The sequence below is a fragment of the Mesoplodon bidens genome (genome assembly GCF_964165515.1).
Source record: "Mesoplodon bidens genome assembly, chromosome: 9".
NCBI classification, from domain to species: Eukaryota; Metazoa; Chordata; class Mammalia; order Artiodactyla; family Ziphiidae; genus Mesoplodon; species Mesoplodon bidens.
In genome coordinates this window covers 95,876,808-95,948,896 of record NC_138166.1, presented here as the reverse complement: position 1 = coordinate 95,948,896, position 72,089 = coordinate 95,876,808, and the positions used below count along the sequence as shown (strand labels likewise).

The 72,089-nt window shown below is 46.5% G+C and overlaps 2 protein-coding genes across 2 annotated transcripts; one reads left to right on the top strand and one right to left on the bottom strand.

Annotated features, from left to right (window-relative positions):
- Positions 1–20,645: 20,645 nt before the first annotated feature.
- On the top strand, positions 20,646–26,419 carry NOBOX (NOBOX oogenesis homeobox; the record flags this gene model as incomplete). Its single annotated transcript, XM_081244411.1, has 8 exons — positions 20,646–20,844; positions 22,470–23,027; positions 23,458–23,564; positions 23,872–23,984; positions 24,257–24,342; positions 24,562–24,793; positions 25,117–25,421; positions 26,118–26,419. The coding sequence occupies 8 exons, from the start codon at positions 20,646–20,648 to the stop codon at positions 26,417–26,419; spliced, it is 1,902 nt and encodes a 633-aa protein (XP_081100537.1).
- A 15,364-nt stretch (positions 26,420–41,783) lies between these two features.
- ARHGEF5 (Rho guanine nucleotide exchange factor 5) lies at positions 41,784–60,490 on the bottom strand (the record flags this gene model as incomplete). The annotated part of the gene is made up of 14 exons (XM_081243958.1): positions 41,784–42,720; positions 43,449–43,553; positions 45,114–45,184; positions 46,590–46,751; positions 47,366–47,523; positions 48,667–48,756; positions 49,188–49,262; positions 49,507–49,636; positions 49,940–50,092; positions 50,619–50,779; positions 55,587–55,840; positions 56,051–56,115; positions 56,534–56,585; positions 57,388–60,490. 14 exons carry the CDS (start codon positions 60,488–60,490, stop codon positions 42,563–42,565), a joined length of 4,737 nt encoding a protein of 1,578 aa, XP_081100084.1. The 3' UTR covers positions 41,784–42,562.
- Positions 60,491–72,089: the final 11,599 nt, after the last annotated feature.

Sequence of the window (72,089 nt, the reverse complement as noted above, 5' to 3'; positions counted from 1 at the left end):
TACCGTGCGGGTTCTCACCGGCTGCATAGGATGATGCTCTTTCCTTGCTCCAGGTCAGGAACGGAGACCACGATGCTTCTCTCCTGGTGTTTAGCGTTATTGTAAGTCTAAGGTCAAATGCACGATGTAGAGTGCTCCCAGAAGAAATGGTACTTTCTCACCTCTCTGCCTCTGATTTACTATAACCATCCTCCAGCTCAGAGGTCAAAGACTCAAGGAAAGGAGACCTCCCTCTTCAACTTTTAAATGAAAATCTACCAGAAATATGTCAAGGTGAGAAAAGACATAAAACCACATCAATATATAAAGTACAAGATAAACGAAAATTGTTTAATGCTCTTAATAAAAAAACTGTCCATGCAGGGGGAGGCAGCCTCCTTATTCTAACCCCTTACTGACCGGAAAGAGAGGAAGTAAAGCTGGACTCTTTGTGGCAGGGCAGTGAAAACCAGAAAAATTCTCACAATTATTTCCTATGAATAGCATCACGGAACAAAGCTTTGAATACAGTGTGAAGTTTGAAAAGGAGGACGTCTCAAGGAACGCATAAGGCCCTGACCTAATGTCCCCACACAAGGGAGTAATGTTCACTGCAGGTCACATTCAGCACGCAGTGTGTAGAACGTCTCCCGAGCGGGAGCCAGAAGGTCACCTTGACAACTCACTGACTCGTGGCGTGAGTGTGCGGGTGGGCCTTGGTGAAAGCCTGCAGGGTTGCAGCAACAGAAGCCCAATCAAAGAGTTCCGTGCTATCAATATTTATCATGGGCAGGATTCAGGCCGGTTTTGCATCAGGAACCCACTGTTTACAACCAGCATCTGTTCCGATTGTGCCTTTCCGAGTAGCTACTACTGTATCGCCCAGAGCAACCACATAGAACCCCATTTCTGGAAGTACAGCCGAATCTCCAGGGGCAGTGGACAACAGAAGACAGTTTCCCTCTACCTGCCTCATGTGACCACCGCAGAGATGCCTACGAGAAGTTCTACACCAGCGATGGTGAGACACATAGATAACAAAGCCAATAAGGTAAAAAAGTGGTCTTGAAAATAGTGTTCACAATAGTGAAGGCATATCGCTTTGAGGAAAAGAAAGTGTTTTTTTTTTTTTTTTTTGGCTGAACGTGGGCCTCTCACCGTTGTGGCCTCTTCCACTGCAGAGCACAGGCTCCGGACGCGCAGGCTCAGCGGCCATGGCTCACGGGCCCAGCCGCTCCGCGGCATGTGGGATCTTCCCAGACCAGGGCACGAACCCGTGTCCCCTGCATCGGCAGGCAGACTCTCAACCACTGCACCACCAGGGAAGCCCGAAAAGAAACATTTGAGAGAGATGGCAGAGAAAAAAAGTTGGCCAGAGTTTGTAACTGATGAGAACCCTGCTTCTCAAAGAGAATGGCCATTACAAGGAGCAAAATCACCTGGGCCACCTGCTAAAACCAGAAGATTCCTTGGCCCAGAAGCACAAAGTCAGAATTGTGGGGGAGGGGAAGTGAATCAAGGAAATCTGCATTTTTAACTGGTTTCCCAGGTGGTTCTTGAAGGAATACATAGTATGGGAAGGGGAGAAAGATGGTGTGGTCAGTCTTTATAAGTTTGGAGGACCACGGAGCACCCAAAAGGAAGGTTCTGAACGTAACCGTAAAGACAGGATTCAAAAGGAGGAAAAGGTCAGGGCTAGAGTTACAGATCTAGGATGAATCTGAATTTCCTAATAAAATATAGGCAGATAATAACACTCGGAGGGCAAGTTTCTTTATATATTCAATGTCCAGATACCTTCCTCTTTTGGAAGAACGCTGTCTGTGTGGATTTTGGTGGAAGGAGGGCTCTACTTCTCGCTATCAGAACCTAGAAACCAACTATTCCTGCCTCTACCCGTCAGTGGCTGGAGTGTGAGGATGTATCAAGACCACGTCATTTAGGTGCTTCTACCGAGGACTTTGAGTCTTAAAGGAGAGTCTCAAAGATGCAAGAAAGATTGAATAAATAATTCACAGCACTGACCTCCCTCGTGTCAAGGTGCCCATGGTGATACCCATTCCAGACTCTTCTTTGGGTGGGAACTTGACTTCTGCTGAGTAATTTTTCCATGTATGACATTTCAGCCTCCCCCCAGCCCTGAAGTTAAGAACTACTCATATATTTTTCCATAAATTCCTTTTCTGCCTAAGTTTATAAGATTTGGAGAACACTAAAGGACAAAAATAGAACCTATGATAACTTCCTCCGGATACTGGAAAGAAAGAAATACAGATATGAGACAGAGAAAGCATGCTCAGAGAGCAAAGGGTCAAAGGATTGCTTAAGATAAGGATTGAGGAAGGAGCAATACCACAGAAAGTAAGACAGAGTTTACTGAAGAAAGGGTTTGCGAGGATTGACTCCAATTTTGCAAGAAGTTCTACCGTGGGTAAAATGCTATCGAACAGCATTGCATACTGCAGTGATATCGTTCACGAAAGGAAGAGTCAATCGCTGTGGCAAACTTCATAGCTGTCTTATTTTAAGAAATGGCCACAGCCACCCAAGTTTCAGCAGCCACCGCCCTGATCAGCCAGCAGCCATGAACATCGAGCAAGACCCTCCACCAGCAAAAAGATTACGACTCACTGAAGGCTCAGATGATGGCTAGCATATTTTTAACCAATAAAGTGTTTTTAAATTAAGGTATGTACATTTTTAAAATACATAATGCTATTGCACACTTAATATACCATAGTATAGTGCTAACAAAACTGTTTTTTTAAGCAGGAATCTATGTATTTTTTTATTTTTTTCATTTTTTAAAATTTTTGGCTGCACTGGGTCTTCATTGCTGTGCATGGGGTTTCTCTAGTTGCGGCGAGCGAGCGGGGGCTACTCTTCGTTGTGGTGCACGGGCTTCTCATTGCAGTGGCTTCTCTTGTTGTGGAGCACAGGCTCTAGGCACGCAGGTTTCAGTAGATGCAGCAAGCGGGCCCATTAGTTGCGGCACGCTAGCACTAGAGTGTGCAGGCTTCAGTAATTGTGGCATGTGGGCTCAGTAGTTGTGGCACGCGGGCTTAGTTGCTCTGCGGCATGTGGGATCTTCCCAGACCAGGGATCAAACCCGTGTCCCCTGCATTGGCAGGCAGATTCTTAACCACTGCACCACCAGGGAAGTCCCAACATAACTTTCAGATGCACTGGGAAACCAAAAAATTCATGCGACTCACTTTATTGTGATATTCACTTTACTGCAAGGGTCTGGAATCGAGGCTGCAATACCTCCAAGGTATGCCTGTGCAAATTAGTATCTCAAAAAGTTATCTTGCAATATCTCTCTCCTACCTACTTCCATGAGATTATGAGCACCACTGAGCATCAGGAGTCTTCTTCATCTGTTACTCTACAACCTGAGCATCCTGCTTTACACACAGAATGTGCTTCATACACATAGAAATAAAATTCATTCAAGTAGAAGGGAAGAAATCAATCGGGGGTAGTGGGGAGACTTAACAATACAAATAGGTGGGTAGAAGTTCCTAGAGAAACTGGAAGAATTGGACTAATTATGTAGTGAGAGAGCCTATATTTAGAAATGTAAGACCCCTCTCAGATACCAGGGCAAGTCCAGAAAGTGGAAGAAAAGGCCCTTCTTATTGGTGAGAGGAGGCCATAAAGAAGAGTGACTCTACAGAACCCCCATTCATGACCTTACAGAGGTGAGTGTTTATTGTAGCTAACCTGTTCTTGTTCTACCTTCATGTACTAGTTTGTGGGCAGCAGGTAACCTGTCTTCTTACCTCTTGTATCTCCAGACCGAGAAATGGAATATTTCCTGCCATAAAAGGATGTCACAGTCATCCGCTATTGCAGCCACCACCTGACGGTGAGCTGGTGAGCCCTGAGGGAACTCAGGAAGGAAAAGCATACCTGCCATCTAGCAGCCATCAGACTGCAGTCACTCCCCACAGTGAGCCCTGAGGAAGCTCAGGATATGAAAACACAGGACACTGGCCCCAGACAGCTGAGGTGCATTTCAAAGGAATGATTTCAGTGAGCCCAGACTCCGGCATCTTCCCATACATAGAAAAGCGCTGAATGCCTTAACTTGGGATATCTGGTTTTCCTTCATTAACAATCATTTTTGACGTTCAGACGACCTGCCCTTCGTAGCAAAACTCCTATATATCCTGGCTCCCCCCTCACCTCCTTGGAGCCGTTCTCAGGGTTCCTTGAGATGCTGCCTCCTGGGCTTGAAGACCTAAACATTCCTGCCACATAAAACATAATTCTCAACGTTTAGGTTGTGAATTATTTTTTTTAGCTGACAAGACCAAGAGGGGCCATGACCTAACCTGATACTGTGACTGGCGAACAGTGCTCAGGGATCCTGGAATTGGTGCCAGAGGCATTGATCAAACAGAACTTTTAGATTGTCTCTAGAAACTGGGAGGAAGGAAGCAAATAGATATTTGGTGACGAGAAGAACAGTCTAAGACAGAGACAGTCATGCTCCCCCCAGTATTCCAGCTTCTCACACATTTCCCAGTGTCCTGGCAATTAATCAGGGCCGTACGACTGGTTCCGGGTAACAAAATATCAGCAGAAGGGATGGGAGTCAATTCCAAGATGCGGCAGTGGAAAGGCCCTCACTTGCCCTGCGGGCAGTTCTGAGCAACAGGATGTGGTTTCCAGACAATGGGTCAATACAATGGTCAACTTGGGTCCCTGAGTATATAGAGCAGATGCCGCACTGACTAATGCTGGACATGTAATCTGAGCACCAAGTAAGTCTTGTTGTTTCAAGTCACTGGAATTTCAGGGTCGTTTACTGCAGCATAATGGATCCTATCCTAATCTGGCACATCTACCTTGCAATCTCCTTTTTCCCCTTTGATAAGACTGAAACAGAGCAGGACCCTGTGGGTCCCCTGGGCACAAAAGCCTTTCTGTGTCTGTGTCCCCCATTTCTTGTTTGTAGGAAATAGGCTTCATTCAACCTCCATGAGCTTCCCTGAGCTCCGAGGAGCAGGTTCAAACAGTTGCTAATCAGGGAAGGGAGTGGATGTGGAGACACGGGAGGAGCCGTCAAGAAACAATAGTGCAGCCTTGGGGCAGGGTCCTGGTTCCCCCTCCAGGGATACACATAACACTATCTTTGAGCTGTTTTGCAGATACTGAAACCCGACCAGGTGGGGGAAGTTAACAGCATGCTGCCCACAAGCACACAGACCCCAGACTAGTTGGAACCAGAAGGTTGATGATGCCGACTCCCAATTACCTCACCACCAACCGATCAGAAGAATGTCCACGCGCTGACCACGCCCTCCCTGAACCATTACTGTAAAACTCCTCACGACCCCCTCCAGGTCGGGGCACACAGTTTCGAGGGCATTGGCCTGCTGTGGCCCCCTTGGCCTGGCAAAGCAATAAAGCTATTCTTTTCTATTCCACCCAAAACTCTGTCTCCGAGATTTAATTCAGTACCGGGATACAGAGGCCAGATTTGGCTTCAAGATTCACACTGTCCACATCTTTCATGGATGGCCCTTTACCTACAATCAACATTAGAGTCTCAAACTTGCCTACAAAAGCTGCAAAGTAACACAGTGGTCATTCTAAGTCACTATCTACCATGCACTTGTGTCACTCCTCTAGAAAAATTCTTCCAATAACAAGGAGAAAGCTTCAAACTAGATATGGTAGGACAATGGTAGAGAAAGTTGAGAGTTCCTCTCAGGTTTTAGGGCCAGTAATCCAGGAGTCTCCTAAGTTTTCAAACACATATAATTTCTTTTGATATAACAAGGTACCCAGTTCTCCACCTTGTTCTATAGGAACTTGGGCATCTGTTAGTTTATAATCCCACTAATTCCTCTGTCTCGTAGAATCCCCACACCTTGCCCATTTTCGCCTGTGATCACAAAGAATGACAGATCACCCAGCCTCACTCAATGACTGTCAAATATTTCAGGGGGTTCTAGCCCAGTCACAGAAGGTCTTTGCCATTTGAGGAAAATTAGGATTATGCTATAGGCTATATAGGGCTCTGTATTTGGGATGAGGGATAAAGGGAGACCTACTTACCGGTTCTGGGCATCTAAGATGCTGGTTCTCTGGCGTTCCCAAATCTAAAATTCCTTTGTAGTTGCATTTGACTATTTACCTTCCCCAAAGCAGCTCAATTTCCAACACTAAGCCTTTAGAATCTTATAAAAAAGAATTCTGTACTGAAGTTATGCCTAACTTACTAATGCAGGGTATGGATAAAGGTCATCTTTTGGACCTGCAAATGGTATTTTAAGTACTGAAAGGAGAAGGGAGAAATAAAAGAGGATAAATGTGGAAAAGGGGAAGGGGGCAAATATGGGAAAGGCATGCTCAGAAGGAGACCAGGAGTCCAGGGTGGATGGAGGGACAGTTGAGGCTCCATATATGAGGGTGCATGTGGGTGAGAGTTTGCAGGGCAGGAAAGCCATCAGCTATTTACTGTTTATCACGTAAGGAGCAGGTAGGCGACTGTGGGACTTGGTTTACATACATCATCTCACTTAATCTTCCCATTAACTGATATGAGACTGATATTGTTACCTCTGCTTTACATGAAAAAACTGAGATGTAGGTGAATTTATCAAGTGAATAGGTGGCTAAATTGCAAAGCAAAACCAACCCTTCCCTTCTCCAAAGTCTTTGCTTCAGCATATGATAAAGTTTATTTGTTAGAAGTCCTAGGTGTGTAACCGTTAATTTTCTCCTACCAATACAAAGCCCACACTGTACCCTTCTCTAAGCTAACTCGGGTGTGTTCTTCCAAATTTCTTCATGGGAAAAATCACATTATCACACCTATAAAAGAAAATCTTCCACTTACAGCTACACATGCCTAGCAGAGATCAAAATTGAAAGCTGGGATTCACCAAAACTGTTTCCAACCCGGTGATATCATTAAACAACCACAAACTTTCGGCAAATCATTATCCAAACCAAGCTGATAAAGGACTTAGAATTTTGAGTAATGTGGTATGGCAGCCCCTCATGGGATCAAGCCATAGACACTTTCCTGACAAATGGACTTGTTTTAGTCAATCGTGTATAGACTTATGGAGTCATTCTGTGCCATTCAGAGAGGAAGTAGTTTTCAAACATTGCTCAGCATAACCACCATGAAGCCCTCATTCTAGCAGATAAAGCTCCTTGATCCCTGCTCCCACCACCTCCAAGTTAATTACTTAGTGAATTTCTTCAGTGCTGTGTCTTCTCTTGCCTGGCAAGCAAGTAAATAAACTTAGGATTCTTTTTTCCTTTATCGTTCTGGTGGATTTTGTTTTATTTGGTGACACACCTGATTACCCTTCCCCATCTTGATTATGGAGACAGGCTTCCAAAATGCTTGCTGTTTTCTAAATTGTCAGCTTTCAAGAACAGTCAAGAATCTTGAATTTCCAATATGCATTATCCTGATTGCACATGTCCAGGGCAATTCAGGGGGCTATCTCAGTCATAAGTCTCTAAGATTCTGGCCTTTAATCAGCCCAGAAGTATCCTGATTCCAATCATCTCTGAGAGCTGAAGCTGATGCTTTGACAATGATTACATTAACTCCAAGGAACTTCCAAGGAACAACTTTTCCTGCACTTATTTCTTACAGAAATCAGCCACAGAAATGCACCATCTGTTAAGAAGAGAGAAAGAACTCTTGGCTATGAACTGCTTTAGTGGTGGGATGATATCCTGGAAGGGAACAGCACCTGCTCAGCACCCTCACTGATAAACACAGTGTGGACCACCTGCTAGATGATGGCAGCTATTCTACTGCAAGTTTTATTCTGGTTTTCTTATTTATAATTTCCAAGTTCTTCAAGTGGGCAACTCAATACTATCTGCAGAAAGCAAGAGTATACACTGTGACAGGACATTCATTCATTACGCAAACATTTGCCAAGGATCTACTACAAGACGGGTCCTGGGCTAGGCTGAGGGATGAAAATGTAAATAAAACATAGAGGTTATTACCCTTAAGAAGAGTAGGAGACCTCAGTCAGGTGTAGAAGCCTAACTAAGGATCTCCATAGAAGAGTCCTAAGTGCATGACAGAGGTATAGCCTGAGTGCTGTGGGAACACAGCAGTAGCAACAAACACTGAGGTATGGAAACATTTAACAGAGGAATTCATAATTGAGTTGGGTCTTAAAGAACAAGTAGAGTTTGGCTAGATGGGGGATGCACGGGAAGAAGGTCTTGCTAGGTGGAGAGAAGAGCATGTGCAATGCTCTTGAGGATCAAAAAGTTTGGACACGATCAAGATGTGGCAAATTGTTTTGATTTCCTGAAAGTGGGTGGGCTGGGGATTGGGGTTGTCATGAGGTCAGCTTATAAAGGACTGAGAATGCTAAACTAAGGGGTTTGAACTTTATCCTGTAGGCAGGGGAGAGCTAACTGAAATTTATAAAGTAGTTTGTGGGCACTTCCAGCCAATATGAAGTAACAAGCACCATCACATTTACCCTACCCTCTTAAACAAGTAAAAACTATACAAAATCTAGGAAACAGTGATTTTCAGACATTGGACAACAGCCAATGCAGAACAGTCATTCCTGCGAAAAGAGAAACAAATGAGCTGAGCCCTACAATTACCCCAGCATACTGTCTGGAGGAAATTTCCAGGTTGCAGGGCAGGGTTGAGGATACAGAACTGAGAATTCAGGGAGACTAAGGTGGCTGGCATTCGCAGGATGGAGTGCTGGAAAGGAAGCACTACACAGAGAGAAGAGAGCTGCATTGAGAGGAGAACCCTGCAGAAGAGACACAGAGATCTTCAGGGGGTTCCCCTCAAATCTTCAGCTGAGTGCTGGTCACTGCATGTGTGTAGAGAAACTACCCTAGTTGGGAAAAGAACCAATGAAAAGGCAAAATAATCACTGAAGTTCACACAATGCCAGGGATAGTCTGTATTCCTATAGCCAGAGTGGAAGAAACTTGCAATACATGATGCATTGAGTAGAGTATTCAGAAGGATATTGCCTCAGGAATAGGGAAAATTAGCGCCAGAATGAAGGCTTCTCTGGTTCTAGGTAACACAACTTAGAAGTCAGTCTTTAAAGGATTAACGTGTTTCCAAGTAACAGAACACAGAGCAAGGCTCAACAATATATATATATACACACACACACATATACATATAGACGTATTTATGTGTGTGTGTGTATACACACACACACATATATACATGCATACATACACACCTTGTTGTATATATAGAAGATATAGATATATCTAGATATATGCACATCACCTACATATACACAACAAGGTAGAATGTCTGACGTTGAATACAACATTTCAGGACAAGCAACGAAGCAGGAAAATATGACTCATAATTAGGACGAAAGCACACTGACAGAAACAGACCCAAAAATAGTAGATAAGAACATTCAAACAGTGATATAATTATATTCCATATATTCAAGAAGGTGAAGAAAAATATGTGCATGTTAAGTAAAGACGTGGAGGATATAAATGAGACCCAAGTGAAATTACAGTATTATAAATGAAAAAAAAAATCAATGTCTTAGATGACAAATAAACTGAATGGAATTAACTACAGACACAGAAGAAGACTAGAAAACTTTAAGACACAGCAATAGAAACTCTCCTAAATGACACACAGAGAAGAAAAAGCCTGTTAAAAAAGAAAAGCAGCATAATAAAGCATCAGTGAACCATAAGACAGGTTCAAAAAGCTAAGTATAATTTGAGTCCCCAAAGAAGGAAAGAGAAAAAAGGGGAGATGGAAAAAATATTTGAAGAAATAATGGTGAAAAATCTCCCAATTTGATGGAAACTATGAACACACAAATCCAAGAAGCTATATGAACCCCAAGCACAAAACACATTAAAATAACTACACTAAGGTACATGATAGTCAATCTGCTTAAAACCAGTGATCAAGAGAAAAATCTTAAAATCAACTAAAGATACAGGTGCAGAGAAACAAAGTTAAAAATGATAGCAGCCTTCTCTTCAGGAACAATGAAGGACAAAAGATAGTGGACCCACATCTTTAAAGCACCAAAAGGAAGAAAAACTGTCAGCCTAAAAGTCTACATATCCAGCTTTCAAACATAAAAGGAAAATAATGACTATTCAGACATAAACATGCTGAAAACTCCATTACCAGATTTTTACCACAAGAAATTTAAAAGGAATTCCTTTAACATGGAAAATGATACCAGATGGAAATCTCTTATTTCCAAAGGAATGAATGTTTACTAATGGTAAATATGTAAGTAAATATAAAATACTATTTTTGATTTTAAATATATTTTTTAAGAAATAATTGACTGTTGAAAGCCAAAATAATAACAATGTACCACGGGTTTTATAACATGTAGAAGGGAAAGGTATGACAACAACAGTACAAAGAGTGGGAAGGAAAACCAAAATAAACTGTTGTAAGATTCTTATATTTTTGTGAAATGGTATGATGTCACTTGAAGGTAAATTGTGATAGACATGTATCCCAAAAGTCCTAAAGCAATCACTAAAGAAGTCAATAGACGTTATAAATCAATGTTATTGTTCATAAGCCAACAAATGAGATAAAACTGAATCATAGAAATACCTGATTACTCAAAGATAAGGCATAAAAAGAGGAAAAGAGGGAGCTTCCCTGGTGGCGCAGTAACTGAGAGTCCGCCTGCCAAGGCAGGGGATGCGGGTTCGTGCCCCAGTCAGAGAAGATCCCACATGCCGCAGAATGGGCCCGTGAGCCATGGCCACTGAGCCTGTGCGTCCGGAGCCTGTGCTCCGCAAAGGGAGAGGCCACAACAGTGAGAGGCCCAGGTATAGCAAAAAAAAAAAAAAAGGAAAAGAGGAACCAAGAATATAGGTGATGAATAGAAAACAGTAGCAAGAAGATAGGTTTAAACCCAACCATATCAATAATCATTACATGTGAGTGATATATTATGTGCGAGTGGTCTGAACACTTAAACAATTTAAGGCAGAGACTCATATTGGATTAAAAAACCAAGATCCACCTATATGCTGTCTACAAGAAACCCACTCTAAATGTAAGGTTGTCTGTGCTCATCTGTGAAGACTGCACCAGCCCTAACAAGCTGCAGCTCTGAAAAGTCATGCTTTTCCTCGGAAAAGTCATGGCCTCTGGTGAATATGGACTTTACCAAAGAGGCATGCCAAGTTTCACTGTGTTCTTTACGGCAAGCACTAAAATGCCACATTTTATCCCTGGCTTCTGGCTTCCTCAGTTCTCAAAACGGTCAACACTTTCAGGAAGCATTCCAACTTAACGGCTTATCAAATCCTGTTAGACATCAGGTTATGAATTACCAGAAACTGTAATTTGTGCCATGAATCTGATAATCCTTTTCTTCCCCCTTCCAACTAAAAAAATCCATATTTTCATTCGTTCATTCATCAGCCAAATAGTTAACATGTATAAGGCAGCCACTTTTCCAGATCTGTATACACAGGTCCGTATTGGTGAAACACTGTAGCTTCAGTACCCATGGAGCTTAAAATATAGTAGAGGAGACAGTCTGTAAATGAAAATATAAGTACATGTTGTGTTAAGAGTAGTAATAAAAACAAAGAGAAAATATTAGGAGGCGGGTGTTAAGGTAGAAAATGTGGCCAGAGGACTCCTCCTTGAGAAATAACACTTAAACCAGGAGCTGGGTAGGAGCTAGCCATAAGAACCACCGAGAGAGAGGTTCCGGGAACAGGAACAGCATATGTAAAGACCCTGAGGCAGAAGAACGGAATATGTTTAAGATGCTTGAAGGACAAGAACAGTCACCTGAGATGAAGCAGAAATGGTAAACGGGAACCAGATCCTGCAGGGCTACGGTAAGATGTTTTCATTTTCCTCTAAGTACAATGGACAGTCATTAAAGCATATAAATAGCAGAGTGACACACAAGACAATTTCCATTTTAAAAGTATCTCCCTAGCCAGCCTGTGGAGAATGGATTATAATGGGACAGGAGTGGAAACAGGGAGATAAGTTTAGGAAGCTGTCACTAAAGAACAGGCAGGAGAGGAGAGGGGCTTGGGCCAGAGTGGTGATGACCGAGAGAAGTTAAAGGATTTGAGATGTATTTCGGAGGTTGAACTGGCTGGAATATTCTGGCACCTTATATGTAAGCTGCGGGGGAGAGTGCAGAATCAGGGATGATTCCAACTGGGTGGCTGAAACAAAAAGAGGGAGGCCTGGGGGTGTTACAAGTCTTGGGGTGGGAATCAGAAGTTCAGTTTGAGAATGAGGTTAAGTTTAAAAACTTTGAAAGCCATCAGTGCTTCCCTTGCTCATGAGCCCAAACCAACGGGGCCTTGGAGCAGCATCTCTGAGAGTTCAGATCAGAAATTATATCTCCCAACTAAAGAAGATGGATCTCATATTGCCTGGCACATCTCTAATTCCAAATATGGCTTTCCCCACCTCTGTTGCTTTTTCCTCCCTCTCCTTGGGACTGCCCTGAATGTCAGCCTGACTGAATTCAGGTGGCCCAGGCAAGGCCCACACTTCCCTGGATCAATTTAATAATGCACACAGCACCCCAGTTATAAGATAGAGACCCGGAGATGGAAACAACCTAAGTGTCCATCATCGGATGAATGGATAAAGAAGATGTGGCACATATATACAATGGAATATTACTCAGCCATAAAAAGAAATGAAACTGAGTTATTTGTAGTGAGGTGGATGGACCTAGAGTCTGTCATACAGAGTGAACTAAGTCAGAAAGAGAAAGACAAATACCGTATGCTAACACATGTATATGGAATTTAAGGGAAAAAAAAGTCATGAAGAGCCTAGGGGTAAGACAGGAATAAAGACACAGACCTACTTGAGAATGGACTTGAGGATATGGGGAGTGGGAAGGGTAAGCTGTGACAAAGCGAAAGAGAGGCATGGACATATATACACTACCAAACGTAAGGTAGATAGATAGTGGGAAGCAGCCGCATAGCACAGGGAGATCAGCTCAGTGCCTTGTGACCGACTGGAGGGGTGGGATAGGGAGGGTGGGAGGGAGGGAGATGCAAGAGGGAAGGGATGTGGGAACAGATATATATATGTATAACTGATTCACTTTGTTATAAAGCAGAAACTAATAGAAAAAAAAATCTTAAAAAAAAAATGAACCAGTTTAGAAAACAAATTATTCGGTGACCCTAATTCTTAGTGGGAAATAATAATGACATAATAAATACGTGTAATTGTAAAAAAAAAAAAAAAAAGATAGAGACAATCAAAAGCCTTTTGCAAGCTGAAGACTGGGTCTAGCAGCCCATACGGTTGCTCCTGTCTTTCCAGCAAGCTGCATGACAGGTTTTTCCAGCCTAATTATTTCTCGGTTAATCAATCTAGTCTTCTATCATTTCATCTCTCTGCCCCATTTAAATGCATGGCTGATATTTCACCATCCCCTCCTGCATGCAAAGGAAGTTGCTGCTAGCTTCTACCCTGCACTACTGATCTTGCCCTTGATTGATATCAGGAGAAAGGAGACATTTCAAGACAAGGGCAGCTCATCTTCAATTCCAAAGAGCTGGAACTGTCACTCTAATGTGGGTGGACTTTAAAGTTTGGTGGCCCAAAGCACAGAGGAGCCTGCTGACCACGACACAGCCCCACCTTTCACACTATTCACTGGACCTGGAGGGGATGGTACCTGGGTCACAGGGTACCAGACGCACAGGCTCAAAGGCTTCCAAGCCCACAGGGACATGAGTCCACATCCTAAAAGCACCAATAGAACAGTGAGGACCACACCCTGGCCAGAAGGCAGAACTCTCTTCCTGCACGATGAGGGCTCCTGGCAGAGCATTTTCTCCTGGGAGCCACGGCCCTACACCTGAACACCAGAAAAGTCAGTCAAGCCACTGGCAGAGGTGTAGCCCCAGGCCAGCAAAGGAGGAAAAACACCTTGTTCTGGGGATCTTCTAACTCTCACTAGACCTGCCCGGTTGGCCAGTCAAGCTTAGGACCTCAGAATTTCAGGCCCCTCCTTGATGAAGCACTTTAATTGTACACTTGCCAGCCTGGCTGCCTATTTCTGTGCAATAAACAACTTTGTGGCTCCTCATGGGTTTGGGACTATAAAAAACCATAGGTCAGATCAATCACCAACTGGAAGAGATTTTTTTTTTAAGTCTGTAAGAGGAAAAAAAAAAGAATTAGAAGCTTTATTTCAAATTTGCTTTTTAATTTAAAAAAATGTAGACCTTCAAATTAAAAGTGTTTGCCAACAGGTGGAGAATAGTTAATTACAGTATGGTCACACAATAAGTTCCTAAGATGGAAAAAAAAATAAAGGACTCTGCTTCTCACAGTACGTTTTGCAGGGAGGAATGCTCAAAATTATATATGGAGTATAATTACAATCATATAGAACATATACGAAACACAGTAATGGCAGAAATACTGTAAGGAAAGGTACCAAACTGTCTACAACTGATACTGTTTGATGGAAAATTGTACTGTTTTCTTTTCTAATCATTCTGTATTTACCAATATTTTCCTGATAAGTTTGCATTCCTATTAAGAGAGACAGAGTTATTTTACTTTTAAAACAAATTAGACATAAATTCTTCTGCTTGCCTGTCTACAGCCCGCTTAAAGAAATAGGTATAATTTAAATCTAAATGTTTTAAAATCACGGTCAACAAAAGGTTAAGAGTGCTACACTACACGAAATCTTATTTCTGTCAATTACACTTAACTGAATCCAGGAAAACTAAACTTGTGGTCAAAACACTGAGATTAATATATATATATATATATATATATACACGTCTATATATATATACACGTCTATGTATATATGTACGTGTATGTATGTACACATATATATGTTTTTTACTTTTAAGTTTTGAGATAATTGTAGTTTCACGTTAAGTGTTAAATTAAGAAATCATACAGAGAGATCTCATATCCGCTTCCCCCAGTGGAAATATCTTGTATCACACCAGGAAACTGATATTGGCACAATCCACAGACCTTATTTAGATTTCACCAGTTTTACACACACTCATTTGTGTGTGTATACGTATATACACTTGACCCTTGAACAACGCAGAGGTCAGGAGCACCAGCCCTCTGCACAGTCAAAAATCCATGTATAACGTACGGTTGGCCTCTGTATCCGTGGCTCTTCCCTATCTGAGGTTTCACCTCTGCAGATTCAACCAACTACAGATCATGCGGTCCTATGGTGTTTACTATTTTAAAAAATCTGCACACATGTGGACCGGTGCAGTTCAAACCCGTGTTGTTCAAGGGTCAACTCTGTTTAGTCCTATGCAATTTTATCTTACGTGTAGACTCACGCGATCACCCCCACGGTCAAGGCTCAGAACGGCTCCATCACTGTTGCTCCCTTGTACAGCCATAGCCATAGCCACTTACCTCCCCACACTGCCCTCTAATTCCTGACAATGGTGATCAACTTCTGGTCAACGAACAATCATTGATCCCCATGTGCAAATCACCATGCCAAGCCCTGGAGGATCTTTTCTTTTTTTTACTTTTTAAAACTACTTTGTTGAATTATGACTGACATTTGAAACATCATACGTATGGAATGTATACAACTCTATGAGTTTGGGGATAAATATATGACCATGAAACCATCACTATCAGCAAGGCCGTTAACATTTCCATCATCTCCCAAAGTTCCCTCGCACCCCTTTATCATTATTATTGTGTGTGGGATAAGAACACTTAATATAAGATCTACCCTGTAGCCAATTTTATATATACAATACATACTGTTAGCTCCAGGCACCATGCTGTACATTAGATCTCCTCAATTTATCCTGTATAACTGAAACTTTGTACTTTTTTTTCACACACACACACACACACACACACACTGTATTTTATTTTTACAAGAGATAAATAGACTGACACCAAGCATTGTAAATGGATGGCCACAACAAAAGCAACAATGATTGCAATTACCAAACATGAAACACACTCATACTATGTCATAATATTGACATTCAGTTCCCTGGAGGATCTTGACGCAAATATAAATGACATAAACAGGAAAGCCTAGTGGTTAGGAGTATGGCCGGGAACCAGACCAACCGGGTTCAGATCTTGGGTGTGCCACCTACCAGCTGTGTGATCTTTGGCAAAGTGCTTAAGCTCTCTGTGTCACAGCTTCTTCTTCGATAAAATGGGGCTAACAACAGAACCTTATAGGGTTGTCATGAGAATTCAATGAGCTGATATTTGTAGAGCAAGTAGAAAGCACCTGGCATGCACAGATGTATGTTAACACATGTAAGAGCTCACCATCCGGTGGAGAACATACAGAGCTCTCATCAGGTCAGCCTGTGTTAGGTGATGTAATATCAAGGTAAACACGGCACAGTGGGAGGACAGGAAGGAGCAGTTCCTCTGGCGGTGGAAAGCTAAGATAGGCTTCACAGGAAAGAGATAATTTGGGTTGGGCTTTCAAGTATGAGTAAGACTTTAACAGAAATAAAAGGGAAGGGATGATGTTCCAGGCCTATAAAACAAGGTGCTCTGTGGTCCCGAGGCATGAGAAGGCGGGGGCCATTCTGAGAGAGGACCACAAGATTAGAACAAGAGGACATCATGAGGAGACCAGACGGGGGTCTGTGAGTGGGGTGAGAGGAGGAGAACAGCAGCCACAGATGAGGGAAGGCCGGGGCTGGGCTTGGAGGGGGTCTGGAATACCAGGCTATAGTTAGCATTACAGCTTTGCAATCCTGGAGGAGACCAGAACAGAGCAGAAAAAAGACAGTCTGTCTCCAAAACATAGGTACATCAGGAGGGGATCAGAATGGAAGGGAAAGTACTTTGTAAATTACAAAACACAAGCAATAGTGATTTATTAGGAGGACGGCCTGATTAAAAACTAGCAGCAGCAACCACGTTGCTTAGACACGGTCACTATTCTTGTTAGATGCATCAAATCTCGGGAGTCTGGGGCACGGGGATTAGAAGTGATCAGGCTCACTCATGCCAGAACCTGTTTTCTCCCCGCCAGGGAAGTTCCTGCTCTAGCCAGGTGTCCTCAATGCCCATCACCTCCAACCAGCCTTTCCCGGGGTTTCTAAAGGAAGCAGATCTGCAGAGACTTTGGCAACTCCCAGTGTCTCCCCCCGTCACTGGCACCCTCAGCTCTGTCATGGTGAGCCCACGGCGTTGATCTGATCATCCGGCCAAGGGCCTCCTTCGGGCTCAGGACGTCCTGGTCCCCGAACCTGTGCTTCTCCTCCTGGTTGTTTCCTGGGGCCTTTACCTCCCGTGTTGGCTGGGACTGTGCTCTCCCGACCCAGGGCCCGTTCAGATTTCTGCCTTTTCACAACCGTATTCTTGCCTCTGGTCCCAGGATTTCCAATGACCTGTTGCTGCCCACTCCCAGGAGTGACATGTAGGAGAAGAATGAATTACCCTGTGTGTCTGCTTTGAAAAATTTTCTCAGCCAACCACCTTCTACTGGTTATTTTTCTCATTAGAGAGGGAGGGAGGAAGGACCAAGAATCTATTTCACTTGCTTAAACGAATTGTATGGTTGGTTAACTCTACATAGAATGGGGAAAAAAAAAAGATTAATTATACCCTTTAGGAGCATCAGACCTGTTCCTTTTTGTTGTCATTCTCCTACCCATGAGAAGAAAAAGATGTTGGAATAAATGGCTCTTGCTAAGAGGGTGGAAGTGGTGGTGTATAGTTTGGCTCTGAAAACTAAGGACAACCTCCTCCCCTCCACGCACCGCCCCTCCAAAAAACATCCTTCCCTCTAAACAAGGTTGGTATATGAACATGCCTGAAGATCATGAAGATGCCATGTACCAAGTCTTAGAAATAAATATTTCCAAGTACCCCTAAAGCAGTATCTTTTTGTCCTCCCAATAAAGAGCAGCCTCCCTCAGTGAAAGATAGCACTCTCCACAGCATATATCAAGTACAATCCCTTTTCAACCAAACACGTCAAGACACTATCCCAAGCCTTCTTAGACCAAATTCACTTGCAGCCATTAAATCGAATTTTCATGTACATAAAGAAAACTATATCAGTTGTAAAAAAAGAAAACACACAAAACAACAAGGCAAGAATATCAAGACTGAGGAAGGGAGGAAAGAAAGAGAGAAAGAACGAGAAAGAAAGCTTCGATTTCCCTGATGTCACAGCCCACGCCCAACAAATTCAATTATTTATGTGTTTAGAAAATGCCAACATCTCCAATTCCTTAAGTCTCAGAGCAAACCCTTTTATACAGTTGGACTCTGTATCTTTCAAAGTTTTATGTAAGGGTGGTGTCCAGTCCATGGGTGATTTGAGCCTTTGCTTTTCTGACCTTCACCCAGGCAGAGGGCAAAGAGGCGGCGAGAGGAAATACAACATACGTGATGGCAGGGAAGGATGATTTATTCTTAATTTAATGAGATAGGATAACCTATTAAGAAATTAATTGTGACCCGCTTTCACTGCAGCAGACACCTCAGTAAAGGACAACAGGTCATCTCCTTCCCCCACAAAGTCCCCCACCATCCACTTGCCCTATTTCCATCCCCGTGGATGGTTTTAGTTGACTTTGTTTCTGCAGATATACGAATGTCTCAAACTCTAACGTGAATAAAAATCACCTGAGGGGGGCTTCCCTGGTGGCACAGTGGTTGAGAGTCCGCCTGCCGATGCAGGGGACACTGGTTCGTGCCCCGGTCCGGGAAGATCCCACATGCCACGGAGCCGCTGGGCCCGTGAGCCGTGGCCGCTGAGCGCCTGCGCGTCCGGAGCCTGTGCTCCGCAACGGGAGAGGCCACAACAGTGAGAGGCCCGCGTACCGCAAAAAAAAAAAAAAAATCACCTGAGGGGCTTGTTACAATTTCAGGATGCCTCTCTGGACCTACCAATTAAAATTTCTCGGGATGGAGCCTGAAGTCACATTTTAAACAAATTCCCTAGGAAATTCTGATCCAGGGGGTCAACACTCCTTGAAAAACACTAGGTCAAAAGAGACATTAAAACTGGAATACTTGGGTGTGGGAAGCAGGCGAGCTGAGGCTTCAGAGGAAAGAACCAGACCTCAGAAGCCTCCTCTCCTGGTTAGGGAGGTTGGTTTTTATCACACAGGCAGGCAAGGGCCACTTCAGGGTTTAAGCAGGGCTGTGACACAGTAAGAATGCTTCTCCCTTAAACTTCAGCTCAAAGCTCATGTGTCACCCTCTCCAAGAAGGCCTTTCCTGCCCCACCCCCAATCCGAGTCCAGCAGAGCTTCCTGCTCCTCTATGCACCCTTCTAACTCACCACCGACCTCCTTGTATGGACACTGTCCATTTACTTGTGTCACTGTTCTAATCCCCTCTCTGCCAGTAAGCTTCTGCAGGCAGGAAGTGGCTTGCACACAGTGCCTGGCGCACGGTAGGTGTCCTATAAATGTTTAATCAAGCAGACTATTGCATTGCATTTACCGCCATGTCACCACCAAATGATGATGTTTCACAAAGAAAGCGACTTCACTGCCCCCCATTCCTTGATCACATGGCCTAGAATGCTTCCTTTCTAGCTGAAACTGGGCCCTATTTTTAAACCCCTCATTTATTAGAGGATATTAGTCTTATAGGAATCAGAATGAAACACCAGATGCCTGCAATTTTGGTCATGTTGTCATGGAGTTAGCTCGTTTATAATTTTTATATTTCAGAAAGAACTCGTAATTCTCCAAAGTTCACGTGTGTAGGCCAAGCCCCTGAAAGGAGTTTAAGGCACAGGAAAACGTACCAATAGGTGATTACAGCACGAAAGCACATGGTGTCCAGAGTCTTTTAAATCCTAAAAGCAAAACACCTGATTTCTATTCTGGACCACCCCCCACTCCCAAACCTCCAGCACCAAGCACCTGTTTCAATCTGGCCAGCACCTCCCACTCAAGGGCAGATGGAAGGAAGAGGCCATGAGGATTTTAAATCCTGAAATTATGTTATAAAGCAGACAAGAAACATTCCAGGAACTGGGAGTTGTAAAGATCACACCTGTGAGATCTCCCTTATGAGACGCTCCTTCATTCTCAGCCAGAAAAATTGATATCAAGCGGGTGGAAACATGAGACAAAACTTTGACAAGCTAGTACTCTCTCCCAGCTTACCTGCGGCCTCCTGTGTGCGTGCACCTGCGTCCCCTTCAAGAGGTGTCCACTTACCCTGCAGCCTGGGTTCTTCCAGCTCGCTTTCATCCTCGAGGGCAGCTCCGTGCTCTACGGACCTTCCAATCAGCGTGGGGTCTTGGGGGCACATTAATCCTGAGGCTTGGGGAACCCTCAGCGATGCAGCTGGGAGATGGGCAACCCTTGTTAAGGGTTTGGAGCTCCCTTGATAAGCGGCTCCCCAAGTCGCCTTCCACAGGAAGGACTCTGTCTCCAAGGCCAAAGGCGCCACCAAGCCCACTGCCAAGTCCGGACAAGGGAGCCGGCCCCCCTCCCCCAGCCGAACGCCCTGGCCCTCCAGGGCGAGCCTCCCGACCGCGACGCCGTAGGCGGGCTCTCGCCCACGCCCCGCGTGCAGCCCCCACCCACCGGGGAGGGGCCGCAGCGGAGCCCGCACCTGCCCCGGCTTGGGCCTCGGCGGGGGCGGGAAGCGGCGTGGCCCCCGGGCCTCGCCAGCCCGCAGCTGCCCCATGCACCGCCCTCCCGAGTGGGCCTCGCCGGCGGCGGGGTGGGGACGCGAGCGCCCCCCCCCCCCCGCCCCGGGCTCGCAGCTCCGCACACCTGCCTGCGCGCGAGGCTTCATTAGGCGGCGCGCAAAGGCAGCCCGGCGGCCGCGTGCTGGAGTCCAGGCAATGGAGCTCAGCCCGGAGCGCTGCCCGGAGCCGCGGGGTGAGTGCACGGGGGCCTGAGGGGCTGGGGCCCAGGGCCCAGCGGCAGGCCGAGGGTAGGGGTTGGAGGGGAGTTGAGAAGGGCTGGAGGGGTCGGGGGGCCAGGGAGCCCACCACGCCATGCCCCCCATCCTTGGCGTTCGGATCTCTGAGGATGAAGGGAAGAAAAGCAGGGCCGTGATTCTTCTGCTCTAGGTTCCCACACCCATCACCTTTCTTACCGGGGCCTATCACCCGGATACGTCGCATTTATTGAGCACCTACTGTGTACCGGGTTTGCTAGGCTACAAGCGCCCCTAAAATGCTGTAAAACCGGTGTGTCCTCCTTCTCTATTTCACCATCCAGCCTCGGCGCTTCGTGCCGCCATAAAGGCCTGCAAACCCCTTTCACCAGCTTGTACCCTAGGAAACAATCTGACAAAGCAAGCGCCCTAGCCCATGACCTACATCTTTCTTACACATTGTTAGAAAGTCGTTTCTTAAGACAGCCTATCTCATGCAACTTTCATTAAAAAAAAAAAAAAAAACTCGCTCTAATAGTGAGCATCCACTTTAAAATGTTCCAATTTAGTTAGAAATGATAAAGCAGCTCCTTGAGCTGAGACGGTTTGGGATCTGGAGCTTATGAATAAGTTGGGAGGGGAATGGGGGCGGGGTTGGTGACCCCAGGAAGGACTCTGTCTCGTGATCAAGAGCGCGGCGCTGTGTGAGCTTGGGCAAACCACTCAGTTTTGTCAGCCACATTTCTTCATATTAGAATGAGCTATAAATAGGCCTTCCTCACCAGGATTAAATGCATGCTCGACTAATCTTTGAAAGGTGCCTAGCACAATGCCTGGGACATGGTAAACTGATGAATCAGTCATAGCTCAGAGAAGGACAGACAAGCTTGGAGGATGAGTGACAGGAGCTTTCAGTGCCAGCCAGGTCACTCTTCCTTACCTGTAAAAGGAGGGCGCTCACCTGGGCCCGAGGCCCCTGAGTGAGGTTCTGCTTTGCAGGGAGGGGATGGGGGTGTGCCTGAGGGAGAGGAGGGTGGCCGAGTGAGTTCTGTGGGAGGTCAGGGTGGACATCCCTGTTAGCTCCTTTGCTGTTCTTGCCTGGGCTCCTGGGGACCACTCAGTCCCGCCGTGCCCCTGCCCTGAGCACTGATGCCTGCGTCTGCTGCAGGAACGAGATCCAGTCTGAGAAACAGCACAGTCTCCATCGATTCCTCTCTCTCTTCCCAGAGTCCACTCCAACATTTGTCCCCTAGAAACCCCTGAATAGATGCCTGTCCCTCAAACTCACATTCCAGGTCTCGGGGAGAAAACAGGGAACTCACAGAGAGTAAGTTCCCCCCCCCCAATTAGGATTGCACGCCTACTGTCTAGGTACGCGAGCTCAGGCCCCTCGTGGCTGCATCTATTTGCTTTTGCGTTTCCAAGCTGTGGGATAATCTGATTTGACCCTCACAGTAGCCGAGTTAGGAAGGTGCGCCTGGAATGATTACCCCATTTGATAAGTGGACAAATTAAAGCTTCAGATCAGACAGGACACCAGTTGCAGACCAGGAAGCAGCACGCCCTCCTGGTCCAGGCTGTTCCTTCTCCCGAGCTAAAGTCAGGGGGTGCTGGCTTTCCACAGGTCAGGAGGGTGGAGACAAGCCCCCGGCTGCCAGGCTAGAGGAGGAGGAGGAACCCCTGCAGAGTTCAGCCCCCCACACTCAGGAAGCCCCAAGTGAGGACGTGCCCCTCTCCTGCGCTGCTCCCGGGGAGAAGCAGCCATCAGAGGCCCCTGGAGAAGGAGCTGGAGCTGGGGCTGGGGCTGGGAGAGCCGGCCAGCGCCAGGGCTCAGGGGCTCTCCGCAAAGACAGAACCCTGGGCCCGCCTAGACCCCAGCCTCAGGGGGAAGCGCACCCTCTCCCGGTGAGAGAGGGGAAGCTGGGGAAGAGGCCCTACTCTCCAGCCGCCGGTAAGCAGAAAAGGCCTAACGCTGTGGGTCTGGACTCCACGGCATCTCCCAGTGTCGCTAACCCAGCCCGGGCCACGTACAACCCAGTGCCTTGTGGGTCAGGCCGGGGCTCCTGCCATCTGGCCAACCTCCTCAGCACGTTGGCCCAGAACAGCCAAAACACAGACCAGAAGAAGTCCCCGGAAGTGACCTGCCAAGGCCGGAAGAAGACACGGACTCTATACCGCTCGGGTAAGTCCCTGAAGGCGAGCGGAAACCTAGGGGACCTGGCATCATCTCTGGGAAAGCTGGGCTCAGCAGAGAACGCAGCAGCCCCAGGAGAGAGGAGTGTGGTTGGTTAGTACATCACCTTGGCTGGGTCCTCTCTTGACCTGTGCAGGCCATGACCTCTGACCTCAGAGGGAAAGGTTGGGTTTTCTCATCAGAATATGAAATTGGGCCCGGGGTAGGAGGGGCAGGAAAGTAAACACCACACAAAGTATGGTGGCTTTGCCACAAAGCCGGAGAGACAGGAGGCCCCAGCCCAATGGGGAACTTAGTCGCAGGGCTCTGGGGAGGCCCTCGGGGTGGGGACAGCGGTCCCATCTAGAGGGCATCTGTTTTTCTTCTCTACTCCCACATCACTGGTGTTCATCCTCAAGCCAGTGTTTTCTTCTTCCAGACCAGCTGGAGGAGCTAGAAAGGCTCTTCCAAGAAGACCACTATCCGGACAGCGATAAGCGCCGGGAGATTGCCCAGACGGTGGGAGTCACCCCCCAACGCATCATGGTAAAGGGCACTGGCCCTCTGTCTCGGGGTGGAGGAGAACCCACGTGCCGGCACTCTGGGAGAGCCAGACAGAGCAGGACAGGGGCTGGGGTGAGGCCTCAGATGGGGCTGTGTTCTGGCCTGTTTGTGCCACAGCCTTAGAATAGGGGAAGAGGCAAGTGTCTCAGAGGCCATCTCGAGGAACCTTTCCCTGCCAATCTGAGTGCTGCAGTGACCTCCTACAGTCACGGAGACATCATAGGACAGCAGGACTGAGCCTCAGGCTCTACCCTGTTTCTCAAGCTCTTCGGGTGTCTCTCCCCTACAGGTGTGGTTCCAGAATCGCCGGGCAAAGTGGCGAAAAGTGGAGAAAATGACTGGGAAGGAGAGCAAGGACGCCACTGCTGGCCCTGCCCTCAGCCCCACCAGCAACCAGTTCAGGTAAGACTTTCTCCTCTTCCTGGCCCATCCCTGTGGGCAGGAACTGGGGGCTAAGCTGGGATCCTGGGCTCTAGTGGGAGAAGGGACTGGAAGGCTGGGCGTAGGGAGTTGTTGGCTAATGGTTAGAGAGATTTTGACTGCATGGGGTTGGGAAGTTGCCCAGTGCCTTGTAGGAGGCACAGTTTGGAAATCTGGGTCCCTTTCCCTGCACTGAATCCCCAGTCTGAATCCAGGGACTGCCCGAGCTACAGACTTCACTCGTCTCCCTCTAGCTCTGCAGCCGGACCGCCACCTGCTGTGCCCGCGGACCGGGAGCCTGGGACCTTCGCTCAGGAGCCCCCGCTGGATCCCCTTCCAGGTGAGCTGACCACCTTCCGAGGGTTGTCTGGGGGAGTACAGCGGCGCGGAAGATGGCAGAGTCAAAGGGCTGTTTCTTGAAAGACCTGGGAGTGGCCGGAGCTCCCCACGGTTTCGTTCAGGGGGACCCGGGCTTTGTGCACTTGGACCACACCCAGCGCTGCCAAGGCTGCCCCCCACTTTCGTACTCTCACAACCCCCCTTTGACCTCTGTTGCTAGAGCCCCCCGTGCTGCTGACATCTGACCAGACTCTGGCCCCGACCCAACAGAGTGAGGGTGCCCAGAGGATGGAAGTGACCCCACCACTCTTCAGCCCCCCACCTGTTCGAAGAGCCAACCTCCCTTTCCCCCTCGGCCCCGTGCACACGTCCCAGCTGATGTCTTTGCTGCTGGATACCCCGGGCAACGAGAGCAGCCGCAAGGATGGCCCTTGCGGGTCGTGGGGGACGAGGTACGCAACCTAAGGGCGGTGGTACTTGACTTACCCTGGGGGAGGCACGGGAGGAGGAAAGATAGATGGAGCTTGGGAGGGGGGAGGGTAACTGAGAGAAGCAAGGAGTAGTGAATGCGATGAGGATTCAAAGGGCACGTGGATTGGGGCGCGAAGGATCTGGGACATCACAGCAGTGGCGCGGGAACGAGGAGAAGCCGGAGCAGGAGAAAGAACAGGAGGCAGCAGACCTGGGGTGGCGGAGATGGGGAGGGGGGCCTCGCTGCGCGGTGTGGGTGGGGCCGCCCCCGGAGCCGCGCAAAATACTCCGCTGCCTCCCTCAGCGTCACGCCACCCCCCGCCTGCTCGTACTTGGAGGAGCTGGAACCCCAGGAGTATCAACCCAGCAGCCAGCCAGGACCGTTCCAGTTCTCCCAGGCTCCACAGAGCCAGCTTTTCCAACACCCCCAGCCCCAGTTTCCATACCTGCACCCCTTCCCCTTCCCCATGCCCAGCTCCCTGACCCCTCCACTGCTGGAAGACTCTCTGTCTACATTGTCCTATGGCCCCAGCGGGGGCACATCCCAGGGCCACTTCCCAGGCCCTCCATCGGGGCAGATCCTGCTGCAGCCACCCGCTGGGAACATGGGTGAGTTGGGGCTGGAAAAGAAAGGGGCCTTTGGTGACAGAGGACGGAGAGAAGGGAGAGAGCCTCGTGAGCTGGCGGGAAGGCACGGGGGTGAGTGAATCCCTGTTACCTAAAGAAAGGCCGCTTGTCTTTGTGAAGCTCTTCTTCCTCAAGTGTCTTGGAGGTTTCAGGGCAGAGTAAGAATCAGCAAGAGAGCTTTGGAGTGAGGAAAAGCAAAGTTTAAAGTCCAGCGCAGCTCTTGGCTCTCCTGAGGTTCCTGGATTCTGAAACGGGGATGATATTCCCATATCTTAGAGGGCTTGGTGAGCATTAGGAACAACACACGTGAAATACCTGGCACGGGATAGGTGGTAGCTGATGTGAGTGTCCGATGGGCCACCTGGACCCTGAAATCCCGGAAGTGACCATCTCAGGAGGACTCAGTTCCAGCAGAAGGGGAAGAAAGATGCTGGTTCCCAGTCTCCTGCCTGCGTGAGAGGGCACTCACTCGGCCTGACCCACGGGTCCACTTCGTGTCACTGTTATCCAACCGTAGGACCTCGAGACAGGAGCCTGCCGGGTCCCGAGGGGAGACTCGCTCCAGGGTCCTAACCAGTGTTTCTGTGGAGCGGGGAGGGGCCTCTGTCACAGGACATGTTCAGCGTGGTCGGTGCCTGTCATCCCACTTACCCTCTGTTGTGCTGTTTGATCCCACAGGTACAGTCCCCTGGAACGACCCCTGCTTGCCAGACCTGCCCTTCCCCAGTTCCTTCTGTCCACCAGCTCTGGGGGGCCCCCCGGGAGGGGACGGCTGCTTCCTGGATCTGTTTGCAGCCCCTTGTGCTCAGGCTTCGAGCAGGCAGCCTTCCCCAGGCCTCGCCCGGCTTCCTGAAGGGACCAGGCCTGGAGCGGAGCCCCTACTCAGCAAGGCCCAAGAGGAGCTGCCTGCCGCCGCTGTGGAGCTGCCCTCGGCCCCTGAGGAGGGCCGACAGGAAGACCAGACCAGCCGTGGCCCCTAGTGCTGGGGCCGAGGAGTGAAGAGGCCACCCTGCTGGGGAGGGTTGGGACGCCCCAGAGTAGACGGCGGTTGAAGTGTTAGGAAAGACTGGACTCTGTGGATGGGGGTGGAAGGAGGGCGTTTCCCCCTCTGTGGACTCATCTTGCTGGATGCTGATTTGAGAAGGAAGAGGCCTGGCCCTGCCCTTTTCCCCCCACCTCTGGATGGTGGCCCTGAAGAAAGAGGGTGGCCTATGTCACCTCCCAAGTTTGTATCAGTTTGTGTTGTTTCCTTGCCTTGCTGCACAGATGAGCCGCAGTGTCCGCTGTAAGCAGTAAACTAGTCTCCCCTTGGGCTGCTCTCTGTGATGATGTGTCTCCCCTCTCGCGCCAGTGAAGAGCACCGTGCCCGTCACTGCTTTCCACTCGGCTGACCAGCTGTGTCCTGGGCGGCCCGGGCGAAGTCCCCCCTATGGGGCAGGATCACGGGGAGGCTGGCATCCTCCGGTCTCCTGCTGAGGGAGGAATTGGGCCACTTGGACTGCGTCTTTGCTCCTGCCATGAAACCATGTTCTAGCCCCAAACCCAGAACTGAGCCTGACCAAAGCTGAGCCCCGGCCCTTCTCTGGAATTAGGGCCCTGCAGGGATAGGATTACCGAGAGAAGCGCAAGGCTATTTAGGTTAAGCCTCTAGAATTGTGAACCGTGACTTACATTCCTAGTGGTGTTTGTTTCTGGAGTGGGGGGGGGGGAGGGAATGAGGGGCCACGGCTGGTCTGGTCTTCCTCTAGGACCACCTCGCTGTGCATCTGACGAGTGTACATCGGGTGCCATCCTGGACCTCCAATGCTATGATCATTGGAAAATACACAATTTTTTTTTAAAACATGTATTACAAGCAATTATTAACTTAAATCCATCGTACTAGTTCTAGCGTCATGGCTCATGAGAACTGAAAAGGAAAAATATTTAGAAATAGAGAAGAAGTGTCTTAGCTACACAAACGCATGTCCGGGTATCTGTGTAGGGTTTTAAAGAACAACAGTATTTAGTAGCTTTGCACTAGTATTCTACTGCCACACGAGGATCCTAATAGCTGGGCTTCAGTAGCCTTAATTTAGGGATTGCAACATATACACTGAAATCGTAAGTGTCTTATATTGTGATGTAGCTAGGTCTTTTAAAATATACATCTCTCTTTATTTTATTTTATTTATTTTTTTGCTGTACGCGGGCCTCTCACTGTTGTGGGCTCTCCCCCTGCGGAGCACAGGCTCCGGACGCACAGGCTCAGCAACCATGGTTCACGGGCCCAGCCACTCCGCGGCATGTGGGATCCTTCCAGACGGGGGCACGAACCCGTGTCCCATGCATCGGCAGGCTCACCCTCAACCACTGCTCCACCAGGGAAGCCCTACATCTCTCCTTTGTTTTCACATTTTGTCTCATGATGCCCATGAAATGAGCAGCCTAAAAACAGATGTAAGGGGAAAAGATTCTTCTGTGTAAGCGGTAAAAAACAACTGTTCAATTCCGTGCTATTCTTCCTCTCGCCATCAGTCACCACAGCATACTGCTGCTTTCAAAGCCCTACAAGGAGGCTGGATATTTTCTCCTCCAGATCTTAACTGATTTAGGTTCCTGCCACTCCGATAAGTAACGCCTGGTATGGATAGCAAAACAGTAGATATCTAAAGCCAAGAATTTAAGGGTATTGGGCTTTAAGATCTGTGCTTATATGCAACAATTAGATTTAAAGTGTTAGGCAATCTAATAGTATACTATTAGAATAAAATAAGTTCATTGAGAATTGAGAATGAATGATAGACCAAACAAAGAGAAAATAGTGACAACTTCTTAGAAGCATAGAATCCTCAGCTGACAAGTCCAACCACCTGGCAAATGCAGGAATGATCTCTATACCACCACTGATGGAGGATCATTCAGTCTTGATTTTCTAGGGGGGCTGCAAAGGAGGGGGTGGCTAGCTCCTTTACACAAGAGCCTACAGAATGTTTGAAAGCTTTAATTATTATGAAGTTCTCTCTTCCACTAGGAGGAAGTCAATATTGTTTAACTGATACGAGTTTTGCTTTCCACGTGCTACAAAGAATAAACCTAATATCACAAAATCTGAGGACTGTATGTCATTCCTCAGAGCCCTGGCCTCAAGTGGCCCGGTCTCACTCTTTGCCACCTTAAATCCCTCTCTTCAAATGAATATGAGTTTGTGGATATTCCTTTTAAGAGTGGTGCCATGGGCTTCCCTGGTGGTGCAGTGGTTGAGAATCCGCCTGCCGATGCAGGGGACATGGGTTCGTGCCCCGGTCTGGGAAGATCCCACATGCCGCAGAGCGGCTAGGCCCGTGAGCCATGGCCGCTGAGCCTGCGCGTCCGGAGCCTGTGCTCCGCAACGGGAGAGGCCACAACAGTGAGAAGCCCGCATACCGCAAAAAAAAAAAAAAAAAAAAAAAAGAGTGGTGCCAATGGGACAGGATCGAAAACTCAAAGAGAAACTCATGCACCTATTGTCAATTAACCTACGACAAAGGAGGAAATAATATACAATAGAGAAAAGATAGTCTCTTCAATAAGTGGTGCTGCAAAAACTGGGCAGCTACATGTAAAAGAATGAAATTTGAACACTCCCTAACACCATACACAAAAATAAACTAAAAATGGGGACTCCCCTGGTGGTCCAGTGGTTAAGAATCAAACTTCCAATGCAGGGAATGTGGGCTTGATCCCTGGTCAGGGAACTAAGATCCCACATGCCATGGGGCAACTAAGCCCACGTGCTCTAGAGCCTGTGCATCACAACTAGAGAGCCCGAGTGCCACAACTACTGAGCCCTTGTGCTTTGGAGCCCACGTGCCACAAGTAGAGAGAAGCTCGTGCTGTGCAAAAAAGATCCTGCACGCCGCAGCAAAGACCCAATGCAGCCAAATAAATAAATTTTAAAAAATAAATTCAAAATGGATTTAAGACCTAAATGTAAGGCCGAATACTGTAAAACTCTTAGAGGAAAACAGGCAGAACACTGACATAAAAAGCAATATCTTTTTGAATCCACCTCCTAGAGTGATGAAAATAAAAATAAAAATAAAACGGAACCTAATTAAACTCAAAAGCTTTTGCACAGCAAAGGAAACCATAAACAAAATGAAAAGACAACCCACAGAATGGGAAAAAATATTTGCAAACAAAGCAACTGACAAGGGACTAATCTCTAAAACATACAACAGCTCATGCAGCTCTATATCAAAAAAACAAACAACCCAATCAGAAAATGGGCAGTGGGAATGTAAATTGATACAGCCACTATGGAGAACAGTACGGAGGTTCCTTAAAAAACTAAAAATAAAACTACCATACAACCCAGCAATCCCACTACTGGGCATATACCCTGAGAAAACCATAATTCAAAAAGAGTCATGTACCACAATGTTCACTGCAGCTCTATTTATAATAGCCAGGACATGGAAGCAACCTAAGTGTCCATCGACAGATGAATGGATAAAGAAGATGTGGCACATTTATACAATGGGATATTACTCAGCCATAAAAAAATGAAATTGAGTTATTTGTAGTGAGATGGATAGACCTAGAGTCTGTCATACAGAGTGAAGTAAATCAGAAAGAGAAAAACAAATACCCTACGCTAACACATATATATGAAAAAAAAAAGGTCATGAAGAACTTAGGGGCAGGACGGGAATAAAGATGCAGACCTACTAGAGAATGGACTTGAGGACACGGGGAGGGGGAAGGGTAAGCTGGGACAAAGTGAGAGAGTGGCATGGACATATATACACTACCAAATGTAAAACCCATAGCTAGTGGGAAGCAGCTGCATAGCACAGGGAGATCAGCTTGGTGCTTTGTGACCAGCTAGAGGGGTGGGATAGGGAGGGTGGGAGGGAGGGAGATGCAAGAGGGAAGAGATATGGGGACATATGTATATGTATAGCTGATTCACTTTGTTATAAAGCAGAAACTAACACACCATTGTAAAGCAATTATACTCCAATAAAGATGTTTTAAAAAAAAAAAGGGCAGAGGATCTAAATAGACATTTCTCCAAAGAAGACATACAGTTGGCCAAAAAGTACATGAAAAGATGCTCAACATCACTAATTATTAGAGAAATGCAAATCAAAACTACAATGAGGTATCCACACCAGTCAGAATGGCCATCATTAAAAAGTCTACAAACAATAAATGCTGGAGAGGGTGTGGAGAAAAGGGAACCCTCTTGCACTGTTGGTGGAAATGTAAATTGATACAGCCACTATGGAGAACAGTATGGAGGTTCCATCAATCCCACTCCTGGGCATATGTCTGGAGAAAGCCATAATGCGAAAAGATACATGCACCCCAGCATTCAGTGCAGCACTATTTACAATAGCCAAGACATGGAAACAACCTAAATGTCCATCAACAGAGGAATGGATAAAGATGTGGTACCTATATACAATGGAACATTACTCAGCCATAAAAAGAATGAAATAATGCCATTTGCAGCAACATGGATGAACCAAGAGATTGTCATACTAAGAGAAATAAGTCAGACAGAGAAGGACAAATATATGACATCACTTACAGGTGGAATCTAAAAAAATGATACAAATGAACTTATTTACAAAACAGACTCACAGACTTTAAAAACAAACATAGTTACTAAAGGGGAAAGATGGGGGGAGCGATAAATTAGGAGTTTGGGATTAAGGTGTGCACACTACTATATATAAACTAGGTAATCAACAAGGACCTACTGTATAGCACAGGGAACTCTACTCAGTATTCTGTAATAACCTATATGGGAAAAGAATCTGAAAAAGAATGGATATATGTATATGTATAACTGAATCACATAGCTGTACACCTAAAACACAACATTGTAAATCAACCATACTCCAATATGATAAAAAAAAAAAAAGAATGGCGCCAGAACTGAACCTTACTTGAAGTTCTGGTCAATTGCATTGTGCAGTATCACTGTTTACCTCCATCAAATAGGACTCTCTCTTCAATTAATGTTGTCTGGAGAGAAATTGGCCTTTATCTATTTTTTTAGCCAGTTCATATTCTTGATCCAAGACAAACTTTTTGTCAACTATGACCCCCTAGGTCATTTTAATAGAAGCTGTTTTAAAGCCGTTCTCTCTCATTTTGTATTTGTAGAATCGACATTTTGAATCTAAATGTGCAAACATTTATATTACTTGTTTAGTTTCATTTGGTTAATTTTAACCCATTATTGACACTGTTAAGATGGTTTGGAGTCCTTATATAGATTAGCCATATTTTTGCAATTTTTTTCTCCCTGTAAGTTTGTTCAGTATGTTTTATGAATTTTATGAGCAAGTCATTCAAAATTAGTAAACAGGATACAAGCAAGTACAGAACATTTTGACATAACTCCTTGAAAATATTAATGAGCACTTTTTTGAGTAGAGAGTTAAACTAGCTAAAATCCACCTTCACTATATTATCATCCAGGGCCATCCTTTGCCGTTTACAGGATTTTGGTTTTGTTTTGTTTTTGCGGTACGCGGGCCTCTCACTGTTGTGGCCTCTCCCGTTGCAGAGCACAGGCTCCGGACACGCAGGCTCAGCGGCCATGGCTCACGGGCCCAGCCGCTCCGCGGCATGTGGGATCTTCCTGGACCGGGGCACGAACCTGTGTCCCCTGCATCGGCAGGCGGACTCTCAACCACTGCGCCACCAGGGAAGCCCCGTTTACAGGATTTTGGAAAAGGATTTTGAGAAAAAAAAAAAAAACTTTGCTCTATGACTCACTAAAATCAAAACATATTCTCTTTATAGTACTCTAATAATTTAATGTTCTTGGAAACCTAACAACATAATAAATAAGATTAGTTTGGCATGGCTCATTCATAAGGAACACCTATTGTCTTTTATGATTATTTTAATCTAAATGTTCACAAACCATCTTTCAATAATCTCTTCCAGTAATTTATGAGAATTTTACATTAAATTTATTCTCCTTTAGTTTCTACAAATCGTCTCTTTGAAAATTAGGACAATTGCCTCTTTTAAATCTTAGAGATAATCTTTTAAATCTTAGAGATCCTCACCTGTTCTGCTCTGGAAGAAATATAGAATTAAGTATATCTATAATTAAATATAAATCAGCTATAAGACTCCTGTTTGGGTTTTGAGACCATCCTGTGTTTTTTGCCCAACGCTTTTAATTTCTAGAATGTTGTCCTTTCTGGAGAAGACAGACTAAAATAAGAGTCATGTGTTCTCGGTATTATATGTTGACGTTATAATGTGTTCCTTGAGAAGTACATTTATCTTTTCCCTGTTCTTCCTGTTGCAAGTTTGGTTTTATTATTATCATTGCTAGTCTTACTGTTAGTATTGGTCTTTAACATGTTTTGCAGCACTGAGTTTCTGGGCTCCACACTTTGAGATATTACCCTTGAAATTCCAGGATGTGCCTCCTTTTAACTTGTACATCTTTTCAGCCCTTTTAAAGTCTGAGCTTGTAGCCACAGTGTTACCTTTTGGATGACTTCTTCCATTGCTCATAATAATCACCTGGGATTAGACCCACAGAATGTCATAGTTCCACATGCCTCTGAGCCAACCCCATTTGGAAGGATGCTGAGCTAGAGTTAGCTATAGCTTTTGTTTTGGATTTGGTGGGAGTGAGGGAGCAGACACTGCATGCTGGAGGGCCATGGTCAGGCGACTTCTCTCCTTACATCGCAGGGCACGCACATTTCAGCACTCCTCCTACATCACCCTCCCCCCGTGCCCCCTCCCCCCAGTCCCCATCCTCTTGATGTGATCACCCACCAACCGTGCAACAGTGTGCAGTTGGCGGGCGTAGAATCCTTCCTTGCAGACTCCAGGAAAAAAAACCTTTCTATGCCTCCAACTTAAGCTTGTACTCTCACAATTTTTCCACTAGATGGCGGTCCACCACCACTTTAATTGTGGCCTTAAAGTATTCTGGCTGTTTACAAGAAAGCCCATAATAATTCTTTCTCTCAAACGCCCTAGAGCCACTGAGATCAGGTTCAAAGATATTAAACTCCCTTGGGTTGCAGCTTAGTTTGCCAGATAAAATATAGAGTGTTCAGTTAAATTTGAACTGCAGATAAACAACAAATAATGTTTTTAGTATAAGTATGCTTCCTGCAGTATGGGGGTGCCCTGTATTTTTATTTGCTAACTTTGGTAGCCCTAGTTGCAGCACTTCGCTGGGGACAGCTACATCCACCATAGCTTCGCACTTCAAACAGATTGTCCAGGAGCCAGGAATTGGGCTCTGCATCTCTACTCAACTTTCTTGCATTTCAGGCTCTGAACAGCCCTGTTCATTTAGTATTTTCCTCCCTCCTGCCATTATAACCCTCCATTCAGGCTCCACACTTGTCTAAAAAAATGCTCTAAAATCTGTTGGAATCCTATTATATTATCTGTTCCTGTTAGCCACATTATTAATTAGTTACTTATATATTTCTGAGATAGTCCATTAGAATGTATTTTGAAATGCATATTTTAACGTCACTTGCACTGACGGAACACAGAAAAACAGGCTGCAAAACCGTATGCTAACACATATATATGGAATTTAAGAAAAAAAAAGTCTTGAAAAACCTAGGGGTAAGACAGGAATAAAGACACAGACCTACTAGAGAATGGACTTGAGGATATGGGGAGGGGGAAGGGTAAGCTGGGACAAAGTGAGAGAGTGGCATGGACATACATACACTATCAAACGTAAAATAGATAGCTAGTGGGAAGCAGCCTCATAGCACAGGGAGATCAGCTTGGTGCTTTGTGACCACCTGGAGGGGTGGGATAGGGAGGGTGGGATAGGGAGGGTGGGAGGGAGGGAGACGCAAGAGGGAAGAGATATGGGAACATATGTATATGTATAACCGATTCACTTTGTTATAAAGCAGAAACTAGCACACCATTGTAAAGCAATTATACTCCCATAAAGATGTAAAAAAAAAAAAAAGAAAAAGACAATTTGGCTTTTGTTGATTCCACTCCAAGTGTTAAATGGTCTTGATTGATTAAGTCTGATTTCCTGGAAGTGAAGAATCTCCTTCATTCACCCAGAAGTGGTGTCATTTTAGGGCCCAGGGAAAGTCTGGGTTATTTAGGGTTCTTATATTTGTAGTTTAGTTTATAATGTTCTTTCAAAAATACCCTCTCATTTGAGTTTTGTAACAAAGTCCTGAGACATGAAGGCAGACACTCATTCCATCATTCAGTGGGGATTTACAGGCAGCAACAGCACTGGGTGAACACAAAGATAAATAAAATGCCTTTCCAGGCTTCAGGGAACTCAGTCTTGCTGGGGAGTCAGACAACACAAATGACCAGTTACACTGCAGGAGGGGGATGGTGTGCAGGACCAGCCATGAGAACAAGGTGTGACATACATCTAAAAGTTGCAGCAGCCATGTCTGCTGGGGCTAAGAAAGCTTCAGAGTCCAGGGCATTACTCATAAAGGAGAGTAGAATTTGGATAAGCAGAGAAGGGAGGAAAGGGTATTTCAGGCAGAAGGCATAGTGAGTGGAAGGCCATTGAGACTGGAAAGATGATTAGGGAGAAGGTCGGAGTGGCTGGGTTTGTACGTAGAGAGGCCAATGGAGGGACTGTCGTCATTGAGGCTAGTAAGGGACCAAGGGAAAGGCCCCATATTCCATGCTAAGATGCTTGAGCTGTATTCTTTGGGGGATTAGAGAGGCACTGGCATTTTTAACTCAAGCATATGACTTGCCCAAATTCAGGTTTCAGAAAGACAAATGGAGCACAAGATTGGAGGGCTTAGAGAGGAGAGGCAGGGAGACCAGACAAGCCTACTGAGTTAGTCTAAGTGAGAGATGATGAGAGGCTAGAGAAAAGTAAAGAATGAAGAGGGCCGGATCTGAGAAATATTTAAGAGTCAGAATCACTATGAGCAAAAACTAGCTGAAAGGAATCAAGGAGTAAGGGAAGAGGACAAAGACTTCGGTAATTAAAAAATGCTGTTAATTGAGAAAGGAAATAATGGGGATGGAGCAAATATGGGGAAAAGGGAGGCCGTTTAGTTTGTGTGTGTTGAGGCTTTAGTTTCTGTGTTCGTCTGGGTGGACGTGTCTAGGGAGACAAATATGGAGCTAGGGTCTGTGAGAGAGGTGAGGACTAGAGGTTACTACTGGGCTTCTTCAGCATAGAAAATGCTAGTTGACGTCAAGAGACCATACAAAATGGCTCAGACAGAGAGCATGTATAACAAAGGAAGTGGTCTTAGGATGGCCTCAGGGAAACACCAACAAAGGAAAGGCGTGTGGGGCAAATAAAAGGCGGCACTGAGATGGATAAGGAATGGCTGAGTAGAGGTGGAAGGAGCTGGAAGAGGTGCTGGATGGGTCAGTAGACCTGGAGAGGAGGCTGGACAAATAATTGTGCACGTTAGATCGCATTATCTGAATTTATGAGGTTTCAATGATTTCCTAAGGATGCCTTAACCGAGAGGTCTTTTGAGTTTATTTTCCACTTCACCAAATGCAGATAGAGGAGTCTTGCTTCCTGAATGTCAATATATCACGTAAAAAGCTGAAAGATCCTTAATAGGTAAGAGGCTCTCAATGATAGCCAGTTTTGTGTATGTTTTATGAGACCACAGGAGGAACGGAAAGAGCTTACTTACTTTATTCAGAAATTGGTCCTCGGACAATATATTAATGGTGGTGATAACCATTTATTTAGCATTTATGGTGTATCTAGCTCTTTAATAGGGAATTTCATTTCACAACAACCCTATAAGGTATTATTCATTTGACAGGTGGAAATCTGAGATGCAAGAGAGGTTTGCAAGAGAGGTTTACGAATTTGCCCGAAGTTGCAAAATAAATTTTGGACAGGATGTCAACTCTGTCAGGAGGTGCCAACTTCAAGAAGCAAAGGATATTGCTTTAGAGGGAGATAAGAAAGAAGGTCAGAAGGAGGGGGTGAGTGTGATAAAACAATGGGTGTCATCTAGATTAGATTTAGAATAAAATCCCTCCAGAGACCCTCAGTCTGTGCTTAAATAACTTCAACACTCAGTACTGTTTGACTTCAAAAGAAGGAGGGACATCGTTTTGAGACGTAAGAGGGAGAAGAGAACACTGGTAAAAGGGAAGAGGAAGCTGCATGTTCCAAAGATGGAAAGGGAATTGGAATGCATGAAAGGAACAGGTCTGGAGGGGAGTCAAGTGTCTACAAGGGGCCACGTGAGAAGAGGGAGGTGAGGCTGGATGGCTAGGGTCGGTCCAGGCTTATTACCTGGTAGCTAATGAGAGGGGTAAAGAGAATAGTCAAATCTGAGATCGTTATAATGCACTCTTCCAAAAAGATGCAGGTGGTGAAAAGACTGGGAGTACAGAGACCAGTGGGGACATCATGCCAGTGTCCCCGAATGAGGTGTTGAGACTAAAATAGTGGTAGGGGAACAAGAGGGAAACCATCAACGAGAGTGATGCTAGGAGGAACACAACAGAATGTGACTGTCTGGGTAGGAAGGAGAGAATGTCAAATTGACCTCAGGTTATAGAGCCCAGGCATCTAGGAGAATGATTTATAAAATATGGAGCTGGCTTCTGCCTCAGCCTTATAGCTTCTGCATCTTCATGTGTAGCTTTCACACTTTGTTTCTTAGTCTCATTACTCTGGTCAAGTTGCCTCAGGTACATTCATTCATCCATGCACAGTTTTATTGTCTGAGAATGGAATTTCCAACCACACAGATTCCATGGTCCTTTCTCGCGTACTTTCGCCCTATGGCTGTTGTGTCATCCTTTCTGTCTAATTCTATCCAGGGCACCCTTCTCTCCAGCTTGGCACCCTTGTCCCAATCCATATTCCCGTAGCCACCAGGGGTGCAATCGGTCATTCAGAGCCCCCCTCCAAGCCACAACAAGCATTGAATCTTCCCAAGTGACCCAATTTGCCCACTTTTTTATTTTACCTTCTTGCCCGTTATTCATTTTGGTTTGACTTTTCTGTCACTTACTATAACTCTTTGTTATTTGGATCAGTGAAATAAGGTATATTTTCATACCCAGTGAACTAAAATGTCTCCCCAGAATCAATTTAAAGGACTTACTGTCAAATGTTTGAAAAATATTTTATACATCATTTTCTTTGATTTCCAACTGGAAACTCCTTCATCTTTTTTTCCCTTTTTTTTGTTATGCCAGTATCATTTGATTTCAAGGAGGAAACCCAGTCTCTCTGCATAGATTCCATCTTCTATTACAGATCCTCTTGTCCTTTCCTCCCTTAAAGCTGAACACACAGATACACACACACACACACACACACACACACCTGAGACTCTCCAGTTCTTAGGGCCCTGCTGTGTAAGGATGATGAATGGCTGCAAAAACCAGTCCTTATCTTTCTTTCCAGTCAGTTGCCTGGCCAAGCTCAATCCAATCACAAACCTGCTTCTTAATCATCCCACAAGTCTGTCCACCAGCTCCTCTCACTTTCTCGAAAGTCATCTGCCTCCACATGTTCTGTTTACTCAATCTCTGCATTTTATGGCAAGTCACCCTCAGCCCTTTGTGAGCAGCACAAACTCAGCAGATCATGTGCTTAAATCCTAGAGGTAAAGAGCAGGCAGCTCTGATTTTCAGCTTACCGACTCACGGGCTGTGTGGCCGCCTGCAAATCACGACCCCTCACCAGGCTCCACCTTGACAGTGAAGGGGTTAAACACAAAGACCTTTAGGTTTCTTTCCACTCCAACAGTGGATGACTGTCTCATCCCCACGGGTTGACCTCAATAAGGAAACGCTCTAGAACTGGCTGGATGAGTCTCACCCACGGATCCCTCTTTTCCTTCTGCATTTTCCTTTTCTCCCTGAGACTGCTTCTGTGATGGCTGAAGTCTCTTGCTGGATTTGTGACTCTTGTGGACTCTCCCATGGTCTCCCACGGTCAGTCGCCCTCAGCCACTTTTCCCAGCAGAGTCTGAACTTTCTCCCTGGAGCCCTGTGGCCTGTGAGCAGATTCAGAGCCTCCACCTCACTCAGTGCAAACTGACCCAGCTCCTGCTCTACTTCTGGCTTTCCATCTGCATTGTTCAGAGATAATTGCCTCTCTGAATCGCTCAGGTAAACTGCCAGGAAAATATCTGTCTGCCCATTGGTGCTCCTGGGGAGCTCTGTGGGCCAGACTCAGGCCCCTCCCTGTAGCAGGCTCCAGCCCTCAGGGCCATGACTCATGCACCAAGCAGCTGGGATCTGTAGTCACTCCCTCTGCGCTCCCTCACCAGCTTGGAAAAAGCTTACAGCTCACACCAACCCAGCTCCTTTCCTTCTCAGGCTCCCCACTCACCTGTACTCCCTGAGTCTTCTTTGTGCCGTAGCCTCGCTTAGGGGACCTTCCCTGAGAATTCTGCAGACTGAAGGCATGCTTTGCTTCTTCTTCTTCTAAGGAGAAGTGAAATTTCCACTCCATAATTGTCATTGAAAATGGATGCGTTGGAAGAAATGCGTCAAAAGCCATTAAGTATAGAGAATGTTCTCAGTCTATTTGAATCATGACTTAAGTCTGGCACCTGTTTCCCTTTAGCTCATTTGCTTGTAACCTTTGGCCCCCTGGCACACCTGATTTCAGAGTTAGAAGATTACATTAAACAGGCTTTGAGCTGCTGTAATCATGCAGCTCCTGAGTCATGTTAAGAGCAAATGCGCTCTAAGGTAACTGAACTATGTGAGCCATAGGGCAGTCACCACCACCAAAAGGTATTTACGCAGAGGTTTGGAAAACCATGTACAAACACGCACAAGTCTCAGTCATGTGTCTCGGGGTAGGTGGGTGAGGAGCGGTTGTGTCTATAAAGGGCTACCGTGCCAAAATATTGCATTTCTAATTTGACCTCATTAATAAGAAGAGGTTATGATAAGGGCACTAAATACCTTAAAGCACGCAGACAATTATGGGTAGAGCAACATGGGGTCCAAAAGGATACTGGGTTTATTTCAGGGAGATAAATATGTGTGTAAAAGAAGGAGAGCCAGTGAATGTAATTTCTTTACATTTTCAAAGACTTTTAAACAACTCCTATCCCAAAGGCTAATTAAAAAAAAAAAAAATCAGTCATCCTAGGACCAAAATCCATTTTACCTCGTGTCGTGGATATATAAGTTGTTTAAGAGAAAACAAAATTAGGGAGAATAAACACATCTCAAACTGTGAGCCTTCCGGGTACTAACATGCAAGCTGATCTTATTAAAGTCATTATAAATGACTGACAGAGCAAGGACTGCACAATAACAATCTTAGGATCACAGTTAAGTCTAAGTGAAAAGTTGATGGTGAAAATAAACTTTACAGGGCTTCCCTGGTGGCGCAGTGGTTGAGAGTCCGCCTGCTGATGCTGGGGACAGGGGTTCGTGCCCCGGTCCGGGAGGACCCCACATGCTGCGGAGCTGCTGGGCCCGTGAGCCATGGCCGCTGAGCCTGCGCGTCCGGAGCCTGTGCTCCACAACGGGAGAGGCCACAGCAGTGAGAGGCCCGCGTACCACAAAAGAAAAAAAAAAAAAAGGACTGTGGTTTATGTCTCCTGAAGACATTATTCCTACCTGGTTTAGCTCAAAAAAACCAAGAAAATACTGTATATTCATATATGCCTCAAATACAGTCTGTCCAAAAAGTGTTACTTAATGGTTGTTTTCACAATTTCTCACAAAAAATTGCTAAGTTTCTAACACACTGATGCCAAGCAGGATTAAAGGAAAAAATTGAGTTAAATTCTGGAAATCTGAAGAAGGAAGGGACAATAAGTAGAACTGTGCCCAACTTTCTGAAACCTAAAGTATAAAAAAATTAGTAATTCAATTCAGGAAAGATTACTCATACCTAAGCTGTTGTTGTTGTTGGTTTTTGTTTTTAAAACCAAGGATCTAAAAACAAGTTGAAGCCAATTGTCTCTTAATTTCCCAGATTAGGTGAGAATAACCCGATTAAACAAATATATATTAAATTCCTAAAGACAGTTTCGGTCTTATAGAAGTCAGCTCTAAAGGTGCTCAGAAAGTCTTAGCAATTTCAAGCAAGGAAGCAGTCATTCAAATAAAAAATTTTTTTTACATGTGTATCATTCAGACGTTGATATTTTACCTCTCTGGGAAAATAAGGGAGAGTTTGCCTGGAAAATATAAGGTTGGATATGGCTCTGTTTGAGCCATGTGGCCAGTGTTCAAATACTGGTGTGAACAAAAAATTTGGATTATAATTACTGTTATTGCTACTAAGAATCAGTTGTTATTTTACTTATAATACATACATATTAATATATCATATATTAATAATAAAAAGCTAGCTTTATGAAAAGAGTGAAAAATCTCAATCGAACTTCTCTGAAGTCATCCCTATTTTCGATTTTTTTTAGCAGTGTCAGCCTGTTTAGGATAAATTAATATTAACCCAAACTTAATTACTATAGTGATAGCTTTTCTAAGGATTAAGCAAGCTAACTTATATTTGAGGATGGATTAAAAACAAAATGTCTTATCAGAAGTGATACTATTGTGTCCTATCATTAATTGGGTATAGGACAAAGTTTACCATATTATTCTTACCTTTGTACAAAGCTGCAATGCAATGCTACTTTCGAGGCCCCCTAAAGATAAACCAGAGTGGTGGAATGTCCAGGAAAGAACCATAATGAGCCTACTTAAAAGATGATGCTATGGGCTTCCCTGGTGGTGCAGTGGTTGAGAGTCTGCCTGCCGATGCAGGGGACGTGGGTTCATGCCCCGGTCTGGGAAGATCCCACATGCCGCGGAGCGGCTGGGCCCGTGAGCCATGGCCGCTGAGCCTGCGCGTCTGGAGCCTGTGCTCCACAACGGGAGAGGCCACAACAGCGAGAGGCCCACATACAGCAAAAAAAAAAAAAAAAAAAAAAAAAAAAAAAAAGATGATGCTACCACTGCTGTATGAGGGCTCAATATGAGAAAAAAAGGTAAAGGGTGACGTTCTTCAACTGAGAAAGGCAACCTGAGGGGAGACAGAGAATCATATATCATAGAGTTGGATGCGAGTCTTGAGGCTACTTGGTTCGATCCTGCATTTTACCTTTAAGGAAACTGAGACGTGGACAAGCTGCATCGTGGCCAGGCGGTGACTGGAGTTTAGGTCTCGTGACTTGGATTCTCAGACTATTTCCTAGAATCTAGGATTCTAGGACTCTACCCCATGCTGCTTCTCATAAAGAGGATGAAACTGTGGTAATGATACCTTCACTATAACTCAAGTCAAAATATAAACTCATGAATGGTCAGAGTAGGATTTTCAAATCTACCTAAACTAGCTTAGACCTTAACTTGTGGGTTCAGTAAAAAAGGAGGTTTGAATGGGGTATTCATCACCCATCAACTCATTTTAATTCCTTATACAACCTCTGAGGCCATAACAAGCAGAAAAACTGTCCAAACTCTGAGGAGTCAAAGAAAGAGTTGACTACTACCGTAACCCAGGCACCATCGTGGTCTTTCATGACACCTAAATCAAATAGCCTAGAATCCTCATAGGATTCCACGATCTGAACCTTGTTCAGGGGTCTGGGGAGAAAACACTCGGAGAAGTGCCAAGTTTATTAGAGTGAGGGAGTATCGCCCTCACATAGCCACCGATCCGCAGGCACTGACCTCGCCCTGATAATTATGGGGTATCTCTAGGGTTGGAAGATACCTTAAAAGGTCACCAGGTTAACCCTCCCAACTGATGTGTTCATCCCCCTTAAACAGCTTCCTCCAGTGGGCTGAGGTCAGATTCTCTTTAACACACGGCCATGATGGAAACTCTGGTCACTGGAATTGGTACTCTGGAAGCAGAGAACGTTTAAGTACTGCAGGGTAGTAGAAGTAAAGTTCCTTGGCTTAGGCCCCATTGGTCCCTTTTCCTATGAGAAAAGGTTCCCAGAGTCCAGTGCAAAGTCCCTGAAAATCCCCCCACCAAGCACAAAGCACAAAAAAAGGAGGCCTGGGACTAGCGACTGGCAGCTCGGTGTTGTCCTTGGGTTTCAGAAGGTCTAGTTCCTGGTGCACAGAAGGCCTCTGTTGCCAGATTCTGGGGCCAGCCCTGTCCAGGAACATCTTGTCCTTAAGCTCAGGGGATTCCTCCCAGAAAACAGCTAGGTCTGCTGTTCCACCAGCTGTAGTTTGGCAGTCTTGACTCGATGGGCTTCCTTCAGGTTCCGTGCACGGACCTCTGGGTTGGAAATGAACTCCACTTGCTGTACAGGGAACCAGCCTTGCTCCCCATCGGAGAGTCTCACGCCCTCCAGCCAGCCTATGGGCACAGGGTGGGTGGGAAGAAGAATTACCTGGAAAGGACCCACAATAATTTCCCCCAGACCTCCTTCCCAGAAATTCTTCTGAACTGTAAAGCTGAAAGGACTGGAGAGGCCGCAGCCTGGGAAATCCAGCCGCCCCGTGCACTCACCCTGGCTGCTGTAGGTCTGGCACAGTCCACAGCTGCCTGCTCCTGAGCCTTCTCCACTCTTACCCGTTGCATTGTATTCTCCCCAAATATATGCTGAAGTTCTAAGCCCAAGTAACTCAGAATGTGGTCTTATTTGGGAATAAGGTTGTTGCAGATGTAATTGGTAAAGTTAAGATGAGGTCATACTTGAGTAAAGTGTGCCATTAATCCAATATAATTGGTATCTTTATGAAAAGAAGGAAATCTGGACACACACACACACACACACACACACACACACAGAAGGAAGAGAGAAAGCTTGGAGTGATGCTGCCACAAGCCAAGGAAGCTGGGGCCACCAGAAGCTGGAAGAAGCAAGGAAGGACCTTCCCCTAGGGTCTTCAGAGGGAGCATGGCCCTGCCAACACTTTGATTTTGGACGTCTAGTCTCTAGAACTATGAGAGAATACATTTCTATTGTTTTAAGCCACCCAACTTGTGCTACTTTGTTAGAGCAGCCTTAGGAAATGAAGACATCCACCCACAGTGTCCCACCTTCAATGCCCAGCATGCTCCTCATGGATTCTCCCTCTTACCATCACTGCTTTGCTGAGTCACCATCACCACATCTGCCTTCTCTAGTGCCAACTCATCATTCTCTCGGGGTTTGTAGGCTCGAAGGCACTGTACTTGTGGGGAATCTTTGGAAGAGAAGAGTGTGAGAGAGGTTAGGAAAGGCAGGCGACTAGAACATGAGAAAGGACTTGCAGGGGGAGCTTGGGAGGACTTGGGAGAGAGAAAGTTTGGGCTGTTGAAAGTTACACACAAGAAAGACAATTGGAAAAGTCTTCATCTTCTACCAGGGAACAAAATGGTTGATAAGGAAATAGAAATGCCAGACTTGAAATGAATCAAAAATTCTATTTCCCCAGCGAAGATGGAGAAATAGGTTGTGACCACCTTTTAGTGACTCATTATTACAAATAATTGATATTCTGCTAAAGACCCATCTTCCCACTGAAACCTTCCCTGATTGTCCTCAGTGGATTCTAAACTCCTTTAAAGTGACTGTCTATGGCAAACCGTTTATCTTTTACCTAATTGTTTCATGTTTGTGTTCTGCCTCTCCAACTAATTTGCAAATTCTGAGTCTGTGACTCATTCTTCATTCTCTTCATGGTACAAGGTGTGGGACTAGAAGAAACTTATCCAGTGGGGTTCCAGGTATGATCTAAGCAAGGCACTGAACACCCTTCCTCATCTATAAATGACTGAGTTGATCAAGGAAATGCTGGATTTTTTGTATTTCTATATCTTCGTGAACGAGGAGAAATTTCCACAGATTTGAAGCTCCAAATAAGATGCCCCAGAGTATGCCTGACCCACAGCCTTCTATCGTACATGGGTTTATGGCTCTTTCTACTCTACCACACTGCACTGGCTCTCTTAGAAAATAAACAGAACACTGCATTGTTATCTGTACTTATATTTCCAAAGCCCATCCATATCTACCATTCACAAGATCACAGTAAAGGAGGAAGAATTATCTTGCCTCCCTTACCTACTGGGGAACTGAAGCCCAGCAGACGGATTGAACACTGAGCATAACTCCGTTTACAGCCTGGTTCTCCTACTTCCTTTTACAAAGTTCCTTGTATTTGTTTGTTCTTTTGAGTCACTAAAGGCTCAGTGTTCCTTTGAATTCAGTTCCTCTCGGATATGAATTAGAGAATCCTTGCTGGAGGACAACTGTGGGGCTTACATGAGACCGAGAAGTCCATTCTTAGCATGAATGCAGACACTTCCTAATGTGTGTGCCTGTGGTTGCCCATGAGTACCTGGAAGCCTGGGGTAAAGGCAGTGTCTCAGGTCATCCTGTACAGGAGGGGTTGTGGTCAGGACAAATCTACTGTGTTGCTATCCTCCCCAACCCCTACTCCAGATGGACTCTCTCCCCCTATTTCCCCAAGACCTTCAAGTCAGTAAAATCTAAATATCTATCTAATCTACAGATATTTTAAAAGAGCAAACTACTGCCCAAGGCAAGGAATGTATGGTGCTGGGGAGGAGGCACTGCCATGGTGATGAGCAACTTTAAGCAGATGCATCTCAGGTGTTTAAGTTCCAGTGACCAGCCCTCCACTCTGAAATTCTGGACAAAAGTAATAAATAGAAGCCTCCCTGAGTTACTACCCAGCGTCTGCATCTAAAGGAGACTTCTGACCCCACCATTTTTCTCTCCCTCTTAGACCTTCACTCACCATAACACTCCAGAAGGTCCAACTCCTCTCTTGGCATGGCCAAGGCTGAGATCCAGCGAAGCTTTTCACTTCTAGAAAACAAAGCAGGGTCATAGCTTCAACTGCAGCTCTGGGGGTATAGGACAGGGGCCAATGATAGGGAAGGGAAGGGACCGTGGAAAAGACTTTTCTAGTTCAAAAAGTTGTCTAGTTCAATGATATCCAGGACAAAAGTCAATGGGACTCCACTTGGATGGAAATTTGACAGGATCATATGTTCATGTGTCTTATAATCCTTTATCTTTCCCCCTCTCTTTCCAGGCTTATCTTCTTAATGGCATCTTGTATCTTTCAAGTAGGGGCATAAAGTCAACTGTCAATTATGCACATGTAGATTTTCCATTTTGGGAAGTGTACTAAGCAAAATGTTCATCTCAGTTGAGATTCCCGCTATCACTTTGCATACTTTTTGACACTCTTCTGCCTACCTTCCTTCAATCAAATATCTCAGAGATGAAAATTATTCTGTAATCATGATTAGATCAGGGAGGTATATCTACTATTGTTTTGGTCATGTAATAGAATCCAAGCCTAATTTTGTAATTATCTGAAGGTTTTTGTATTATCTTAACCTCTGCTTCCAAACATCCTGGAGTAATTGAGAGCTGACACTATCACCGTTCCAGGAAGATGCTGCCCAAAGTGCTAGACAAAGAACATGAGCCTGTATCTGATTACTTGACTTAGGTGACATTTTGCACCTGTACCAGCCCCTCCGTTCCATAAGTGAGCGCAGGTATTATTGATCCTACCCTGAAGTGTCTTCTAAGGGACAAAAATGCAAAGTGTCTACAATATGAGGATGTTCAGACCACTAAGTATCTTGTCAAACATTTTAAAGAAGAGATTTCTTATATCTTTTATAACAGCAATAATAGCTACAATTGTTTATAATGGTAGATACTGTGTACCAGATTTTATAGGTATTATTTTCAATACTCTTCACAGTGTTTATATGTGTGAATGTATTTTATTATTATTAATATTAAAATCAAAAATTCTCAACACTATGGATTTCTGCTCAGCAGAGGACTGGGTTGGAAGGTGGGAGCAAATAAAGCTGAAGGCACCCCAGTGCTTATCTTTTTCGTCTTATTCACATATATGCCCCACCAGCCTTGGGCACTGAGGAATTTCTGGCTTATACACATTCAATTGTGGACGTCAGTAATCCAATAGACTTTGTCCTTCTTAGCATAACAGACACTAAGCCTTGGTAGTGACAGTGACTTTACACCCTCTCCCACCCAGTCTCCTGTAAGTCACTTATTAGCTCTAGAAGCTTGGGTTCAGGATGCTCTATAGGTGCTCCCCAGTCCAGAATGGACTAAGCAGTACTGTGGCTGTTTTCTGGACACATTTTCTGCCTTGGTCCCGCTTCCTCGCCAGGCATCCCTCCCTCCCTCCCCCCAGCCCCCCTGCCCAGCCCCATCTCACTGAGTCTCCGTGCGGAAGAGGTACTCAGCCTGGGAGCCCTGCGCATTGTCCCGCAGGAAGAGTCGGAAGAGGTTTTTGTGAGGTCCATGCAGCTTCATTTCACACTTTTCCCCTCTGATGGAGGAGAAGGGAGCGTGGTCAAATACCAGGAAGCGGCTACCCCTGCAAAATACAAGGCTTTTCAGCCTGACTCTAGGGTTATCATGCTTCCTCCACCCTCATATCTTGCCAATTCAAAACCCCTGGGCTTAGCATCTGCAGCCTGCAAATTCTCATAAAAACCATAAGATGGTGTCAACTTGCTCCTAGGAGAGATTTGTCAATGGCTTGGCAAAGCACATATCCAGTGCAACGGATGCTTTACCACTTCAGAGTTGAAGAAACAGCCAATATAAAGTTTCTAAGGCCCTCAGGACAAAAGAGTTAGGATCTGGAAGTGGCTAAGTATCGATGCTAGGCTAGTAGGCTGAGTCCAGCCCAAAGAAAGCACAAACAGACTGATCTGAACATGTGATAAGCTAATTTGCTGCATTTTGCTCTGTGTCTATAACATGGTCCAGGTCCTGCCAGGTGATCTCGGGATATAATTCGGTGAGATCCCCTTTTTGGCTTTGGACCATTTTCCTCCTCTCTGGGTCATGACCTGGCCTCCGTGGGGTGAGCCAGTGAGAAGCGTTCCTCTCTAGGAACATGACCCTTCCCTGTCCCTTTAGTCCTTCCCTCCCGCCTCCTCCCATTTTCCCCTTGTGCTCTGGCCTCCCATTCCAGTCACTGACTCTCGGGGCCGAGATAGCAGCAGACAGTCATTGAAGAGGTGCAGGTGGACTGGGCGTGCGCTCAGCTTCCTCCGCAGCCCTGGGGAGACACTGAACTCCAGGGCCGTCAGCTCCCCGCTCTTCACCAGCCAGCGGGACTGTGAAATGAGCGGGAATATCTACAGAGCAGGGAAGAGAAAGAAGATGGTGTCACAGACAGGACAAGCATGAGGCTTTCTCCCAGGCCTGCCCTCCTCACCATCCTCTTCCTCATAAGTCCCACCCCCGACAATCATCTCTTTCACATCTTCCTCCTTGCTCATAACCCATCCACTTAAACTCTGTTTCTCTCGGAACCATCTAACTACCACTGTCTACTGCTGCGTGGCTCCCATGTCCCCAGCTCAGGCAAATGGAAGGTGCCTATGGTCCATCCCAGGAGAGGGACTACATGAGAAAGCTCAGCCCTAGAAGCTGGAACTGAAGAAGAGATGGGAGAACCCAACTGGGGCATGTGAACAAACAAAGCGGAGAACAGTATGATATGTCTCTTAGAAGTTAAAAGTTTAGGGTGGTTCTGACATCCATTCTTTCTTCGATTATAACCAGAGACAGGAGAAGAGCAGTCGGAATCAGATGTGGGGATGAGAATAAAGAGAACCAGGTGGGGTCTGCCTAGAGCTGGAGTTTGGGTAGTGATTAGGGTGTTGAACAATGATTAATATGTAGATAAAGGATTTTCCCTCTCTTCTTGGGAGGTAAGGATGGTATCTGTTCTGAGGTGAAATTTGAATGTGGAACTTCTATTTTAAATTTGTATTTGGATGAGAGATTTTGGCTCTATATTTGGATTCAATTTTATATTGCTTTGGTTAGACTAGACGGAGATGTAATAAAATATTGAATAATTCAAGTACCAAAAATATATCTTTATAAAGCCTTACATTGAAAAGCTCTCTCTCATCTGCCCAGTTCCCAAAGGCACTCTCTCCCCCTCAGGTAACCACTGTCCTTCATTTCTTATGTATCTTTCCAGAGTTTCTTTCTGTATACACAAGCAAATGCATATACAGATTTTTACCCTACTTTTTCACCAAAGGTAAGATACTATATGATACACATAGTGCTGCATTTCCCCTTTTGCACTTAACAATATATCATGGAGACTGAAGTCGGCATTTGGGTATCCCAGAAACAGGGCAGAACAGGTGTGCAGAAATGAGGTTAGAGACTGGGATACCGTGAGCGAGATGGTTCTGTGATAGAAGGTGACCTGTGGGATCTGCTTCCCGGCAGGGTGGGGACCCAAGGGACTAACTTACCCTGCACTCAAACTCGATCTTCTGGCTCAGGTAGATCAGCTCCTCCGTCCGTCGCATCCGCTGGACGTTATTATTGCAGTCTCGGATCAGCTGCGTGTTCAGCAGGATGAAGAGAGAGGAAGAGATCCCTGTTAGAGGCTTTGGCTTTGCGTCCCCTGGGAGAAATCTGGAAACTGGTTGTGATAGCTTTGGTCTTTCCACCAGCCTGGAAGTGAGCCAATACAGCAAGACACTGAAGCTCTAGGACTGTGGTATACTTTGTAGAGACCTGACAAAACATTCCTGGGCTGCGTGAAAGTAAGATTTAATCTGGGGATGGTGGTAGGAGAGCGTAGCCCCTTGGCATGGAGTGTCCTTGAGGCTGTGGGGTGTGAAGGCTTGGAGGTTTGGTGGGTGCAGTGAGGTAGCTGAGCAATCCCATTACCAGGGGCCTGTACTTTCTGGAGTCATGGGCCGGGGCAGGGGAAGAGTCCTCTGTGAAGAACAAACATGGGGTCCGAGTAGGGGTGGTAGCTGCCTACCTCCTCCAGGGCGTGGTGTGCCTTCGTGGCCTCTGCTTCCTCTGAGGAGCCAGGCTGTGTTCTCTTCAGAATGTTCTACAGAACAAACCGTAGGCGGGAGCCAGATGGAAAGAAGGGATGGGCACACAGGAAGAGGTGATGAGGGTGGGTGAATGGAGAAGATCAGGAACAAAATTTTATCGGCAAATATTTCTGAGAAAGGAGAGTGGGGGTGGTGATACGGGAGACTGCTCACACTGTCCACAGGGGGTGGGACAGTGGCAGGAGAAGGGATAGTCCTTTGGATTAAGGGGGTGGGCTGAGGTGGGGTCTGCTCTACCTGGAGCAGCAGCTTGAGACGGGTGATGCGCTGGAAGGGCAGGATGAGAAAGGACTTGAGGGAAAGGCGTTGGCAGATGGGGTCACTCTCCAGCTTCTCCAGGACCTCTCGGAAACTGCTGTTGCTATTCCTGTGTGGGCAGGGAGCCTTGGGTGAGGAGGGGTTGGTGAGTATTGGGGGACACAGTGAAGGCGTGGGGAGTGGGGGCTCGGTGGAACGCCTGTAGGTTGGGAAAGAATGGTGGGGTCCAATGTACAGGAGCCCCAGATGTGATGGCTGAGGGCGTCTGATCTGGAAGCGGGGTGGGGCTTGAGATCACAGAGCAGGCACAAGAACATGTGCACTCGGGGTAGCCCTCTGGGCTGGGTATTGGGGGTCTGGTGCAAGGTCATCAGAGGGCCCACGTGGGGACGGGATGGGGATCAGGTCTCACAGCAGGCTTTGGAAGGTGCGTTCCTGGTAGGTCTGGTTGGTGACATAAGGCAGGTAGACCCGGCGGAAGTTGGGGGCATGGCTCAGAACCACATCACACACTTGGAAGGTGAAGATGTTGCCCTCAAAGTTCTCTTCCAGGTCTGAAAGGAACCTGTACAGGATTAAAACAAGTCTCATCAGACTTGTGGGTCTCAAGTGAGGAGTCGGCTGACCCCTGCTATAGCTTGAGCTTGTTACTTCTTCCCTCCATTCGTCAATAACTTCTATTGACTGTCCTTAGCTCTGTGCTGCTCGCCATGCACTAGAGTTCTCTCCAAGGCTGCCGCTCATTTGCCCCTGATCTAACTCTCTGGTCCTAATATCCCATTTCTTGCTCTTCTTTTCATCCTGTTCTGGTTTTCTGATCTTCAGATGTTTCCCACGTCATCTCCAATGCTCTGCATGCTCACAGCACATCCAAAACCTCAACCCAGGAAGCATTTCTCATTCGTTTACCCATTACTGTTCCCAACCACCCACTCACATTCTCCTCTCTTTGCTCTCTCTATCCCTGTAGCCACTGGGAATCATGGAGGGAGCAATGAGAGGGTTCTGAAAAAGGAAAAAGCCAATGAGAGGTTTACAGACTAAAGAGAGTGAGGCTGACTGAGTGGTATTTGGGAGAAGGGGAAGCTCACATGGTGCTGACGTCACGCACATCCTGTAAACGAGAGAAGAGCCATTGATGATCCTGGTTGGAAAGGGTGGCCCGGAGCTGCTCTGAATGTTGGAAATGATCCACGGCTATATGTAGACTGCGCAGGTAGGAGGCCTCTGACACAATCAGCTCAAATTTGGCCTAGGAGATTAGAGAGGAGGAAGACTAATTAAAAACATTTATTGAATCCCTGCCGTATGTTAGCCACTGTGTAATATTTCAGGGGTAGAGCGGTTAACAAGACGGATCCTTTTAGAGCTCACAGTCAACACCAGAATCCAACCTGGTATCTGGGAGGAGAGAGTAAGAACCTTTGAAGCTGAGGGAAAAACATGTGCAAACCCTCAAAGGTGGAAGAGACAAAGATGCTTTCAAGAAACTCAAATAAACTGAGTATCCTTGGAACCAAGGGTACAAAAGTAGTGGCCGGAGATGAAGCTGGAGAGGCAGAGAGGAGGTCTGGAGGATTATGTAAAGAAGGTAAAATAGCTTAAGACAGTGGGGAAATGAAAAGAGGCTTTATGTATGGGACTAACTTGATCTAATTTGTTTCCTATTGTATAAAGATATTTCTGAGCACAGTATGAAGAAAAGATTAGAGGGGGCAAGAGAGCCATGTTAGGTAAGCATCATAGTTATTCCAGAGGAGAGATGAAAGTCTAAATAACCATGGGGATGGGGAGAGGTAAGCCAATTTCATAATTATATAGGAGAGAGATTTGGAAGGGCTTGTTTATTTGCTAGAAATAGGGGCGGAAAGAACAGGAAGAGTCACAGCTAATGCCTCAGTTTTTGAGTTTGGTAACTGGGTGAATGACAGAGTTCCTTACTGAACTAGAGAACCCTGGAAGAGGAACAGATTTAGGGGATGAAGGTAATTTGAGGTTTGAGGAGCAATGGAAGGAAGCAGGATGTTTGAGAAGGAGATGGTGCAATTGTGGTTTAATGGGAACAGCCCAGTTATTGGGAAGTTCCAGCAGGAGACACAATGACTCAGCCCTATTCTCTAGCTGGCCTGGTCATGCTCTTCATCGAAGTATGCAAGACAAATGCATGGACAGGAAAGAGAAAGAACACACACACACACCGTGGTGGTGACTTGGATAACTAATGACATGGCTGGAGGCTGCTCACACACGACAACACTGAACCAGGGCACTGAAGGTTCATTTGCGTCCTGGATCTAACATTCGCTGAGTATATCACTTTGGGTGGCTCATGTACCTCTCTGAACCTCAGTTCTCTTATCTGTATAGATATAGTGACCCTCTCCTCACAAAGATGTTGTGACAGTCAAAAGAAATGGAGTCAGTGAAAGCACTTTTCCCCAGAAGTGCTAATTCAGGAAAGGAACATATGTGTATAAGTATAAAGGCTTTTCTTCTCAGAAACGTGAGACCAGGGCTGGCCTAGGGGCCCTGGTGGACTTCCTTGAATTCTGGAGTTGGTGAAAGAGAGCTAGGGTTCAAATCATCTGCCCACTGTTTGGTCCATAAATATGGGCAGACCAGTGATTTTCTAAATATCTTCCATATGCTTTAAAAGTTGAGGTCAGCACAAGGCCCCCAAGTGTGAGCTTCAAAAAACCTAAAAATGTATACCTGTTTGGCTTGGTAAAAGCACTGTTTATCCATAAGTCCTTAAGGCCAAAATTTTACTCCTTCCCACTTCTGAAAGAGGGAGGATATGGCACTAATGTGTGTATCAAACTATATACCAGATACCATGCTAAAAGCTAAATATGTGTTGTTTCATTTAAACCACACAGCAACCCTGAAAAGTAGTCATTATTATCCTTGATTTTTAGATGAGTAAACTGAGATTTAGTGAAGTTATATACCTTGCTTAATGTTACACAGCTAGTAAATGGTGATCCAGGATTTAAACCCAGGTCAGCCTGATTTGAAATTAAAGTAGTAAATGTTTTGTATACAGTGTGAGGAAATGTTCTAATCTCATTATTTTACAAGTAGCTGTCCAGTTTTCCCAGACTTGTGAAGAGACTATCTTTTCTCCTTTGTACATGCTTTCCTCTTTTGTCAAAGATTAATGGACCATAAGTTTATACATTTTTTTCTGGGCTCTCTACTCTGTTACATTGATCTATGTGTCTGTTTTTGTGCCAATACCATACCATTTTGATTAGTATAACTTCGTAGTATAGTCTGAAATCAGGGAGCATGATACCTCCAGCTTTGTTTTTTTTCAAGATTCCTTTGCAATTTGGGGTCTTTTGTTGTTCTGTATAAATGTTAGGGTTATTTGTTCTAGTTCTATGAAAAATATAATGGGTATTTTGATAGGGATTGCATTAAATATCAACTCAAAATGACTTAAAGGCCTAAATGTAAGACCAGAAACCATAAAACTCCTGGAAAACATAGGCAGAACACTCTTTGACATAAATTGTAGCAGTATTTTTTTTGATCTGTCTCCTAAGGCAAAATAAAGGCAAAACTTTTTAAAATGGGACTTAATTAAACTTAAAAGCTTTTGCATAGCAAAGGAAACCATCGACAAAAAGACAACCTATTACAAATGATATGACCGATAACGGTTTAATACCAAAAGTATATAAACAGCTCATAAAACTCAATATCAAAAAAGCAAACAACCTGATTAAAAAACAGACAGAAGAACTGAATAAACATTTTTCCAAAGAATATATACAGATAGCAAACAGGCATGTGAAAAAATGCTCAACATTGCTAATCATCAGATATGGAAATCAAAACTATAATAAGATATCACCTCACACCTGGAAAAATGGCTATCATCAAAAGGTCTACAAATAACAAATACTGGCAAGGATGTGGAGAAAGAAAAGGGAACCCTAGTACACCACTGGTGGGATTATAAATTAGTGTTGCCACTATGGAAAACAGTATGGCAGTTCCACAAAAAACTAAAAATAGAACTACCATATGATTCAGGAATTCCACCCCTGGGTATATATCAAAGAAAATGAAAACATTAATACAAAAAGACGCATGCACCCCAATGTTCATACCAGCATTATTTACAAGAGCCAAGATATTAAAGCATTATTTACAAGAGCCAAGATATTGAAGCAACCTAAGTGTCCATCAACAGAGGAATGGAAAAAGAAGATGTGGTGTATATATATATATATATATACACACACACTGGAATATTACTTGACCACAAAAATAATGAAATTATGCCATTTTCAACAACATGGATGGACCTAGAGGGTATTATGCTTAGTGAAATAAGTCAGAAAGAGAAAGACAAATATTCTATGTTATCATTTGTATGTGGAATCTAAAAATAAAACAAACAAATGTATATAACAAAACAGAAACAGACTCGCAGATATAAGAACAAACTAGGGTCACCAGTGGGGACAGAGAAGATGGGAGGGGCAAGATAGGGGTATGGGATTAAGAGGTACAAACTACTATGTATAAAATAAATAAGCAACCAGGATATACTATACAGTACAAGGAAATATAGCCATTATTTTATAATAACTTTAGAGAAAAAATATAAAAATATTGAACCACTATGTTTCACATCTGAAACTAATATTGTAAATCGACTATACTTCAGGAAAAAAAAATAAAGTGGTAGACATTTTTTGATTGATTACTATGTACTAGGAACTTACCTTTTTTAAAATATTTTTTAATTGAAGAGTAGTTGATTTACAGTGTTTCAAGTGTACAGCAGTGATTCAGTTGTACCTATATATATATACATGCACATACAGGTATACACACATATATACTCATACACACACACACACATATATATATATTCTTTTACAGATTCTTTTCCATTATAGGTTACTATAAGATATTGAATATAGTTCCCTGTACTATACAGTAGGTCCTTGTTATTTATCTATTTTATATATAGTAGTGTGCATCTGTTAATCACAAGCTCCTAATTTATCCTCTCTCCCACCCCGGGTAACCATAAATTTGTTTTCTATGGCAGTGAGTCTATTTGTATACATATTCCACATCTTCTTTAGCCATTCATCTGTTGATGGACAGTTAGGTTGCTTCCATGTCTTGGCTATTATAAATAGTACTGCTATGAACAGGAACTTACCTTTTTTTGATTCTCCCAGTAGCTCTTTGCAACCCAGTTTTACAAATGAGGAAACAGAAACTTAGAAAGATTAAGTAATTTAGCCAAAGTTAAATAGCTAGCAAATATTAAAGTGAGCTTCATATCCAGGTTATTTAAGCCAGAACCTAAATACTTAAACATTGTTCCATAATGCCTTTCCATCGTGCCATACTGTCTTCCCAGGAAGAAAAGTTTTAACCCATATTTTAGATTGATTATTAAGATAAGCTCTCCAAGTAAAACATATTAATAGTAGTAACTTAACATCAGACCAACAGCCTTTCCTATAGTCTTGCTATTGGAAGTAAGGACCAAGCAGAGACTGATGGTCATTCAAAAGCCTCTAGAAGACCAAAGTCACAGGACAGCTGCAAGGGCCACTCTTCAAGGGACCCAACAAAAAGCCCCTGCATGCTCCTTGGTTGAAGAGGAAAACTTTAGTGTAGACTGAAACCCTGGTTGAAGAAGGAAAGTTTAGTCTAGCCTGAAGCTAGACTAACTAGATTAACTAGATTAACTCCACACTCCTCCCAACAAATTCAGGGGCACGGCCACTTTGTAGGAGCTCAAACCAATAACAGGGAGGAGTTCATGGGCAATGGCATGAGGAGGTGGGAGGAGGGAGAGCGGTGACATTCAGAAAGCAACTCAATGGGGATGACTCACTGTCACGGTGTGCACGTGTGCGTGATGAATACGTGTGTGCGGTGAGTTATGTGGTAGGGACAGCGCGCTCCTGGTGGTGGTGGGGGTGGGGGTGGGGAGCAGGAGATAAGGACGAGAGCAGTGAGCCTTTGCTTTCCCTCCTGTAGCCTCTCCCCCTGCTCCACCCTGCCCTGCTAGGTACCTCCTGGAGTTTTTGGTCTTCGTGGGTCATGGAGAGCAGCACAGTGCTATTGCGCACTACGGGGATTTCCTGCCAGAGGGAGCCACTGGAGGCCATGGAGAGGCGTTGCAGGTAGGACTCCGAGGACACCAAGGCCTTTCGAGGCTGTCGGGGGGAGGCGGGCTCCGGTGCCTCTGTCAGGCTGTCCAGCCGCTGCTGGCTCTGGATCTCCTTGTTCAGAAACACATCGCTGTACTCCTGGTAAAGCAGCTGAGCTACAGGGGTGAAGAAACATGGGGGAGGGAGGGAATTAGGGAGCTGCGGAGTTGAGGCACACAAACAGAAGCCACCAAGCTGCTTCTGGCTCTCCGGGCATCTCTCTCTCCCTAAAGATATCCCCAGCCCACTGCTGATAGCCAGGAATCCCTCTCCGGTCTTGGGCAGAACACGCATGTGGGTCCACAGTTCTGTTTCAAGGTACTCACAGGAATTGATGAGCTTGGAGCAACGTCTTGAAAAGCCTCCCATCACCTCCTTTGGCTTTTTCTCCCTGTGGAGTCAAGAAGGGCTCCGTGGTGCTTGCTGGCCTTCAGACACGGAGAAGCCCCAGGTGACTACAGATAAGACAGTCTCTAACCACTGAATGTCAGGGCCAAATCCCCTGGAGAGGCAAGTTGTAGCCTGACCCACTTTTGGGTAGTTTGAAGCTTTTTTGGATGTCAAGCTTTTTTTACGGGGGTGGGGTTTAGTTCATGGGGCCAAATGGCCTATATAGGGATGGGAGATTTGGACTCAGTTGATGGAAACAGATAAAATGTCTCCCTACACCCTGGAAACCTGGGGTCTGTCTCTTCCCCTCCTTAACCCTGGAAAAGACAGGGTCCCAGAACCTTTGTCAACTAATGAACGTCTCAGTATCCTAAGAAAAAAGAGTAAAACCGTATCCATTAGGAGAGAGGGTGACTCACCGAAAAACAATGGCGTCTGAAAGGCTAGGGGATTTTTCCACGGCTGGACCTCCTGTGTCGGAAAACGGAAATGGAAATGAAACTGGGACTTCAGAAGGGGCATTCAGAGAGAGCCAAAGAACATAAGATCTAGAGTGGGAGACGCAGGCATCGGTGTGGGGCATGGGGGGTGGTAGGTGGGTAAAAGGGCTCAACTGGGAACCCGTGAGAGAGGAAAGTGCTGAAGTCGAAAGCATTTGAGGATAATAGTACCAGGTCAGTCCCCGTCCCTCGTTTCAGAATATGAACTGGACAAGTAGAAGATGCCTTCTCTTCTACTGGAAGGACATCAAGCAGGTCTTTGTAACTGGAAAGTAGTGGCGGAATGAGGGGGGGAGGTCCAGAACAATCTTGGGGAAAAGAGATAACACAATAAAAGCACACCATGGGGCTTCCCTGGTGGCGCAGTGGTTGAGAGTCCGCCTGCCGATGCAGGGGACGTGGGTTCGTGCCCCAGTCCGGGGAGATCCCACATGCCGCAGAGCGGCTGGGCCCGTGAGCCATGGCCGCTGAGCCTGCGCGTCCAGAGCCTGTGCTCCGCAACGGGAGAGGCCACAACAGTGAGAGGCCTGCGTACCGCAAAAAAAAAAAAAAAAAAAAAAACCCCATACCATGGTTGGGTGATGGATGGAGATAGAGGGGAAGGAGAAGAAAAGGCAGCACCATGAGCTCAGAGAGGGGCTCAAGGACTTTCCTCTGCGTTGGGGCTGTGTATGTGGGTGAGCGAAGCCAGCAGGAGGCTGGGGGACAGAAGGGAGAGCTGGAGAGAGCTCGGCCCGACACGCATGTCACCGCGGTCCTCGCCGCTCACTCACCTGAAGAGCCCTTGGGTAGGATGGAGGGTCTGCGCAGGCCCTGCCGGTGCCAGTCCTTCTGCTTACTCGACCCCTCAATGGGGACCCCCGACTGTCCACTGCTGCCCTCCGCTGGTCTCCCTGGGTCCCGTCTGTGAGGCCAGCTGGACGCCTTCTCCAGCTGGGGATGGCCGAGCTTTTCTGGCTGCCTTGCTCGGCCTAGATCCGACCTCCTCAGGCCAGTGGCTCCTTCCTTGGGGGCTGTTCTTCTGAAAGATCTTCTGGCAGGGACCTCAGACTCTTCTGAGATGGGTCCCTGGACCGCCAGAGTCCAGGGGGTGGTCAGGAAAGGGGGGCTTACAAGATCTGTCATGTTACTGAAAGCCATGCCAGGGGGCACCTCACTCTTACTCCTACCGGCGGGAGGTGAAGAGTCTGTCGACCTGCCCGTGGCCGGAGGCCAGGAGACACGTCCCGCAGCATGGGGAGTGGAGACGGTCCACTCTTGACAAACTGGCCTGGTCCTGGCCTGACCCCCTGAATTTCCGAGTCCCCCCTGAGTGTGCCTGCTCCTCTCCCTGGACTTTGGGGGCAACGGTGGTGGTTCAGGAGGAGGGCTCACGACAGGCACCGGCGGGAGAGGCTTGTAGATCCTTGAGCTCCGCAAAGAAGAAACAGGAAAAGGGAGTGGCTGAGACAAATCGGGGGTTGGGGGCAATGGCTTGTTGTACCTTTGCCTGGGAGAGACAGAGGTCTGAGCATGGTCGGGGCTGTCCGGGGTGGAGGGCAGGGGTCGGTGCTGCCTTGCCACAAGGGGGTCAGGAACTCGGGGCAGTGGGCCTTTGGGGTGGCCGTGTAGCCCTAAACCTCGGGCCAGCAGAGGAGGATGGCTGTACCGTCTCGGCGTGGGGACCATGGCAGAGCGAAGGCCATCTCCCTCCACCATGGAGTGGACGCGCCTCTTCTCTGGGGCAGGAGGGGGTGGAGGCTCACGGCTCCTCTTATCTACAGAGACGGCGGGTGGGGAAGGGCCACGGGCAGGAGATCCTGGGGCAAACGCTGAGGGATGTGTGGAGGCCCGCGGTTGACTGCTTGGGGGGCTGCCAGGCCTTGCTGGATTTGAGGCCAGTTCTTGAGAGTCCTGCCCTGGAGCGGGGAGTGAACTTGAGGATTCCGGAACGACGACACAGTCCCTTCCGCTTCTCCTGCCCCTTCTTGGGATCACAGAGCCATAGATGGCAGCTTTGGGGGGTCTCTGGGGCAACTCTGAGTGGGAGGAGGAGAGTGATACTCCCGCCAGGTCCGGAGTCGGTTCTGTCCCATGAGAGCCCGGGAAGGAGTTGCCCCTCGGGTGCTGGGCCGCCCCGGTTTGGTTGCCTGGGGGACCGTGAGGGCTGGCCTGGCCTGCTGAGGGGAAGCCGTGGAGGACGGCTGCAGGGCTCTCAGAAGCCCCACAGGGAGAGGGGCTGTCGGTGGGTCGAGAGGCTCTGGAGGTTTCTGGAGAACATGCAGCAACCGAGGGCTCCCTCCTGGGGAAGGCGACTTGGGGGCCGGCAGAGGATGAGGCAGGCATGCCGGGGGAGACTTCAGGAGGGCTGGGAGGGGCTGACGCTGCTGTCCTCGGAGGGGTCACAGAGACCCCCTCCTCTCCCCGGCTGGATGCCATCCCTTTCCCCAGCTCAGAGCCCACTTGCTGGTTGTACTGAGCTGTTTCTTGGTCAGGTGACTCCGCGGCAGGAAAGGAATGAGGTAAAGAAATGAGCTGCTGGGACCATCCTACTAGCTCCAGGGTAGGAGTCAGAGCTACAGGGGACGGTTCCTCAGCCCTCGGCTCTGTCTGAGTCCCGGGGATCCTGGCTGTGGGACAACGGGCATCTGGAAACAAGTCATAGGGAGAAGAGACCTCGGGGGCTACCAGAGCCAGTGTGGCAGGAACATCACGCTCTCCTCCTTCCTCTGTATCCCTCTCTTCTCCCCCTCCCCCCAGGGTGTCCCCATGCCCACCGCCAGGCTCCTCCTCACTTGACCCTGCCTTCTCCTCCTGCCCCTCTACTGGCATCACTTTCCCCTGTAGACCCTGATCTTCTTGCTTTCCAGTGAGTTTCACTGATTTCCCCACTAAGCTTTGATTCTCCTCGTACTGAGCATCCACCTCACTCTCCTCTGGCCCCGTCAGCTCCCCGCTTTTCTGTTGCCCTTGTTCTAGATCCCTGTGGCCCTGAGTCCTCCAGTCCCACGCACCAGAACTCAGACCTCCCCTTTCCCCACTATGGCCCTTGCTTTCTCCTTGTTCCACAAGCATCACATCATCTTGAATCTGCTGCTGGTTTTGTCTCTGTTCTTCCTCTGTGCCGTTAACCTGCTCTCCCATCTGCTGCCCCGAAAGCCCATCAGAACAAACATCCTCCCGCAGAGTTCCCTCCCCCTGAAGTCTCTCTTCCTCTTGTCCCTGTCCCTCCAGCTCCTTGGCCTTCTGGAGACACACGGCCGCTTCTCTCTCTGGACTTTCCTGCCTGGCAGGTCCACTTTCGGAGTCCTGTGGCTGGTCGGTCTCTGCAGGCTGCTCTTCACAGCAAGGCCCACATCTGGTCTGGGCAGAGGTGTCTGGGGAAGGTTCCTCCTCTTCTTCGGCTTGTCCGGTTTCCAATATCAAAGCAGTGAGTTCTGGTTTAAATTCCACCTCCATGCTGCTACCCAGTTCACTGGATATTGAGGCCGTGTCTAGATATTCACCCTGGTTGGGGCAGGCCCAGAGCTCTGGGGGAGCCGGCGGCCTTGCCTGTCTATCAGCCGGGCACTGGGGCCCTGCCTCCTGGTGCTCTGGAGGGTCACAGGCCTCAGCCATCAGGTTTTCCTGGTTGGTCTCCACATCTGCAGAGGCTTCGATGGGAAAAGAGGTCATGCTCTCAGGTGCACAGTCATTCACATCCCTTACGTGTCTCTGCTGGGCCTCCAAGAGCCCGTGTCTCTCTGCCCACTGATAGGATGCGTCCTCGCCCTCTGCAGCTTCAGGCTCCAAGGCAGGGGTCCGCCTGCTTCTCATGGGAGCTGCCAGGATAACAGTGAATTCCACTCTGGCAGGAATGGGGGTCGCCGCTCCGTGTTGGGGCCCCTCGGCCTCCATCAGGGCTGAATCCTAAAGAGGAATAAGAGACAAACTTTCTATCCCCTCTTCTGCTTTTATTTATCAGAGGAACAGACCATAAAGAACAAGTGTGTGATGATTTCTTTGGTTCCATTTACTGTCATTCTCTGAGACAAAAAGTACTTCGCAAAATAAGCAAGAGCCTCTATAAAACTTGTCACTGATTTATTCCTTTAATAAATATTTACCAAGTGACCCTCTCAGTAGTGCACAAGGCACACAAAGACTGTGTCCTCATGGAGCCTGCAGTCTTGTGGGAGAGACAGATGATAATTAAATTAGAGCACAAGACCGCTGTCAAAGGGCACCAAGCATTCCCAGTGGTCATTACCCTCTAGATTGTGTTATGTCATAGTGTCTCCCTGTCTACTCCCTGGGCACCAAGAGTGACTCAGGTCCATATAACTCCCAGACACTCTGAGTGACACACCCTAGATCTAAGAGCCCAGAGAAGCAGTGTCTGGAGGGGTATCCTCCACCTAAGCTGCTGAGGGGACTAAAACAGGTCTGGCCATTATGGCCAGTGTCTGAGGTACTACAGCATCGTGTAATCTCCTTTATAGAGGGTCTGGATTTCATTCATCTTATTTTCCACCAGGTCTGGCAGAGCCTGTAACTAATTAACAAAAAAAAATTGTTTTTCAATTATAGAGGCAGCTGTTGGAAAGTGGAATGATAACTAGACTTGTTAGATGAGAACCAGAGCAGATGCAATGGGTACCCACTTCAATGAGGCCCATCGAACTGTGTACCCCTCACTATCTTACTCTCCCGTTCCCTCCACCAACCGTGTGAACTCTTCTCATGACTGCCCACGTTATTGACCTTCCACCTCTCTTTCCCACCTTGCAAAGAATTTACAAACCAGCGGAGAGGAACGACTTCAGTTTCTTGCAATTCAGAGAGACCCACACTTCACTGTGTCCACCTTCCCCCTCTGACAATGCAAGAGCATCCCTCCTCTCTAAGTGCCACCTTCTTTAGCCTGCCTTTTCAGGACCTGATGCTATGGATTATCTCATTCGTCCATACCTTCACCTTCTTTGTTGGAAGCATCCCACCAGAATTTAAGCATGTTCATGTCTTTCTCATCTTTCCAGTGTGTAAGTGGAATTCTTCACATCTGCTGTCTTCATATCCTCACATCTCACCTACCTCTAGCTGAGCTTCAATAGCACCACTGTGCCCATCTCTCCTACAATCTTAACTTGTTAACTCCAAACAAGACTCTATGGACGCTTATTTTGGTGGTTCTTGCCAGCATGACACTACATTGGACACAAATTTGATATTAGAAATACTCTTTCTTGTTACTTGTGAGACTACATTTTCCTGATGTAACCCCTTAAGTGTTCCCCAATCCTCTAACTGGGTTACTGTGCTACTCTTTGTAGCACTTATTAACCAGAGTTCACTTTACTTCTCCTTTGTAGCATTTATACAATTATAATTATATAGTTACGTGCGTATTTTGATTTATCATCTGTCTCAAACAAGAGGCGGTAAGCTTCACAAGATCAAGAACAATATCCTTCTTGCTCAACTGTCTACACCTAATACACAATACCTGGCCCATAGTAAGCACTCAATAAATATTTTTCCATCACAGAATAAAATTCTTATTTCCCTCCTGGCCCGCATTCCCTGTATCTAATCAGTCACCAAGTCCTGTGGACCCCGCCTCCTAAGTATCCCTCAAGTCTGTTCACTTCTCTCCATCTCCGTGCTACAGCCTGGTCCACCCTGCTGCCCTTTCGTACCCAGGCCACTGCACATGGGGCACAGCTGGCCGCTGGCCTCCACACGGCTTCTCTTCCCCTATTTCCAAGGCATTCTCGCCCCAGCACCTGAGTGCTCCTTAAAAGCCCCACTTCTAGTTTAAATTCTTCAGTAGCCTCTTGCTGCCATTGGAATGAAACCCAAATATCCATTGTGGGTTACATGCCCTCCATATCCTGGCCTCTGCCTTCCTCTCCAGCAGACTCAGCACCTGTCAACACCTGTCGCTTTTCAGTCTCCTTGGCTCACCTCCCTCTCTCACCTGTAGGCCTTCACACGTGCTGCTTCTCTACCTGGAATCCTACTCTCCTGCTCAGAGAACCCTTTACTTCTTCTCACACTCACTGCACTTGTAGTTACAAATTTAGTGTCTATTTTCTAGGTTAAACCATGAACTCCATGAGAACACAGACACTGCCATATTTAACTGCTCAATCCCCTCTGCCTGGGGCTTACCTGTCCCTCAACAGAGATTCACTGCATGGATAAATGCAGAAAAGAAGAACACAGAGTTAAAAGAGTGTTGTCCAACTTTTAGTTCTACTTTTTTTGCATCTTGATAATTTTCACACAGTTGTAGAAATCCTGTAATGTACTTGAACATTCATTTTCTTACCTTTAGAAAGGGGATAATACACTCACTTTCCAAGGACTTCTAATAAAGATTAAACAGAGCAACGTAAAAAATAAAAAAGTGCATTGTTAACACTGATGGTAATAGAAATGTCAGGGATTGTATTGTTGGAGAGAGAGAAAGAGAGAAAGTGTAGGAGAGAAATATAGGATTTCGGAGCTGGAAGGACTTTTAGAGACACATAGAAAACTTTGCCTAATTTACAGATGAGGAAACTGAACTCAGATAACCTACTCACTTGCTCAAGTTTCCTAAGCAAATGTACAGGTGAACTCAAACCAGGGCCTTCTGACTTCAGTCTACCATAAGCAAACAGAAGTCCAGCTATAAGAAAGCTGGCCGGTTATTAGTCCAGAGAAGACCCTGGGGGCTTATAGAACTCACAGCTGCACCTGGACTCACACCTTTCCTGTCTGGTCTAGGCTTAAAGCGGAAACCCACTGCCCCAAATGCCTGCTGTCGTGTGATAGTGCACGTGCATACACACCTGCATAAACATACATACGTACACACGCACACTAAACCACCCTTGCAGAGACTTCCCTGGTGGTGCAGTAGTTGGGAGTCCGCCTGCCAATACAGGGGACGCGGGTTTGAGCCCTGGTCCAGGAGGATCCCACATGCTGCGGAGCAACTAAGCCCGTGTGCTGCAACTGCTGAGCCTGTGCTCTACAGCCCACGAGCCACAACTACTGAGCTCACGTGCCACAACTACTGAAGCCCACACGCCACAACTACTGAAGCCTACACGCCTAGAGCCCGTGCTCCACAACAAGAGTGGCCCCTGCAGTAAGAAGCCTGTGCACCGCAGCGAAGAGTGGCCCCTGCTCACGGCAACTGGAGAAAGCCTGTGCGCAGCAGCGAAGACCCAACACAGCCAAAATAAATAAAAATAAATAAATAAAATAAAAATAAACCACTCTTGCAGGTTCTACGCAGGAGAGCCTGACATCACCACATGGGTACTTCCCTAGCCACCCTGAAGCTGTAGTATGTAACAAGCTCCTGGTCACCTCATAGACACAGATACCCATCTCTATGGGGTAAAGGGCCGTGTCTAACACAAGCGTAATGTGTAGAAGGGCTTTTACGTCCTTTTCCAGTTAATTGACACAGTGTGTGATGTGGCCCCTACATCCAGCCCTAAGTACAAAACACTATAATCACTACAGATGATACTGCTGTGACGTGACCCTGTTTTCCCAACCACAGGTTAAATAATATACTTGCTGGGGCTTCCCTGGTGGCTCAGTGGTTGAGAGTCCGCCTGCCGATGCAGGGGACACGGGTTCGTGCCCCGGTCCGGGAAGATTCCACATGCCGCGGAGCGGCTGGGCCCGTGAGCCATGGCCGCTGAGCCTGCGCGTCCGGAGCCTGTGCTCCGCAACGGGAGAGGCCACAGCAGTGGGAAGCCCGCCTACCGCAAAAAAAAAAAAAAAAAAAAAAAAGTCCACATGCCACTGCAACTAAGAGGCCCATATGCTTCAAGGAGGATCCCGCCTGCAGCAACTAAGACCTGGTGCAGCCAAAATAAATAAACAGATATTAAAAAATAATAATAATATACTTGCTCACCGTAAACACTTTCTGAAACTTGGCTCCCACTTGCCTAAGGAGACCTTGTGATTAAACCTGTAGCCTCCCCTCGCTGGCACATGTACTGTCCCGGCCCTATACTCATAGACACTCTCATGTCCTCAGAACGAGCAGCCTCTAAACACACAAGCGTATTTCTGCTATATTCAGGTTACATCTACAGACAGCATGTGCTACACGAACATCTTCAGTTCCACTCTAGTGACACAATGTGTGTCTGTCTCCTGCAACCCCACTGACACTATTTCTAACATTATCTTCACCCTTTTGGAAATACTGGTGGTCACCGGCTCAGCCCCCATGTCCCTATACTTGGTCCTGTCCTATAATCCTATGACAATCAGGCATGACAAGCCTAGAACGTGACAAAGCTAAAAGAAATCTGTAAAACATGGTTTTGCTCACATAAGGGCATCAGGAGAAAGATTTGTTTTGCGCTTCCCACTTTGTAAGAGTCACTTCCTCATCGCCTTCTGCGCTGGGGGTGAATAACCATTTTTACCTGAGCACAGGCAAAGACAGAGCATGGCACCATGGTGAGCTGGCCTCCCTCCAGACCAGGGTCATTTTTGCATCTGCTGCCCCCGTTCGCATGCGACTTCTTTCAAGACAAAGCTTCAAGTCACGTCACTGACACAGCGTGGGATAGAATCCAATAGTCCCCTTAGAGCCCCCAACACCTTAGCTCTTGTCCATTTCAAGTCACCAGACATCAGTCTGTATTTCAAAGATATCCCTCCTCCTTATCTCCCACCCCCATTACACTGCTTGTTCTCCAATCCAGTGTCAAGTGCCATGTGTACTTTTGAGGACCGTGCTTCCTGGATTGTCTAGCAGTGTCAGTTTCAAATATTCTGACTTACACCACAAATCACTGAGATACTCCTGAGGTCACAATATTTCTGCATTTACACTGTATCGCCTATATGCTATTTTAGGAAAATACCCACCAAATCAAAAGAAATGTTCTCATTTTGATTTCAGAAAAAAGATCACCACATAGATGGATGCCGCTAGTCACTGTTTCACATTATTGCCCTCAGTGCTACAAAGACATCAAAATAAGAGTAGCTTTCTGGACCACTAACTGCTAAGACCTGTGTTCTACCCGTTTTAGGAAAGCCCCATCATCCAAGTGAAAACTGTAATAAACACCTCTATCTACCCCTAAGGTCTGAAAATATCACAGCATCCACTGCCTTGTAGCCCTGATGGGCTCACACAGCCCATCATTAGTGGCAATGCTGAAATATACCCCACAAGCCCACCTGTGGCCCTGGTGCCATCCACACAGATGTGAGTGTGAGTGACCTGTCTGTGTCCTTAACATAGACCCTGATGGTTACCTTGTTCTGGTCCACCTTGTAGACACTACACACGACCAGCTCCTGTTCACTCCACAGACGTGGTGAGTGACTCACCCCTGTCTACACCAGATTCTGTAAATCATCTGTTTGGGTTTACACCACTCGAGGGACACTTGAGTAACACTGATCCTGTTCTTGTCATACCACATAGTGACTGACCACACCAGACACCATGAATGACATGTTCCTGTCTATCCCACAGACACTGTGCTTAATGCAGCCACAGGCAACCCCAGAGAGACCACGTTGTGGACAGCCATACACTCTAGGGACCCCTAATCTATAAAGACTCTTGACTATATTTAGAATCACTGTATCCTTCTGATAAAATGGATTCCCTCCCCCACATCCTGACTTCTCTCTCTTTCCCACCAAGACAATGACAGACCTTCCTACTGCTGGACAGTCTCACTCAGAATTGACACCCCACATCCTTTCCCCTCCCCAGCCCCCCAAGAATCCCCTCAATGGACATGGCTCCAGTTTCAGGCCCCCAGATTGGTTAACAAATGACCCCCATTTTGCCAGGGCCCAGGTGTCGATAAACCAGGAAGTCTGAACAAGGGGCCACATCAGGAGCTGTTTAGCCAGGAGCTGAGATTTCTGGGGGAGCCAAGGATGCAAGACCCAGGACTGCAGTGAGGGAGCAAATGGGGGAAGAAGCTAGAAAAGAAAGTCACTCTCCCTCCCTTGTCTGTCGGACACACCTTTCCCCCTCAATCTGACAAGAGTCCCAGCCAGAGTTCACTCCTCACTCCCTGGGTGACAGGAGGGCACATCTGTCTTGGGAATCCCAGATCCAGGAAGGAGAGCAGGGGCTGAGATCTGAGAATCCAGTGGCACCCACCGGGATGGGCTCTCCTAGGACAGTCTTGCTGGAGGGAGGTTATGAATGATGCTCAATACTAGACCTCAGCAGGGTGTTCTAGCACCCCAACTCTGAATAGCTCTCTCCCCACTTCCCCAAGTTCTGAATGCAGTGTTGTGATCTACACGAAGCTTTGGAAGCATTCCCCATATGTGGGGAAACCGGGTGGAGGGCAGGGCCGCAGCGGTTGTTTACAGGTTAAAGCACCTGGGCTAACAGGGAAGCGCTGTGTACTTAGACATAACGCAGTATGCGAACCCATAGGAAGATAAGGGAAGGAAGGCCCAGGCCTGGTTAAGAAAACAGGAGACAAGAAAGCGTCTCCAGGGAGCGGGTACGTCCACAAAGGGAATCTCAGTTATTCCTTACGATAGGGGTTAGCTTTCCCCAGGGCCTAGCCTTTGAAGAAAGAGCCCTCATTACCGGCCCGCGGAGCACCTAGGGGCAAGGTGCCCATTTGCGAGGCGGGGACCAGGCCGGAAGCGAATTTTTCCAGGCAAGAACCTTTCGTCCAGCTTCCCTCCTCTTCCAGACCAAGGTACTCGGTCCTACACCCCGAGCTCTGCCTATCCGCCCAGACGCCCCCCCGCCCTTTCCGGAGCCTGCGTCCCCGGACCCAGCCAGGGCTGTGGCCCCAAGGTGAAGGCCTAGATTCCGGCGCTTCGCGCCACTCCCTGACCTCCGCCGGGGCTCGACAGCCGCCCGCCCGGACACGGGAGCTGCGGGGGAGGAGGGCACCCACCTGGGAAGTGTCACATGCTGTCCTGGCCCAAGAGTCCCCTCGGGTCCCCGGCGCCGGCCGGCAGTCCCCAGCGCAGGCCCCGGCTGCCCAGCCGCCCCGCCCGGCCGGGAGGGAGGGATCTCTTCGGAAGTTTCAGGTGAGGAAACCAGGGACACACCTTCCTGGAGGAGGGCCGGGGCCCCTCCGCGCCGCAGCCTCATTGGTGTGAAGGGAGCGCCCGCGTCAGAGCTGGGAAGTGCCGGCCGGGCCGGGAGGGGAGCCCGGGGCTGGCGGGACAGCGGCCGGCGGGGGCCCCCCGAGGGCGTGGGACCAGGAGAGCGGAGAGCGGGGCCTCTCCTGGGCCCGGCTGGGTCTCTCACACCTGCCTGGGTGTTTCTTCTCCCCAGTATTTCTTCAGGTCTTTACCTGAGCCGGACCCATGCCGATCTTTTCTCTGTTGATGTTCATCTCTTGGCCAGTCTGTGTCTCTGAACTTCTGAGTTTCTGTGTCCGTCTGTATTTGCATGTGTATCATCCGGCCTCCATGTTAATTTCTCTGCCTTGATGGCTACCTGTCTCTCCCTTTATGAGGAAGGGTGTATCCTGCTCCCTCTCCGCCTTTCTCCCTGCCCCGGCCCCTCCCTCTTCTCCTTCCTCCCTCTGACTCCCTAAGAGGGCGTCTCTTAGGGCCTGGGAACGTGCATCTCTAAAACAGCATGCCCAGGTCTTTCCTCCATGCATTATCTGAGTTCATGTCTCCCAAGGTGTGTGTTCCTCCTGCATTCTCCCCAGGACTTGTGTGTGTTTGTATGTAAGTATCTAAGCCTATGTCTCAGGCTTGTGTGTTTTCTCACGCCTATATATATATTTTTTCTGATAGTTTCAGGGAAACCTTGTGTTCTCTTGGTCTCTGAGTCCAAGGCTGAGTGGGTCAATCTTTATGCCTCTCTGTAGACTTCAAAGAATGCCAAACTATTCTACGCTGCAGATACACACACACACACACACACACACACACACACAGTAAGAATACCTCATGCAGGGGACAGAGATTTTTGGTGTGTTCATTTCAGTTAGATCAGCCCCCAGCCTCACTCGTTACTCCAGTCAAGTAGACTCTTAATGGGCTTTCTGGCTGTTTTGCTCTTAGGACTGCCATGATCTATAAGCCCAAAGAGTTATTCGGTGAGACCATTTCCAGATTACTGTGCCCATTGGCTGCTGCACTGATCCCAGCTGAGTAGGCCTAACAGAACTTGGAAGGGGGCTTTAGGATAGAATGTCATTAAGGTAGAATGGTTTCTTTTCCAATAGGGTCCTGAAGCAACTCTATATTCAAAGAATACACTACTTTGGCTGTAGTACTCCAAGGAGTTAAGCCCTAAATAGTCCAGCAGCCTTTAGCCTACTCTGAGCTGCTGTATAAGGTGTGGGAAGCCATGGGGAAAACCAGAACTAGGAGTTCGGGTATGTGAGGGCAGGCCTCACACATGTCATTAGCTCAGCAAGAGGATAGAATGGGGAGTGCAGAAAGTCAAACATTTAAGCTAGAACTGTCTATCTCTCAGTTGCGAGAGAGAATTCGGTCCAGGGTGTGAGAGAGCCCTTGACTTCTAATGGCTGAGCAAAGTTAGCAAACTCCTGATCTCTGGGCAGAAGTGACCGATCTCTGCTGTTTCATACTGCCTCCTGGGAGTGGGTACTGTGGTCACAGGTGCTGGAACTGCCTTCTAAACCATCCTGGCTATTCTTTCTGCTCCACTGTGGCTTCCCTTGGTTCTCCCTCTAGCTCTTTGTTTTCTCTGAATGTCAAGTCTCATAGACTTGACCTCCTCTTGTTCTACCAGCTCTGACCTATCAGCGTTTTTGTTTTTTTAAGTCACCACTCCTGATTCAATGATCTTGGGGTCATTGAGAGTTAGGCATACAAGGCTTGACCTGACTTTTCGACTAGTAGTGACATGTAGGAAAGTTAAAACTTACCACTTAGGGAGTTGATCCTTCCCACGGAGCGCCCCTGTCTGCAGGGTGTTTGCATGTGCGAACCATCTAGGGCCTCAGCCTTCTCTTGCCTTCACTTTGCACACTGGCGTTCTCTTTCTTCTTCTTTTCCATTTCTTGATGCTTGCTCTTGATGAGTGGGCTTCTTAATCAGGCCTGTCATCCTATACCAAGATCTTGATATCTTATTTGGGCCATTTCCTCTATAAAGACCAGAGAGGAGAAGAGAATGATACAGTAGAAAGAGGATGGGATTTAGATTCAGATGGGGTGCTTTGGGTCAGTTTGAATCCCACCCTCACCACTTACTTAATGCAAAAATCTGGCATATTAACTTCCTGTGCTTCATCTTCATCTTTCTAGGCTTCATTATCCTACTGTCTTAAGTGGGGATAATATTTAATAATCGCTGCCTCACTGGGTTGTTGTGGTGAGTCAGCAAGGTAATATATAGAATCACCTTAGTACAAGTGTAGAAGGTGATTGATATGGTTTCCTTTCGTAACAGTGCCTGAGAGTTCTGTATGTTGAATGAATAAATTTACAATATCAAGGTGATAAGAGATGGGAAAGGTAAACCAGTTCAAAGTAAAGTTATTTTAAAATGAGAGCTGTATTCAGTGGGGGGAAAAAGTAAAAGGTTCTCGTTTGGGGGGACATGTTAGTTGCAGACAGTGCCTTTGAGATCCAGCCATGATGGAGGAAGGACAGAGAACTGTCCTCTGTGGTCCTAGGTATTGGGAGCAAAGGGATTACAGTGACCTTCTTTGAAGCAGGAACTCCTCAGTGTTCTCCCTGGGGCTGTCACTGCCCTGGACCAGATGTCACCATCCCATGTTATTGGCTGTGTGGCCTCCCACTTGGTTAACTGACCCTCAGCGGATCCAGCACTAGTTCTTTGAATAGTGCTCTGGCCTTTCTGATTCTGCTTTTTACCTGATCCCGTGACCCACCTTTGAACCTTTTTGAAGTGATTTTGAACTCAGTTCTTTTCTTAACTTGGCCAACCATGGTCTGTCTATCTTTCTCCTTTAAATCCACCCTGACTTGGCCAGTGTGGTTCTTAACTATCCTGTTCTATTCTGATGAACATGTTTTTCTTTCTCATCCTTGGTTTCCCTTTATGTCTTTCCTTGGTTTCCCTTTATTTCTTTTCTCAACCTTTGTACATTGGTGCTAGCCTAAATGTAATGCTGTTCAAGGTATAAATAGTAATTGCCTCATTCTTTTTTTCATTCATTTACTTAATATTCATTTTTAGAAGTCAATATACAAAAAGCAACTCTGCCCCCAAAGAGCTCTCAATCCAATTGAGGAGAGAAACAAGTAGCAAATAATGATAGCAGAGTGTGATGAGTATTATGCTGATATCTACACAAAGTGTGATGCATAAAAGAGAGAGCACTGCTTGGGGAGCAAGAGAAGGCTTCAAGGATAAGGTGATGTTTGAGTTGACTTGCCTTTAAAAAGTACACTGTTACATGGTGGAGAGGAGGCTAGAGTTAAGGCATACCAACAGTGGGAGTGGAATATGCAAAAACAGAAGCATAAGCACATTCTGTTCAGGGAAGAACAAATAGTGGGCTTAACATGAAGTATGGTAAAGAAATGGCAGAGAAAAAAAAAGAAAAAAGAAGTAACTATGTAAGGTGATGGATGTTAATTAGCTTGATTGTGGTGATCATTTCATAATGTATATGTATATTGAAACATCAAGTTGTACACCTTAAATATATACAATTTTTATTTGTCAATTATCCTCAATAAAACTGAACAAAATCCTTTAGAGGAGACGCATCTCTAGAAGCCTAAAGTCCAAACTCAGTAGCATGTATGGCCTTCAAGACGTTTCATGGCCTGACTTCTCACGCTCCCCAGGTCTGTGGAGGCTCATAGTTCTTGAAATTTCTCCTATAGGTATATTTTTCACTTGGGCACATATATCATAGGAACATACATATGCCTCTGCATCCTATTCAATTAAACCTCTTCAAAACGTCTGGGAGATAGTGTCTGAGAATGACCACCTTTCCACAGAATGGTTACAGTCATGGAGAGTGCCAACCGTTGTACAGTGACAGCAGGATCCTATCCCGTATTGCAGTAAGCAATCCCTGGAAGGGCTATTATTCGTATTGTCTTACTTTTTTTGAGTGTTTCATTTGGGGATGTTTCAGAAGTTCTCCCATCCCCAAATCTTGGAAGATAAGGATGGAGATAAAGATGGTGATGATCCCTGTTGGCAAAGAGACTAAAACCAATGAAGCCCATTTAGTGGCGTTCTGGCTCTATCGCCGTGGTTCCCAAACCTGGCAAATCAGCAAAATATTTAGGGAAGATTTTTTTTCTTTGTTATTATTCGTTGGTTTGTTTTTAAGTGTCCCATGTGATTATGATGAGAAGCCAGATTTGGGACTCTTGATATAAAAGCAATGGTTCTTTACCAGAGGCTTTTATCATAATCACCTGATAAGTTTTATGAATTGACTGTTGCCCCAAATCTATGGAGTTTCAATGGCATAGGGTCAAGCAGAACTATTGGAAAATGGCTCCTTGCTGGTTTGGATGCATGATGATAACAGAGACTCTCTGATCTACAGCAATGGTTTTAA